This window comes from Vombatus ursinus, unplaced genomic scaffold (genome assembly GCF_900497805.2).
Source record: "Vombatus ursinus unplaced genomic scaffold, bare-nosed wombat genome assembly UNPS02014768.1, whole genome shotgun sequence".
NCBI classification, from domain to species: domain Eukaryota; kingdom Metazoa; phylum Chordata; class Mammalia; order Diprotodontia; family Vombatidae; genus Vombatus; species Vombatus ursinus.
Genome location: NW_020954546.1, coordinates 37,768,485 through 37,840,573, shown reverse-complemented (window position 1 = coordinate 37,840,573; position 72,089 = coordinate 37,768,485). Strand labels below are relative to the sequence as shown.

At 43.4% G+C, this 72,089-nt stretch overlaps 1 protein-coding gene across 3 annotated transcripts; it reads left to right on the top strand.

The window, feature by feature from the left end:
* Positions 1-25,629: 25,629 nt before the first annotated feature.
* Positions 25,630-58,014, top strand: LOC114043159 (B-cell CLL/lymphoma 9 protein). Of its 3 annotated transcripts, none has more exons than XM_027862149.1 (10): positions 25,630-25,698; positions 29,361-29,504; positions 35,464-35,543; positions 42,280-42,566; positions 43,295-43,608; positions 44,626-44,815; positions 45,204-45,303; positions 49,035-51,276; positions 52,551-52,811; positions 55,579-58,014. In XM_027862149.1, the coding sequence occupies exons 4-10, from the start codon at positions 42,514-42,516 to the stop codon at positions 56,694-56,696; spliced, it is 4,278 nt and encodes a 1,425-aa protein (XP_027717950.1). In that variant the 5' UTR covers positions 25,630-25,698; positions 29,361-29,504; positions 35,464-35,543; positions 42,280-42,513; the 3' UTR covers positions 56,697-58,014. The 3 variants fall into 3 exon arrangements, with proteins under 3 accessions (XP_027717950.1, XP_027717948.1, XP_027717949.1); XM_027862147.1 differs by having other exon boundaries at positions 43,292-43,608; XM_027862148.1 differs by lacking the exon at positions 25,630-25,698 and adding an exon at positions 26,074-26,123 and having other exon boundaries at positions 43,292-43,608.
* The last annotated feature ends 14,075 nt before the right edge of the window (positions 58,015-72,089 follow it).

Here is a 72,089-nt window from a genome sequence, read left to right as displayed (position 1 = left end):
TGGGGGAATTACATAATTAGTTCAGTTACGGAAATGTTGAGTAAAAGCAATATATGCCAACTCTCTCTTTACTAATAAAAATATAGGGAACATATCCTGTTGATTCCCTTTGTACTCATATAGATTGGCAAATCTCTGGCAAATGTTTAATTCCAGAGATTCACTTGGAATTCTGCAGTCACTGCTCTCTGATGGGGGGCTGGAATGTGATGCTCAAGGAATGGGAGCTAATTTTGATATCAGACTAAGTAAAACATCAGATTCCCTGGTTTGACTTGTCTTTTGTTACTCTGCATTTTTGTCAACCTCTGTGTGTTAGTTTAGATCACTGGCAGTCAAATCTCAGGGTTAGAAGGAACCCCAGTGGCCCTCAGCTAATTGTCGTTCATTTGTTTTCAGTTGTCTCTGACTGACAGTGACTGAAATGGCAAAGATACTGGAGTGGTTTGCCATTTCCTTCTCCAGCTCATTTTACAGATGAGGGAATTGAGGCAAACAAGGTTAAGTGATTTGCTTAAGGTTACACAGCTAGTGTCTGAGGACAGATTTGAACTCAGGAAGTTGAGTCTTCTTGACTCCAGGCCTGGCCTTCTATGCCTTATGGTGCCACCTTGCTGCCCCCTCTTCAGCTAATACCTGATCAAGAATCCTCTTTACAATGTACTCTTTACAAAGCCAGATATACAACAGTACACTTTCCTCCTTTTAGATCTCCAGTTAGGGGGAACCTCCACATCTGAAAGCAGCCAACCCCACTCTAGGAAGGTTCTCATTGTTAGGAAGTTTTTTTCTTACATGCAGTCTAAATTAGGTTTTTTGTTTTGTTTTGTTCTGTTTTTTCATCTTCCATCCATATTGCTCTTAATGGTCTGTCCCAATAATTCAATTCTTCTTCCCTATGACAGCCATTCAAATACCTGAAGAGAGCTTTCATGCCAATTCAATTCAACATTCATTTTGGGCTTATTATATGCAAGACCCCTTCCCAGGTGCTAGGGATATAAAGGCCAAAAAAAGAAATAAAGAAAAGGAAATAGTCCTTGTCTTCTAAGCACTTACAGCTATCTTGTTCACATTCTTCTGTTACTATATAACTCATACATAAGTAAACGCAAATTATGTGGACATAGTGTTGGACTTGGAGTCATTAGGGCCTGAGTTAAAATCCTTCCTCAGATATGAGCTGTGTGATCCTAGGCAAGTCACTTAACTTTTCTGTGCCTCTATTTCCTTGTCTGTAAAATGAGGGGCTTGGACTCAATGACCTCTAAGGTTCCTTCCAATTCTAAATCGATGACTATGATACAAGGAAGAAAATAATGACTGGTACAGATCTGAAAAGGACTCGTGTAGGAAATGAGATCTGAAAACTGTTTTGAAGGGAACTAGGAATCCTGAGAGATGGAGGAAAGGAGGAAGTACCTTCCAGACATGAGAGACCAACTATGCAAAGGCATGAAAGCAGGAGCTTGGATGCAGGGTATAGACAACAACAGCAACAATGAAATGCAGTTTGGTTGGAACATAGAATGAGAGAGGGAGTAATATGAAATCAGTCTAAAGAGAAGTATCAGTGGCAGGTTGATAAGAGCTTTAAACGGCAAATTTACTTTTTATCCTAATGGTGATAGGGAAACATTGAAGATTTTTCTATAGAATGTGACATGGTCAGATATGAGGTTTTTGAATATCAATTTGATGGCTGTGTGGAAGATGAACTGGAAAAGAGATGAACTGGAAGCAGGGAAAACAATTAGCAGGCTATTGCAGAGTTGAGATAAGAGGTGATGAGGACTTGAATTGGGGTAGAGAAGCTGTGTAAGTAGAGAAAAAGGGACAATTAAGAGAGGTGCTATGGAAATAGAATCAATATTATGGCAACTGACACTGTGTGGATGGAGGAAGAGGGAAGAGCTAAGAATGACTCCAAGGTTGCAAACTTGGGTGATTAGGAGAGTGATACCATTAAAAAGAATTGAGGAAGTTTGGCCAAGGGGTGGGATTTGGGGAAAAAATAAGTATGATTTCCACTTTAGACATGTTGAGTTTGAGATGCAGTTAGTAAAGCAGACTTGGAACTCAGAAGAGGGATAAAAGCTGGATATGTGGATTTGGGCATCATCTGGTTAAAGATGCTCATTGAACCCCATGGGAGCAGATGAAATAACCATGGGAGAATGTATGGAGAGAGGAAAGATCTGGGGATAGAGCTTTGGGGGATGATGAAGAGAGGTTTTGAGATGTGAATTGGCAGGGGAGAGAATGCTCATTACAAATGACCTCTCTTTTCTTAGATAGGATGTGAGGTTCTCTTTTTATCTCAGTCCGGCAGAAGGTGGGTGGGGTCCCCTGTGTAGAGTCTTGGTGAGGAGGTAATGTAGGAAGTCCATATCTGCCCTAGAGCATGTGATAGAGTCAATCAAGGAAGACTATTAGGATTTCTTTGGGGCAGGGAGGGCCCAGTTGAGATTAGATAATAAATTTGCTGGGACCCAGTTACCATGATTGGGTAATTTTTTTTTCTAGGAGCATTCCAGCAGCACATGAGTAGGAGCAGATAAGGCCAGTGGTGACCTAGGTTTGGGGTTTGACTGGTGAAATTACAAAGGGATAGTCTATTAGTGCAGTGAAGAGCAAAGGATATACCTACTTCTCTTCCTGGGCTAGTGCTTCGTGGAGCATGAAAAAAAGAGTACAGAGCACTTGAGAGGGAGACGGGATATAGTGTCTTCTGAGAGGAGAGCCAGGTTTCTGGTATCTCAAAAAGACAGAAAAAGTATAAGTGGGGAAGTCTAGAATCAGAGGATACTTATTTCCAGTGCTCCACAAAATCCTGTTCCAATGCCCATTCATGGCATGGAGGTAAACCTGAGTTCTCAAAGATTATGTCATGTGTAGCAGGTGTTGCCATGATGAAAGGCTTTGAGTAGGGTCTTAGCACCCAACTGAACCTATTTTCCAAGGATCAACTTTGCTAACTATGGAGAGGCATGTCACCAGTAGGCCAGCTACCTGGTGTTGGATTGTTATTTGATTCTGGCAACTCATGAAACAAATAAAAAGAAAAAAGTCTTTTATAGTCCCCTTTCACTTCTGCAGTGAGGGCGGCAGAGGGACATGGAATAGGATAGAATGTAATACAAATCGCATCATCTTTAAACTGTGAATAAACTGTAGCCCAACTATTGATACTTTAAATGTGAAATTCTTGTCTATTGACCAAGTGGTCAGATTGTTGAAGGAGCTGAATCATATCCATCTTGACATTCTTTTGGTAAATGAAACCAGAAGTTGTTATTTAATGGAAGGATGGCTCATAGATACTCCTTGGAGAGACAAAGAAAGGAATTGATGGAATGGGTTTCATTAGATACCCAGAGGCAATAAGAAACATTTCATGAGATAATATATATCACAGATTATAGTACTAATGACAAATATTTGCAAAAAAGACCACCGCGCAAATAATTGCAGCTTTTCTACCATCAGCAGTTGTTAAAAATGTGGTAAAGAAGTCCTATAAAGAAGTTAATTAGATCCTCCAAGTCAAATCAACATACATTCAGATGGCTATTGACTTCAGTGCAAAGGTGGAAAAAGGTGAAGATGTATAGAAATGTAAGAGAAAGCATGGTTCAGGAGGAGAAATGAAAAATCAAAGATTTGTATATTACAACAATGCCTCATAACTGTATCATGAACATTTTCTTAAAAAACAAAAAAAGAATTGGCAGTACATGACAAGCACAGTAAAGAATTAAATACATAAGGTTTTAACAGACAGGAAAAGGCCTGTTATTGATGTGGGAATTATCCCTGAATCAGCTGTCTGTCTGTAGTAAGACTATCAGCTCATTAGAGCTAAGATCCAAATGAGTAAAAAATGAGAGAAAGAATAATAATGAGAAAATGATGGAGTCTACAGTTTGAACAACTTAACCTTAAACTATTTTAGCAACTCGAAATTTAAAACTGGGAAGTGGACAACAGAAACGACATTGACACTAAATATAATCATTTTATCCAAAAGTTTAACCAATGTCAATTAGTTGCCACAACAAGGAGACCAAAAGAATTCAGAAATGCTTTAAAAGAAGCCTTAAGTCAGCAAGCATCTAACTTACTTGCCAAATGGAGAGAAATGGCTACCAAAGGTAGCACCAGATTAGAATATAAACTTGTTTTTAAAATCTTACGAAGAAGGATAATGGGCAAGTATGAGCAGGATCATCTCGTAAATGAAGAAAATCAGTGGACGTTGATTCGTCTAGAGGGCATTCAAGCATGAAAATGAAAGGAGCACTAAAAACAGAAGAAAAACAGAAAAGATTCACCCAATACATGTTAACAAATTATTTTTCTCTATCCAGGACAAGCTTTTATGGGTGAGCTTTTGCCTTGACTTGCCTGGAGTTGGGCTGGCCCATCATTCCCTTGCTGTTTCTAAGACACTCTGCCATGTGTGTGCTAGCCTCTTCCCCTTTTTAGCTTCCTTTCATGTGTTATCCTTACTCATGAGGTTGTGAGCTCTTTTTTTCCAATCAATAAATATTTATTAAATGCCTGGCACTGTGCTTGGTGCTAGGAATACAAAAAGAGGCATGGGGCAATCCTTGCCTTCAAGGAGTTTACCATCTAGTCGGGGGAGACAAAATGAAAACAAATATAGACAGAGCAAGCTAATTAAGAGAGGGAGAGCACTGGAATAAAGAGGTGCTGAGAAAGGCTTCCTGTAGAAGGTGGGATTTTAGTTGGGACTTAAAGGAAGCCAGGAAGGTCAGAAGGCTTGAGGGGCAGCTAGGTGGTGCAATGGATAGAGCACCGGCCTTGGAGTCAGGAGGACTCAATCTCAAATCCAGCCTCAGACACATAACACTCATTAGCTATGTGATTCTGGGCAAGTCCCTTAACCCCAGTTGCCTCACCAAAAACGAAACAACAAAACAAAACAAATCAAAATAAAAATAATCAAGGCATGAGATGAGGAGGACTTGCACCAGAGTGATGACAAAGGGGAGTATTTGAGAGATGATGTAAAAGGTGAAACTGGCCTTAGCAACAGCTTTGATATGGGGATGGGAGAGCAGTGAGAGATAGTGAGGAATCCAGGATGACTCCTAGATCATGAGCCTGAGCAATGGGGAGGATGGCGTTGCCCTTTTCAGTAATCGGGAAGGTAGGGATTGTCTTGCCTCACTATTTTTTTCTCCAGAACTTAACACAGTCCCTGGCATGTAATAAACATTTAATAAATACTTTTATCATTCATCATACATTCATTCATTCCTGGTTTTGAGAACATGATAGCTGAGGAAGAATCAGGTAGTGATTAGATCCCTGGGTGCTGAGTTGAAATCATCCTCTACTTCCATTCTGGGTTCATCCCAAGATGACAAGGGATGAGACACTTTCAAAAGAGACCCTGCAAGTGGCACAGGTCTTCAGCATTTAATCTCTGATTCCCCCAAAGCAAAAGTCACCCCTTGGGTGAACACTGTTAAACTTTCTCTTGTTCAGATTAAACATCCCCAAGTTCCTTCAACTGATGGTCAATTGATCTTCACCATCCTGAATGGCTTGCTCTGGACATTCTCAATGTCTTTCTCCAAAAGTGGCATTTGGCACTGAACTGGACACAATGCTCCAGATGTATGGACTTTTGCATCCTTATTCCCAGAAGTGGTGCCTCTTTTAAGGCACTCTAAGATCATGTTGAGTTTCCTGGCTGCCATCTCCCATACTAGACTTGGATTGATTTTGCAGTCTGCTAAAACCCCCAGATCTTTTTCAGATAAAATCCTGTCAAGCTATGCCTCTCCTATCTTATACTTATGAAACTGAGTTTTGGAAGTGAAGTATAAGACTCATCACTTATCCCTCTATACATTTTATCTAATGTTCCAGCTTATCAAAATCCTTTCAAATCCTGATTCTGCCATCCAATATGTCAGCTTTCCCTCCCAGCTCTGTGTCATCTGTAAATTTGATAACCGTGTCATGTATGCCTTTATCCTAGTCATTGATAAGAAATACTAAACACAATAGGCCAAACAGTTCCTTGGTGTATTCTACTAGAGACCTCCTTCCAAATCAACATTGAACCATAAAAACTACTCTTTGGGTCTAATCATTGAACCAAATTGGAATACAACTAAATGCACTGTCATCTAGCCCACATTTTCACCTTTTTTAGTTCATAACAGCATGCGATATTTTATCAAATGCTTTGTTAACATCAAGATAAGTTACAGCATTTCCCCTGGAAAGCTAGGTGTTATAGTGGATAGAGCACTGTGTCTAGAGTCAGGAAGACTCATCTTCCTGAGTTCAAATCTGGCCTCAGATACTTACTAGCTGTGTGACCCTGGGCAAGTTATTTCACCTTGTTTGCCTCATTTTCCTCATCTGTCAAATGAGCTGGAGAAGGAAATGGCAAACCACTCCAGTATCTATGCCAAGAAAACTCCAAATGGGGTCACCAAGAGTCAAACACAACTGAAAAATGACTTTACAACAAACAACCTGATCTACCAGTCAGTAATCCTGTCAACAAGGGAACTACAATTAGTCTAATATGATCTGTTCTTGATGAACCCATCCAGACTCTTTGAGATCAATATTTCTTTTTCTAGTTATTCACTGACCATCTCAGTATAAATACATCTCAGAATTTTTCCAGGAATCAAAGGAAAACTCACTGGCCTGTTGTTTGCATATCCTAGTCTCTTTCCTTTTTTGAAAATCTTGGAAATGTTTGCTTTCCTCCTGTCTTGTTATATATCTCTTGTTTGTGTGATCTTTAAAAGTTCACTGACCACGACTTAGCAGTCATATCTTACTGCCTAATACGCATTTCGATCTGGTGACTCGAACCCATCAAGGCATCTTAGTATCTCCTTTCTTTTCTTGGCTGTCAACTTCTTATTAGCAATCTGTGTTCTGTTCTTTCCAGTCCAAAGAAAACAGAAGCAAAATAAGCCTTCTCTCAGTTGTCTGTTATCGTTGAACTATATGCCCCAGAATGGCCCTAACCTTTTTTTGAGTGTCTTTTTTTCCCCCATTGCAGCTAGTGGATCAAGAAATGCTGCTAAGGAGGAGGTGGTCCCCCGAGCTGGGTCCTGACTGTAGCTAAGGATTCTGATGGGCAGGCATCAAGGAAAAGTCTGATGTCCCAGACTTGGAAGAGAGCCTGTGCAGAGGTCTGCGGCCGGAGATTCATTGTGCAGTTCAAGGGGCTGCAGGGAGGCAGTTTGACAGGAATGCAGATTGTAGGAAGGGAAATAAGCTTTGAATGCCAAACAGAGGATTTCATATTTGATCTTGGAGTTAATAGTGAGCCACTGGAGTTAATGGAATGGAGGAGGGAGGTGATATGGTCAGCCCTGTGCTTTAGGAAGATCAGTTCAACAGCTAGGTGGAAGATGGATTGGAGTGGGGAGAGACTCGTGGCAGGGAAAACAACCAGCTGATTGGGTCAGCTTGGTGGAGCCATAGTGCACAGATCACTGGGTCTGAAGTCAAGATGAACTGAGTTCAAATCCAGCCTCAGACACTTAGTAGTTGTGTGACCCTGGGCAAGTCACTTAATCTCTGTTTGCCTCAGTTTCCTTATCTCTAAATGAGGGAAATAACAGCACCCATCTCCTTGCGTTGTGTAAGGATCAAATGAGAACACTGCAAAGCGCTTAGCATAGTGCCTAGCTATGCTAGTAAGTGCTATAGTAAGTGCTATAGAATGTTAGGTGGTGTTATTATTATTATTGTTGTTGTTGTAATAGTCCAGGCTTATGAGATGAAAAGGGTCCACCCCAAGGTAATGGCAGTGTCCCAAAAGAGAGGGAGTCATAGACTAGAGATGTTGCAAAAGTAAACTGGACAGTATTTGACAACTGATAGGATATAGGGGGGTGAAAGTGAAGAATTGAGGATGACATCGAGGTCACTTGGGAGAATTACGGGGCCCTCCATGGTAATAAGAAAGCTAGGAAGAGGAGAGAGGTTAGGAGGAAAGATAATTAGCTGTTTTGAACATTTTGAATTTAAGATTTCTATGGGACATCCAGTTAGAGGTGTTCAGTAGCTGGAGATGAGAGTGTGGAGGTTGGGGGGGGGGGGGGGTTGCATAAGTAGATACATGAGAATCATCAGCATAGAGAGATGATAATTGAATCCACAAGAGCTGATGAGATCCCCAAGTGAAACAGTATAGCTTGAGGGGAGAAAGTCCAGGACACACCCTTGGGGGTGCTAACTAGGGGACTTGATCTGGATGAAGACCCAGCAAAGGAGACTCAGAGCAGTGATCAGCAAGGTAGAGGAGAACTGTGCTAGCATACTGCCATGGGAACCTAGAGAGAAGGAAATATCCAGGAAAAGAGGGTCAAAGTCTTCAAGGAGGTCAAAAAGGGTGAGGATTGAGAAAAGACCATTCGATTTGGTAATTAGGAGATCACCAGTAACTTTTGAGAGGGAAGTTTCAATGGAATGTTGATATATCAGAAGCCAGATGTAGAGAATTAAGAAGAGTAAGCGGAAAGGAAATAGGGGCTCTAACTATAGAGAATCTTCTTAAGGAGTTCAGCCACAAGGGAGAAGAGAGATGCAGGGCCCCAGCTAATGGGGATAGATAGATGGATAGATAGAGGGGAAGTTTTTAAGGGACAGAAGAGACATGAGCATGTTTGTGGGCAGTAGGGAAGCAGTCAGTAGACGGGGAGACATTGGAAACATGTTATGAAAGGCATTGAATGCCAGACTGAAGAGTTTTCATTTTCTATTAAAGGCAGCAGAGGCACTGAAGTTTTTTGAGCAGAGAAATGACATGGTCAGACACATGCTTTAGGACGATTACTTTGGCATCTGAGGTTTACTCAGATGGATTAGAAGAGGAGAAAGTACAAGAAAGGAGAGCAATTAGGAGACCATGTTTCTTTCTCGACCCTCCCCCCCAACTCTATTCTTGTTCCCTCAGTGACTTCATTTGATCTGCTTATTAGGGAAAGAAGTGATCTGATCAAGTAATTTATCCTGAGGGATGACTATGTATGATAACAGTTTTACAAGTTACCCATAGTCTCTTCATACCTACATCTAGAGCTATTTAGGGTTTGAAAGTAGAAGATGAGAGATAATCTTGATTCAAAAGAATGAATCATTAATGGTAGAATTTCAGGGCAGGCTTTTTTAATATTTAAATTTTCTTGTTGATTATGAACTTAACAAACATCAACATTTCAGCATTCAAAGAACAAAAAAGAGGATTGTATATGAAACCATAAAGTTCTGTTAGGTACAATTTTTTTCAAAGTGCCTATTAAATTTAGAGAGGCATTGCGATGTAGTGGATAGAAAACTGGCCTGGGAACCCTGACTGCTTGGGTTCAAGACCCACCTATGACAAAAACTATCTGGATAACCATGGGCGAGGTATTTAAACCTCTTGTGCTCAAAGGATAAACACAGGTGAGGCCTGAATTGGATTAAAATCTAACTGGGAAATATTTAACAAAATAAATCAAAATACAATAGGTAATGTTAATATGTTAATAGGCGGTTTTCTAAGTCAATATTTGCCCTGAGGGGATCTCGCAGTTTAGGTACAGTTTAGTGGCCCTCTATTTGGGTTGGACACCACTGCTCTAGGGAGCTCTCAGAGTCTGCATAAACTGCAGAGAAGGAGCTGACTTGTAACAGGGAAAAAGTTCCGTCATCAAGGAAATCACAAGCCTTATTCCAGTCATAGACTGGATAGCCAAGAGCTGACCCCACAATAGGCAGAGGAGGGAGCCCGTGGCCCAAATAAACTCTTTCTCTACCCTGTCTGCTAAGCTTCGTCTTGTCTTACTTAGTTGAAGGAAAACAAAGATTAAGATGGTTTTGATAGCCTAAAGCAGGGGGAAGTTTGGATTCAGTCAAAGGCCGAACTTGAGTACCTAGAGGGCCACAGGTTCTCCACCCCTGGCCTAAAGTATTTTATATATCCTTAGGCACTCTATGCGTGGGAGCTATTTGTTATTATTAACCTTATCTATTATTTTTATCCATATTAAAATTTTGTTGTTTTTGTTCCACCACCATGATTTTTTCTATGTAGAGAAGTCCCATTGTGGAAACTCCATCCAATACTGCCAGATAGCAACTCATCTTTGACTTAAAGTTTTAGAGGATTTTGGGGAGGTGCTCAGTATTTAGGTGACTTGCCCATGTAGTCAATATGTATAAGAGGTGGTACTCTAATTTAGGTCTTCCTGACTCCAAAGCTGGCTCTCTACTATGCCATGCCGCTGTTTATTAATAATTATAAATAAGACCCGGGTCATCATTGTTGTAATCAGCAGTAGCATTAACATCAACAGTAGCAGCAAAAATGGAAAGAGAATTGAAATTGAAACCCTAAGTCACAGGCTCAAATCTCAGCTGTACTGCTTTTGTATGACCTTAGACTATCACTTCTTTCTGAGATGCCGTTTTCTCATTTGTAAAATGAAGGGGATTAGATTAGATGACATTTAAAGTCCCTTCCAGCTCCAAGTACCATAAACTTCAATGAAGAAACACCTACTGAGTGCCTATTTTGTGTTCAGTGTTGGAAATATGGAGAGTTTGTTAGATATCGTCCCTGCCCTTGGGCAGCTTTGAGGTGATTGAATATACACAGAAAAAAGACGCATAGTTGCAACTCACATTTAAACAATACTTTATGTCAGGAGTTCTTAGACAGTTTTGTGTCATGGATCCCTTTGGAAGTCTAGTGAAACCTACAGACTCCTTCTCAGAATTATGTTTTTATTATTTTTATTTTTTGGAGGCAATCAAGGAAGCCTAATGAAATCTGCAGACTCCTTCTCAGAATTATGTTTTCATTATTTTATTTTTATTTTTGGAGGCAATCAGGGTTAAGTGACTTGCCCAGGGTCACATAGCTACTAAGTATCTGAGGCTGGGTTTGAACTCAGGTCCTCCTGACTTCAGGGCTGGCGCTCTATCCATTGCACCACCTAGCTGCTCTCAGAACTGTTTTTAAATCCATAAAAACAACATACATAGGATTATAAAGGATACCAATAATATTGAAATGCAATTATCAAAATATTTTTACTAAAAAAAGTTCACAGACCACCGCTCCCCCCTTCCCCCACCAGCTAAGAACCTTTGCTTTATGGTATAAAATGATTAATATACTTTAGTGCATTGAGCCTCACAATAACCCTATGAGATCAGTAGTGCATTATCATTTCTTTTTTTGCAGATGATGAAACTGAGGCTCAGGGTCCAGTATTATATAGTGAATAAATAAATGACAGAGATAGGACTTGAACCCAGGTCTTTTGGCTGCATGTCCAATACTCTTTCCACTGCATTGTATTATGCCATGATACCAAGTGACAAATGAGTAGTGTAGATAATGAATGTTACTGGAATTCAAAGGACAAAGATGTCTAAGGAATCTGCCAACTGAGGAAGGTGGGTTCTGAGTTGAGTGTGGAAGAACTGGTAGGATTTACAGGAAATTGAGGAATGGGCAGAGGGCCATCCAGGGGAGAAGAACTGGGAGGACAGCATGGTGTCTGGAAAGTATATTGGGAAACTAAAGAGCTGCATTCTGGTTCATGGAGCTTCCTAGCTGCGTGACCTGGGGCAGGTAACTGATTCACTTGTATACTTGGTTTTCTTATCTGTGAAAGGAAGGAGGTTGTACTTGAGGATACTTAAGGACCCTGAGAGCCCTGAAATTCTAGGTGAGGGTGCACAGGGTGTATTTTATAATAAGTAAGCAGCTGTGGAAGGTTTTTGAGGAAATGTGATACATGCAAAACTGTGGTTTAGGAAAATCATCCTTGTAGCCATTTATGGAATGGGTTGTAGGCTAACAAGGCTGAGTTCAATCAGATTCAACCAATGTTAATTAAGCACCTACTTTACAAAAGGTACTACATTAAAGACAGTCTGGGTGTCTGGTTAGGAGATGATTGCAATTGTCCAACATTGAGATGATGAAGATCAAGAAGATGAGTGTGCTGGAAGTAGGCAGGGAGGGAAAAGGAAGGGAGAAATCCAGGAAAAACCAATAGTATTTGTTGAATAATTAGATATGGGAAGAAAGGGAGAGGAAACTTCAGGAATGATCATAAGGTTCAAGATTCAGTGACTAGGAGGATGATGGAAACATTTGCAGGAATAGAAACTGATTTTTGAGGAAAAGATACTGAATTTAGTCATAGATATGTTTAATTTGGATTTATATCAATACATCTAGATTGAAATGCACAGTAGACAGATAAATATACAGAACTAAAAAGCTGAAGAGGGAGGCCAGGGATGGAAATGTTGATTTGGGAATTGTTTGCATAGAGATAGTAAGGAAAGCCATGACAGTAGCTAAATTCTCCCGAGAGAGATCATATTAAGAGTAAAGCAGAGGACCAAGAACTGAGCCTTGCACTTAGAACTGTCCACCTTTAGAAGACAGAAGAAGGAATCTGAGCTAATGAAGAAGGCAGAGGAGTGAATAGAAAGCTACAGATAGAAAGGAAAAGCAGAACACGGAGCATCATGAAATTGAAGAGAGGAAAGAAATTAAGAAGGAATGGGTGACCAGCTTTACTGAAAACTTAAGAGAAGTTCAAGAAAAGGAGAACCAAAGAAAAGAGCTGTTGCATTGGAGATCAGATCATTAACAACCTTGGAGAGAGGAATTTCATCAGGAGCTAAGCCAAACTGCAGGAATTAAAAAGGAAGAGAGTGATGAGGAATTGGAAATACTAAGTAGAAAATGTTAGTGGCGAAATGAAGGTGAAAAATAGAGTGATAATTTGAGGGCAGTAGGGTTTAAGGAATGTTTTTGATATTGGGGTTGTTTTTTTTTTAAAGAGATAGGAGACTGGAACATGTTTTTAGGCAGAGGGTAAGAAGCCAGTAAAGGAGTGATTGAAGATTTAAGGCAGAAGAGAATAATTGATGCAGCAAGATGCTAGAGGAGAAAGGAGGAGGATGGCATTAGGAGCACAGGTGGAGGGGGTCAGCTTTAGCCATGGAGGGCCACCCTTCCCACTGTGACAGGAAGAAAGGAGGCCAAAATGGTAAATAAGGGAACTGACCCTTGATGTTCTGCTTTCTCAGAAAATAGAAAGTAGGGAAGAAGGAGGGATGTGAATTTGGAGGTCTGAGAAATGTAGGAAGGATTTGGAATACTCAGTATGAAGAGTGATTTGAGGAGTCAATAATGAATGATAAAATATTGCCAAGCAGTGGTGAGGGCCCAAAATAGATCAGATAGCAAGTCAGCCTAGTCAGAATAAGTTTGTGATTTTGTCCAATAACACTTAGCCCCTCGGGAATGGAAGCTGAGACAGTTTGCTTTATGGCTGACCCAGATTTTGGAGAGTGGGGATGGCAAGTTAGCAAAAGATCGAGAGTGTCAGGGCAACATTCAAGTCAAGGGGGTGAGGGCGTCTGAGGTGCTAGAGAATTTAATGTGGATGCAGCAAATGATGATGTTCAATTTGGGTAGGGAGTCTAGCCAAGACAAAGGAAGGGGAACACATGAAACAACCGAAAATTATGATGAGGGACACAGAGAAAGTCACAGAGAAGATACAGAGAATGTGTATATTTGGAGAGTGAAAATCAGGAGCAAGAAAGGAGATAGTAAAAAGAGTAGGGACGGAAGAAGTAGTAGGGTTAGTCAATGATCATTTTAAGTGCCTACTGTGTGCCAGGCATTGTAGAGTAAAGAATAACCCAAGGTTATTGATAAGGAAGAGTTTAATAATGGGAAATGATGATGAGGCAGTACAGTGTGGGGCAGACCCTTCCAAAGTATGGGACATGCCCCCTGGAGGGAGCAAAGCAATGGTCAGAGTGATTGGATGTGTTCAATAATTATTGATTATTAATTATCAATTAATTATGTTCCACATAAATAAAGCTACTTTTTTCCAATGAAGACCAAATTTAAATCAAAATCAGCAAAAAGTGAGCATCAATTATTTAATACAATATGTACAAAAGATATCACATTCGAGTTGGCATATTTTCAGTGTGGGCCTGATCTGCCACTTTTAGTCCAAGCAGGCTCATGACACAGAGGGGCCATGCCATCATGCTGCTTGATGCACTTGAACATGGGGTGTATAAAATTGAAAATATCAAATCTTTGAGTGGAAGTTAAAAGGGTTGTATACTACATTATATGTCTCCATGTCACTTACTTTGGTAAATGTAAGATAATAAGCTGGTTCTCCCATGCTCCCCCCAAAAAACAACCTTGAAATATTTTAAAAATTGAAATTACTCAATAATAACAATCATTTGAAATTTTCAATAATTAAATTTATCTTACATTTTTTATTGTGACTTTTTAAAAATGGTTGGTATTGCTATATACAATTTAGAAACCACAGGTATGTTGAAAAGAACACTGGATTTGGAGTCAAAAGATGTAGATTTGAACCCATTACTTGTGAGACCTTGGATGTGCTAGTTTACATTTGAGATCCTATTTCTATACCTGCATGATGAAGGGTGAACAGCTAGGTAGCATAGTGGATAGAGTGCCCAGCCGTAAGTCAGGAAGACCTGAGTTCAATTCTAGCCTTACACATTTATTAGCTGTGTAACCCTGGGAAATCACTTAATGCTTCTTGCCTCAGTTTCCTCTTCTGTCAGATGAACTGGAGGAGGACATGGGAAACCACTCCAGTATATCTGCCAAGAAAAACCCAAATGGAGTCACGAAGAATCAGAAACAACTAGAAGACTGAACAACAGCAATAATGAGAGGTGGGGGGTGGGACTGAGGTCTCTGAGGTCTGTTTCAACTCTCTCTCTATAATTCTATGGTGCCATGGCCTAGATAAGTTCTAAACTTCCTTCTAGCAACAAACATAAGATCTTACATAAGGACGGACGGGGTAAAGAAGCAGAATAAGAAAGGTGGGGATGTAAGGAAAGCTTTGATGAACCAGAATATTTAGGGTATGAGACATAAGAGGTATACAAGGGAAACAGAGAGAATACATGTCACAGACACAGAATTTCAGCGTTAGAATCTAGTCTAGGGACAGGGAACCTGCACTAGTCTATCCTTAGTTAACAATTAACTATAACTGAAGAGTTCCCTCTGTAACACAACCAAACAAGTGGTCACCCACAAAAACTCACTTTGGACCTTACAAGCAATCTGAATAAATTAAGAAGGATCAGCATTTGGGGGCATTAAAAAATAGCATGTCATGAGGTGGTATTTTCAGAGGGCAGAATGTTGAGGATAAGAAGCAAGGCCATGAGGTTAGCACAATGTAACTGTGGCTTTGCATGGGCAAAGAAATGAGGAACGTTTGCCCTGCCCCCATCTGAGTGTCTTAGTGTCACATTACAGTATGGTTAGTGCTACACAGAACAGGTCTTTCTGGTGACTCCCTAGAATGTGGAAGGAGGAAGATGGTAGCAGGACCCAAGGTTCAAGATCCACTTCTGAGTGCCAGTGACCTCAGGTGAAGCTACAGAAGGGAAAGATGTGGGGATATTGATTGGTGCCTTACAAAAGAGACAATTACCCCTAAATTTTCCCCGCAGGGATGGAGCTGTGGGGCGCCCATTGACTTTAATGGACTGGTGAGAGCTATGATAGGAAGATTTGTTTCTCCTTCACGTGCAATCTAAAGAAGAAATAATTTCCTGGCTATTTTATTATAGTGTCAGGGCAGCAGCAGCACTATAGTTAAAGCTGAGAGATGCCATTCCAGTCTAACCTGTCATTTTCAGTCATTAATGACTCTCTTGGTGGTATTCCTTTGGGGTTGAAATGGTTCCTTTTGGACTGTAGGGAAGTAGATGAATTAGCATGAAACATGGTATGACCTAGTGGATAGAGTGCTGGACTGTCAGGAGCCTCCTGGCTCTGGCTTTGGTTAAATTCATCACTTACATTTGGTTCTGTACTTTCTTCATATATAAAATAGAGAGAATAGAATTTCCCATTTAGCACTGTTTAGTTATAAATGGCAAAACTATTTTGCATTCTATTGGTAGATAGAAAATGGAAAAACTACATTGCATTCTATTGGTTATGTTAGAAATGTGATGTAGGAAAAAATAATAGCACTAAGAACTAGAAGACCTGGCATTTCCTCTCAGCTTTGCCACTAGCTAATTGCCTGTGTGACCTAAGAAGAGTCAAGTAACCTTTCTATGCCTCAACTGGATAGATTCATATAATTTTTGAGTTCAGATAGTCCGATCTCATTTTTAAAGATGAAAAAACTGAAGGCCAGAGTAGTGACGTGACATTGCTCACAGTCACACTACTGGTTAGTGGCAGGGCCAGGACTAAAACTGAGCTCTCCTGTTTCCAAGGCCAATGGTATTTCTCCTATATATTATCAATCATCAATTAACATACAAGTATTAAGCATCTACTGTGTGCCGAGCGCAGTGCTGGGTAGTGTTCAACAAACATTTATTAAGTACCTACTATGTGCCAAGCACTGGCAATACAAAAAGAGGCAAAACATAGTCCCTGCCCTCAAGGAGCTTAGAATCTAATGGAAGAGACAACAAGCAAACTTATATATACAGACAAGCTCTATAGAGGATAAATGGGAAATAATTAACAGAGGGAAGACATTAGAATTAAGAGGGAGTGAGAAAGGCTTCTTGTAGAAGGTGGGCTTTTAGTTGGGACTTGAAGGAAGCCAGGGAAGCCAGGAGGTAGAGATGAGGAGGGAGAATATTCCAGGCATTCCAGCCACTGAAAATACTCTTGAGTCAGGAGATGGAGTGTCTTGTTTGAGGAACAGCCCGAAAGCCATGTGTGTCACAGGTTCAAAGAGTATGTGTTGGGGAGTAAGATGTAGAAAGACTGGAAAGGTAGGAAGGGGTTGGATTATGAAGGGCTTTGAATGCCTAATGGGATATGTATTTAATTATGGCATTGATAGTGAGCCACTGGAGTTTATCGAGTAGCGGGGTGGCATAGTCAGACTTGTACTTTATGAATCACTCTAGGGGCTGAATGAGGATGGACTGCGGTGGGGAGAGACTTAGGGCAGGCAGAACCCCTAGCAGTGATTTCAATAATCCAGGCAGGAGGGGATGAGGGACTGCACTAGAATGGCGGCGGGTCTGAGTAGTAGGAGGCATATTGGAGAGATGTTATAAAGGTGAAATTGACAGGCCTTGGCAACAAATTAGATATGAAGGGTGAGAGATAGTGAGAAATTGAGACTGTGAGTCTGAGGGACTGAGAAGATGGTAGTACTCCCAATAGGAAGTTGGAGGGTAGGATGGGAGGCAGGGGGAGGTGATGCAATGGATAGAGCACTGTGCCTGGAATCAGGAAGACCTGAGTTCAAATCCAGCCTCAGATACTTACTAGCTGTGTGATCGTGGGCAAGTCACTTAACCCTGTGTGCCTCAGTTCCTCCTTTGTAAAATGAGCTGGACAAGGAAATGGCAAATCACTCCAGTGTCTCTGTCAAGAAAACTCCAAATGGGGTCATGAAGAGTCAGACATGACTGAAATGAGTTCCATTTTGGACAAATTGAGTGTAAGATGTCTACTGGACATCTAGTTTGAGATGTCTAAAAGGCAGTTGGAGATGCAAGATGAAAGGTCAGCAGAAAGCTTGGGCCAGGCAGGAAAGGTAGATCTGAGAATCATCAGCATAGAGATGGCAATTAAATTCATGGGAGCTGATGACATCACCAAGTGAAGTCATATAGAGAGAGAAGAGAAGAGGGTATGGAGTGTTCCAAGTAAAAAATAAAAAAGTCCAGTTTACCGAAAGAAAGTGACTCTCTCTCTCTCTCTCTCTCTCTCTCTCTCTCTCTGTCTCTCTTTCTCTCCCCATTTTTATGTGTGTATGTATATGCATGTATCCATGTACTTTAAAATATATACTAGACAAATATATAGGCATTGGGGATCCAGAGAGAAAAATTAAATAGTCCCTGCCCTCAAGAAGCTTATATTCTAATGGGGGAGACAAGGCTCTTGTAGAGAAAGGTACAAATACATATAGAGTGAACACAGAGGGGAGCAGGAAAGACTTCATGCAGAAGGTGGTTCTTGAGCTAAGGTTCCAAAGGTGAAGGTTGAAGAGTGCATATCATGTACAGAGCACAACCAGTACAGGGGCACAGAGATGGGAGACAGATTGCCTTGTACGAGGAAAAGCAAGAAGGGCAGTGTGGCTGGACCGTAGAATATATGGAAAGGAATGATGTGGAAGGCTAGGGCTAGATTGTGAAGAGATTTAAAGGCCAAACAGATGAGTTTATATTTGATTATAGAAGTAAATGTTCATTCAGGAGGGCCATGACATGGACAGATGTAGGAAAATCATTTTGGTGGCTGTGTGGTGGGTGGATTGGAGTGAGGATAGACTTAAAGGAGGGAGACCAGTTATGAGGCTATTGCAGTATTCTAGTGGTGGAGACCTGAACTAGGGTGGTGAATGTGTAGGTGGAGAGATGGGGGATATATGTTGTGTGTGTATGACAAATATTAGAGAAGGAAATGGCGAACCACTCTGGTATCTTTGCCAAGAAAACCCCAGATGGAATCAGAAAGAGTCAGACGTGACCAAAACAATTGAACAATAATAGCATGGCATATGTACATTAGAATATATATGTATATATCTATACATTCATATATATGACATATACATGTGTACATATATGTGTGTGTGTATGACACTGCAGAGGAAGACAGGACAAGATTTGGCTCCTAATTGAATACGTGGAGAGAAGGAAAGTAAGGCATTAAGGATTACCTCAAGGTTGCAAACTGGGTGACTAGGAGGAAGGTGGTATCCTCAACAGAAATAGAGACATTTGGAAACAGGTTGGGTGTTTTTTTTTTTTCTTTTTGAGGGAAGAGGAAGATATTGAGTTCTTTTTTGAACCTGTTGAGTTTCAGGTATCTAAGGGACATATACTTTAAAATGTCTTAGAGGCAGTTGCTAAGGCAGTATTGGAGCTCAGGAGAGTATCTGTGTCTGGATATACATACATACATACATACATACATACATACACACATATATACATATACACAACTACACATACATACATACACACAAGAGTCATCTTGGAGTCAACCTGAATTAAGATGATAATTTAGTTGATGAGGTCCTTAAGTAAGAGAGGATAGAGCAAAATGAGACATGGGTCCAGGACAGAGCCACAACATCCACCTTCAATTAAGGGGTATGGTAATAGATGATGATCTAGCATAGATTGAGAAGGATCAATTAGACAGAGAGTGAGAGAGCTAAGAGACATATGCTCACCAAATCTGTATTTATCACAAAGCTAAGAGGGAAAGCTAATAAGTTGGATGCCAAAGTTGGTATTCAAAACAATTTCAACAAGCTAGAATCCAATGAAAAGAAAATCTAATAAGATGCAATGTAATAGGAATAAATGTAAAGTCTTCCACGTGAGTTTAAAAAAAAATCATCTCCATAAGTAGAGGCTGAGAGGAATGTGACAACAATTTGTATGAGAAAAATGCCCCAGAGTCTTAGAGCACTGCGAGCTCAATATGAGTCAACAATGTGATATGGCAGTCCCAAACCCCCAATGTATCAGAGACACAGAGTATCCAGAACAATGGAAGTTATAATGGTGCTGTACTCTTGCCTGGTTAGGTTGCATCCAGAGGCACTGGGTTCGGGTCTGACCTCCACCTTTTTTTTTTCTCCCAGTTTTTTTTAACTTTATTAATTTATTTTGATTTATCAACAATCACTTCCATAAGCTTTTGATTTTTAAATTTTTCTCCCCCTCTCGTCCTCCCTCCCTCCCCAAGATGGCACAAAATCTGATATAGGCTTTACATATACATTCCTGTTAAACATATCTTCACATTAGTGATGTTGTAAGGAAGAATTAGAACCAATAGGAGGAACCACCAGAAAGAGGAAACCAAATACAACAGGAAAAAAAAATAGCAAATAGTATGCTTTGATCTGCATTCAAACTTCATAGTTCTTTCTTTGGATATGGATAGCATTTTCCATCACAAGGCCTCTGGAGATGTCTTAGATCCTTGTATTGCCAGGAAGGGTTAAGTTTATCAATATTAGTCATCACACAACGTGGCTGTTACTGTGTACAACATTCTCCTGGTTCTGCTCGCTTCACTCAGCATCAGACCCTACAAGTCTTTGCAAGCTTTTCTGAAGTCCGCCTGCTCATCATTTCTTTTAGCACAATAGTATTCCATGACATTCATAGACCACAACTTGTTCAGCCATTTGGGCTCTACCTTTTAGAAAGGGCATTGAAAAGCAGGAGCTCATTTAGAAGAAGACAACCAGGGCAGTGAAGAGACTCCGAGTGTGCAATATGAACACTGGTTGAAGGATCCAGGATTGCTTAGGCTGGAGATGAGAAGACTAGGGTGGAGCTGGGGCAGGAGTGACATGAAAACCACAGTCATCAGGTGTTTGAAAGGATGTCTCAACAAAGGAAGTTTGATTAGACTTGGCAAAAATAAGAACAATAGATGGAAGTTAGAGAGAGAGGCAGATTTCAGCTCCATAGGAAGGAAAACACCCTAATACTCACAGCATCTAAAACTGGAAGAGGCGAAGCTCCCAGATTTAAAGGGCATCCTGACGGTGGGTGACCAAACTGCAGCCACATAGAAACAGCAGGGGTCAGTAGCTAGTTACCAAGATTCATTAGTTAAAATAGGAAGTTGTCAAACAACACCCCCACATCCCATGTGATTTCCTTTCCGGTTTTTGCTTCTCTGCCCAGAAATCTAGTTGCCAAAATTGCTGAGGATGGCTCTGTCATAGGGTAATGAGTGAGTTCCCTACACTGGAGGTCTTCAGATAGAGGCATTATGATTACTTATTAATGATGGGGTGTTGGTTTTTGGGGGGGGGGCTGGGTTAGATGATTTTAGAGGTTCCTTTTAGCTCTGACTTAAACTTCTAGAATCTAGGTGAGATAAGATTTTTCAAGAATTGAAGGTGCAGGACAATCTTGCGGAAGTGAGGATGGTGGTTTATAACAATCATAATCCTAATTTATATGGTGTTTTAAAGTTTACAACTCACCTAATCTTATTGGAAGGTGGTCATGCAGAGCTTTCAGAGGGTAAAGAAGTTTCTACGGGGGTAAACTTCAGCAATGCTCTGTCTTCCTGGGCAAGAAAAGTCACTGCATCTTAAAGAAATTGAGCTTATGTTATTCATGCATCACTCTCATCCCCTGCTATTATGAGGAACAAATTTGGGGAAGTAAAACTCAAACATCTGCTCCCTAAGATTTCTCCTCACCCCCCTAAGATAAAAGCCCCAATCCCCGCTTTCATTTTCCCATTGTGTGTTGTTTTCCCTCCTTAGATTGTAAGCTTCTTGAGGGCAGGACTCGTTTTTTTTTTTTTTTTAATTTGTATTAGTATCCCCATTACTTAGCCAAGTGCCTGGCATATAGGAGGAGATTAATAAATGTTTATTGACAATTTTAAGAGTACAGTTTAACAGTTTGCTATTTAGTTTTTTTGTTTGTTTTTGTTTTAAGAATAGCATTCTTATCTTAGAATGTATATATGAGTAGAAACTTCTTGAAAGCCAGCTCTTTCTTAATATATTTTAATGTTTGGCTTTTTTTTTATGATTTAATGTTTTTATATTCACAATGTGCTCGGCACTATACTGTAGAATATAGAACCCTCAAGTCTGACTTTAGGGCATAGAAGTGAGACAGGGATGAGAAATTAATGAAAATAGCAAGGCCATTTAATAGAGTATATTATCATTCAAAATGCCACATCTGTTCCATGTGCCATGCAGATAAATTAGCATTGCTATGGGAACTTTAATCTTTAAATTTCCTGGCTTTTTCCATGCTTAAATTCCCAACATTATTGTTCCTTTTGCCACGGTGTTGCACATTTAATATTCATTTAAGTTTTCTTTCTGGTTCAGTAAATAATGCTGAACTTTGACTCATTTGGTTGAATAGGGTTTCATGTTAGTTACAGCTAGGGAGAGCATCAAGATATTTTATATATCTATATATATCCATACATACCCGTTATTGTTATAATGAGTTTGTTCTTGGGCATGCTGGGCAGAGGTGAGGAGTGTGTTAGAACATCCCAGGCCCACGGCTGCCTGAAACCTGTTTTAGCATTAGCCATTTATTATGAATACAATTTATATACCCTTCCCACTACCTGAAATGGCAATCCAGAATTTTTATTGCACAATCTTGGGATTTGGTTGTCTTTTCTGCGGCTGCTACTTGACAGTCTCTCCTTGGTGACAGAGGTCCTTGGCTATACTATAATTCAATTCAGTGAAAACCTTTCATTTTACTTATTTCTATTCTTGTTTACAATTTAGAATATTTCCTTTGCCACTCATTCATTTAATGCTGTTTGTAATCACCACCCCCTTTTCCTCCCTAGTCCTCATCTAACCATAGTAATAATATGAGCCAAGAAGAATGAAATCTTGCTTTATTAACTAGAAAAGATGTGTTACTGTTTGTCACAGAATCAAAATGGGGGAGGCGCATGGTCTAGAAACTTACATGAATAGTTACAGTTTTAAATGGATTTCCAGAGCAGTGAATCAGCTTTATCATTTACCACTCTTTATTTCTATAGGTTAGGTTTTTTTTTTGATAGTCTGCAGTCATTCTTTAATATACCGCTATAAGGTTTAGCATGATTATTCTAATTTACACATAGGGAAACTATTATATGGGGTTGCTAAAAAAATATTCCCAAAGCCACAAGCTATAAGGTTTCTTTAGTTCCTTTGGCCCCCTGTTCTATATATTCTATAAGGAGAATAAGAATTCAATTCAATAAACATTTATTAAGCACCTACTTACTATATGCCAGGCACTGTGCTAATATTGGAGATACAAATAAGACAGTCCCTGCCCTCAAGCAGCTTACAATTTAGTGATTGTAATAAGAAACATGTAATAATGATAGTCTCTTATGTTGATATATGTGTATATCATATGTCTATAGTATATGTTACTATTATTATCATATTTGGCTTTGAGATATAAATGACATGTATCATTACCCTCATTTTACGGATGAGAAAATTCAGCTCAGTGAGTGTGACTCACTCCAGAGCAGCAAGAACTTGAAATCAAGCTTCCTGAAAGTCTAGTGTTCTTTCTACTGGGTTTCTAATATTCCACATCTTATCCACCTGAGTTGGAGAGTCATTTTGGTCAGTGAATTGAGCTGCGAAGAAAGAGAAGCAGAAAGCTTTTAGGGTTTGCAAACGACTTTTACATACATTATCTGAGTTGATCTCAACAACCCTGGAAGGTAGGTGCTATTATTATCCCCATTTTACAGATGAGGGAACTGAGGCTGACAGGTTAGGGTGTGGCTATTTTAAGCCCAAGGTGGTATGGCTATTTTAAGTGGCTGAGGGGATTTATGAGCACAGGTCTTCTTAATTCCAAGTTTACCACTTCATCCACCAAACCCATCAAGCTATGTCCCAGCAAGTGAGTTAGAGCATTCCATTTTGTGTTGTAGGTAACATAGTTTTAGAGGAGAGCAATCGGAGATATGGATTTGGAAGACCTGGTTCCAAGCCAGGCTCTGCCACTCACTAGCTGTTTGACCTTGGACAAGTCACTATACGCAGACACAGCAAGGTGGCACGATGTATAGAGTGGTGGAATTGGGAGTCAGGAATACCTGAGTTTAAATTCAACCTCAGACAATCACTTAGCCTGTGGGCAATGCGTTTTCCTTCTCTGTAAAATGGAGCTAATAATAGCCCCACCCTTCCTCCCAGGAGAATAAAATGAGATAATGTTTGTAAAGCACTTTGCAAACCGCTTTATAAATGCTACCTATTATTACACCTCAACGGTAAAATAAGATTATGATATTTGCACTCTCTACCCTAGAAAGGTGATGTGAGGTTCAAATGAAAAGAAAATGGAAGTTAAAATGACATATCAATGCAAGGGGCTAGTGATTTTTTAAAAGCATCTTCATAGCAGGGATGAATTAGCCTTGTGTTCCGAAGGGGATCTGGACTCAAGGATGGGTGGACGTATCTTTAAGGAAGACCTTAGGAAATAAAACCGAGCTCTCTGGAGCCTGTTTCTTTTCTCTTTCTTTCTTTCTTTTTTTTTTTTAACCACTGACTCATTGTATGACTTTCAGCAACATGTTCTCTCCATGATGCCTTCATTTCTCCATTTGGGGGAAAGGGAAAAAAAAAAAGGATAATCGCCCTGGCCACCCACCTACTTCACAGGGATGACTGTGCTTTGAGCCGTCAGAAGAAAGGTGCTCTGAACATCCCGAGTAGTAATACTATAATAATAGCAATGGGCCTGGAGCAATTGAGGATTCTGGGGAGAGGCACCATGTGGCCACTCTAATCTGGTTCAGACTGGGGCCGGGCTCGACTCGGAGGAAACTGATCGCCTACCTGCGGGCACGGCGCGGGGAGGAGGGGGGAACACCTTGACAATTACCTGATTGAGGGGGTGGTTCCTAGGGGAGAGCGCAGCCCCGGGGGTGGGGGGTGAATGGCGGGGGGACCACAAGGGGCTCTGCAACGTCCAGGGGGGCTAGCGAGGCAGAGGGAGGCCCCGGGGCAGGAGGGGAGGGAACTCGAGGCCAGGGGGCGCGGGGAGGAGGCGGAGGGGCTGGCCCCGTCCCCTTTCCTCCAAAGATGGCTCAATTCCACACTCCCTCTCCTCCCCCCTTCACCTTCTCGTGGCTCCCACACCACTTTCCACTTCTCAGGGCCCACGGTCAAGTGCCGGGAGGGAGTGGGGTGGGGGTGGGGAGGAGAGGCACCTCCGCCCAGCCCGAGCCCCGCCACCCCAGTGGGGAACCGGGCTTGAGCCGGAGATGTTGGTGGGGAGTGGGGGGACTTTGGAGGGGTGTCTGCCCCTTTAAGGAGGGGGGGAGTGGGAGTCACCCTGATAGGGGTGACGAACAGGGGAGGGGATCCGCTGGGCGGGATTATGCAAATGAAGAAGGAATGACGGTGATGGGAGGTTCCATAGTAAAATGGTGGCGGGGAGGGGGAGGGGAGTTCAGGAGGCGGAGTTATTCGGGAGGCGGGGAACTCGAGAGGGGCGGGGACTATCTGAAAGGGGGGGCGGGAAAAGGGAGAGGGAGGGAGGAAGCGGATGGGTTGGTACCATTGCACGGCTTGGGTGGGGGGGCGTGGGGGGAAGGAGGCATTCCTTTAGAGCCAGCCCTCCTGGGCGGCGGGGCTGGGAAAGGGCTAGGAGTACAAGGCGTGGAAGGCGCAGGGGTGTCCCCCTTTCCCTGGCCCGGCGGGAGGAAGGGAGAAGGTAGAGACGGATCCCTTCCCGCCCCCCAGCACCCCCTCCCGTCGCCTTGGGCGGGGCGGGCGGCCGGCGGGAGGGAGGGCGGCGGTGGAGGAGGAGCAGGGGGAGGGCACAGGGGAGGGGGAAGGGGCGGTACCACACGAGGGGGAGCCGGAAAGGGGGAGGTGCCGCCGGACAATGGAGTCTATGTGTGCCTGCGGGAGTGGGACGGCTCCGCCGCCGCCGGGGGGAGACGCTGCGCCGCCGCTGCCGCCGCCGCCGCTGCCGCCGGCCCCGGCCCCGGCCCCCCGGGGCTGAGAGCGGCCGCCGATCGTTGACCCCCGCCCCCATTCCTCCCCGCCTCCCCCTCCCCTTCTGGGTGTCGGGGTAAGTGGCAGGGCCGGGGAGGGGGAGGGGCGGGGAGGGGAAGAGCCCGGGGAGAGGGGGAAGGTCCGCGTGTTCTGGAGCCGGCTCCGGGGAGGGCACTGCCTAGGGGGAGTTCAACTACTGCGAGAAGCCTCGGGGGGCGCGGGAGGGGGCGGGGTCGGAGGGGGGAGCCGGCGGCGAGGGACCGGGCTCCGGCACACTTGCGGGGGGGGGCCGGGGTCCGCAGGCGGGGCGGGGGGCTCCGGAATGTGCCGCGTTGGGGGAGGGAGTCCTGGGGGGAGGTCGGCTGTGGAATGAAGTGGAAGGAGAGGCCAGCCCCCGGGGCTCCTCGGGACGCAGAGCCACCCCTTCCCGGGGGTCTCCGACGGAGGCGCGAGACCCGGGCTCAGGAGATTGAGCGCATGGGAAGCCAATGGCCCCAGCAGGTGAGTTGGTGTGTTTGGGTCAGTGAATCCCAGCCAACTCAAGTCCTTGAGAGGCGAAGTCTCCTTTGGCAGTCATTGGGGGGTGGGTGTAAGTGGGGATCCCACAGGTTGGGGGGTGTCACAGGCGGGGGACAGCAAAACAAGGTTAAAGGAGAACGGAGGGACACAGAGAGGCCTGGGCCATTCGGTAATGGCATCGCTGGATGCCCTTCTAGCCGCGCTACCAACGGGCGTAGACGGGACTGGACTGCCTTCGGAGAGCTTAGTGTCTAAAGGAAAGGGGAGACAGATGAGCCCAGGGATGGTGAGGAAGAGAAACTTGGATCCTAAACTGGGGGTTTGTCAGGCGAGAAGGAAAAAAAAACCTAAAGGTCTTGGACTATCAGTAAGTCATTAAGCACTTTTGTTAAAGCCCTGCTGTGTGCTAACCAAAGGCGAAACAGCCCTTGCCCTCAAGGATCATATATCAAATGGGGCAGATGATTTGCAGAGTTAGAGGAAACTTAGAGATAGGTAGATTTTTTTGAAGAATGTTCTGGTTTCGGGCAAATAGAAAACCTGAAATGGCCTCATAAATGCAGTACTGATTCTTGGGTGCATAGGTGAAAGATGCTATTACCTATTTCTATGATAATATTAATCGGTAGTGAATCATCTTTTAGTGTCTTGCCTGTAGGAGGACATTCAGTAACTGTTGAACGTGATGGTCCCAGCACGAAAGCATTTGTGCTCAGGGCATTGATTTAAGCTCTGGTTCAGTGATTATATGGTGGTAAAAGGGCACTAAATAGCATGTAACAGGAGTGAAAACATGTGGGGAACCGTGTGGATGTTGGTGGATAACCATTGTGAGTATGGGTGCAAGAACTAGTCGGCATTGAACTAAGTACCATTAGGAAGTTGTGGGAGAAGCAAGAGTGAATTTAAATTCCGAACCCCAGGTGAAAAATTCGGAAAAGGGTCTTTTTTTTTTAAAGGACACATAGAGTGTCAAGGATGGAAATGGAGTTAGAAAAGGGGCGCATTGTTAAATGGAAGAAGACTGCTTTGAGGGTGTCATGTTTATAATTTGGTCCAGTGGAGGCCAAAGGTGACCTTCATGAGCTTTAAGAAGTAGGATGAGAGTATTCAGGCCAAGTGGAAGGATGCCTGATAATATTGGATCTGAGATGATAGTCTGGAGCTGAGGGGTCAGCCTCAAATAGAAATGGACCCCTGTGGGCTGCACAGTGACTAAGAAAACTACAAGCTTATATTACCTGTGTTCTATTGTACTATATTTTGTTAAATATTTCCCAATTAAATTTGAATCTTTGGTTCTTTGTTAGGGATTTGAGGGCTGCAGGGTAGAAAGTTTGACCCTTCTTATTATAGAGGAATGGAGGGGAGGAAAAATGGGAAATATACGGAGTGTGAATTGACTAAACTTTGAAGCTTGGTGTCCTCTTTGTATAAAACAGCAAAGAATACACATTTTGTATTTCTTACTAACCTTGGAGTCTCAGCTGAAAATGGTGAAAATAAGATCTCCATATAATATGACATTTGCTTTATATGAGGGATTTCCCTCCCCTTGCTCCTGTGGAAATGGCGATTCCAGTGAAATTGAATGTAAAGGCAAATTTGTTTTCCATTTGTTGGGCGATTGTTGTTTTTTAGTGTAGAAGAGTCCATAAACACTATACTATAAGCCACTCAGTATAGGTCATAGAGCTCTGGACTTAAGATCAGGATGTCAACTCTGCCATTGACACGCTTAACCAACAAATCACTTCATCACCCAGTTTTCCATTTTTGAAATGTAACACCAATGTGCCTTCCCTGCCTGTCTCTCAGTAGTGAACAAATGAGTATCTATCTGTGAAATCTTTCAACTCCTTTGAGGAAGAATTAAGGTGTCCTAACCTTTTTCTCACCACTAATAATAGTAGTAATCAATCATTAACATTAAGTACCTGGCAGTGTTAAGCATAATAATAATAATAATAATAATAATAATAATAATAGCTGACATTTATACAGCTCTTTACATAGATGATCTCGTTTGAGTCCCTTGACATCTGGGTGAGGTAGTTAGTATTCAGTTTCACAAACTTTTTTAAGAGCCTGTTTTGTGCTAGGTCCTGGGGATATTAAGACAAAAGAAATCCTTCTTCTCCATAGGTATACAGATGAGTAAATAAAAAATATTTGCAGAGTGATTTTTTGGAAGGGCAGCACCTTAACAACTGATGGGGTCATAGAAGAAGTGGCTCTTACTGCCCCCATTTTTCAGATGAGGAAACTGAAGGTTAGAAAGATTAAATGAACAGTCTACAGCTAGTAAGTATCAGAGGCAAGATTGGAACCTAGGCCCTCCCAACTCCAAAGCCAGCACTCACTTCTTTACAGCTCGCCTGCCTTTCAGGGGCGGAACTTTGGAGCAATTATGGCAGATAGGGGCAAAGAAAGAAGAATGATGCTATACACCGTGTTCAGGGGAGAGATTTGAAACATTGCCCTCAAGACCATAAAGCCAAAACCCCTTATCCAGCTGTGGTGCCACCTGGAAGCAGTGTTTGGTTTTATGTTTTATTATTTGTATATCTTTTCCGTATTGGAAATGTGGCCCCTCTACCCATTCAGTGATAGTAGCAGTGACTGGTGTAGGTGGCAATAGAGATTCTGGGAGGGCTGATCCAAGTTCTGCCCTAAATTAGAATCAGTTTGTAGTATCCTCATGCCTAAATTTCATTTATCACCTCTATAATGGTGGAAGAGCACACTTGTCTTAATGCCTGTGTACCCATGATGATAGGGGGTATATAAATACAAGCTAGTCTTGCTTTTTTGTGGGCTGTTTTTTAGTTTGAATTATTCAAGCACCCTACTGCCCCCTTTCCTCCCTCCTGTACATTTTGCTGGTAATTAGCACCAGGGGCACACAAGAGAAGGAAATAAGAATGTCGGCTTTGCTAAATATGTTGAGGAGGAGTTATAACTTTCTAAAAAGGCTTTTGTATTATCTGTATATTTTTGTTTTCCTTATTCTGTTTGTCTTCAGTTATCAAAAATTTTCCAAGAGGGTCTTGATTTTCTTCTTGTTCTTTGTGGCCCGACTGCCTTACCTGTGCAAACATGATGCTTGTTCCCTTTGCCAAACACTGATTGGGCAGGCGAGTGATGGGAAGAGGGTTATCTTCTGTGGTACCAACCCAGATTAGGATTTGAAATTTTGCTTTCTTTTGTTCCTTGTAGTTCTGGCCTCTTGACTTTAAAGTGTGACTAGCTGGTGTATTTCTAATTGACTTGCCTGGCCTCCTCGAAGGAGGCTGAGATCATCACTGGAAAGATCTTCGGTGTTCCAATGTGGAGCAAGAAACAGACTGAAAGCCTTTGAAGGTAAGGCACCAGAGACGTATCTTTAAAATTGGGGGTTAGGTGGGGGAAGTGTTGCATGTTGTTCTTGCTTTTAATTAAAAATTTTTTCCATTATAGCTTCAGATGTAAACTGGATTGGTTCACTCCACAGTGAACATATTGCCGGAGGCAAAGTGCCTGTAGTATACTGCAGGAAAATATGTCAGCAGGAATGGACATTATACCATTCCTGAAGCCAGGATTATAGCTTTGGATAGAGCTGGAAGAGATCTTAGTCCAACTTTGTTTTACCGAAAAGGAAACCGGAGGCTAGGAAGTTAAGTGACTTGCCTAAGGTCATATATCTAGTACGGGACAAAAGCTGGATTTGAACTCAGGACCTCTGACTCACATCCAGCATTCTTTCCATTGCTCTGCTCTGTAGGAGGATTGTAGTTTTCATGGGTTGATAGAGGAATACATAGGTTCTAGGAGGAAGAGCAAACTGGAGTTGTATAATTGCATCTAGAAATAGAGTAAATGTAATAGTATAATTTACTTTGTATAATTCTATCTTAAACCACGAGTTAGAATTTATTCTTTGAAGCCCTCGAATTTTAGTAATACCATTAAGTCTATTTTCTCATAAAGTATCTGCAGTTCCCCCCAATGAGCACTGAAGCTTTTGTTTCACCTAATACAAGGTTTTCTGTACCCAACTATTATATTGGTTTCCCTCCCTGGTGTTTTTACACCAGTGTTGAGGAAAGATTGGCTCCATCCACTGGTACTCTTAGAGAGAGGAAAGCCATTTGAGTGGTTGGCTCATCAGAAGTCCAGAATGAGCTGGGAATGGAATCCTGAAGACTGAATCCCTGTATCACGTTCTCGACTTTGCTGCTGTGCCTTTTACTGATAGCAGAGAACTGGGAATAGTTCAGCGTGATGGGTTGATGATGAGTGGGTTATTTGAGCAGGTGACCTGGTGAGGGATGGCTGGATGTTGACACAGAAATCATGTGAATGATGTTGATTTTCTTGGTTTTGAATTTGGTCAGATGTACGAATGTTGTTCCTAGTGGATTGGCCACCTTGTTGAGCAGGGTGTTTGTACAAGATTCAGGGGAATATCCTAGCTATAAGAGTCCTGTGATTTGAGAAATTAGAAGGACAGCAAAGAATTGGGTCCTAAGAGTATCTAAGGCTTAGTTCCCATTCTCATTTCCCAAACTTGCGAGATCTGGGCATGGCTCCACTTGTTCATCACCCACGCTCCCTTCAATTCCTTGCAGTCTGGCTCCCATCCCTATCTTGCTACTGAAACTGTTCTCTTAAAGGTTGCCAAAGGCAACCCCCTCCCCCCAAAACCAGATTAAATGGCTTTCTTTCAGTCTCCATCCCCTCAGACTCTGCAGCATTTGATATGGTTAACTACCCCCTCCTTTCATTCAACAAGCATTTCATTTCAGCCGTCGTCCTATATGTAAAACTTCCAGTTATGGAACCATGACCCTTCTTGGCTTCGGGCTTTTATTTCCAGCTGATCACATGTGCCCCCGTAAATCTTCTCATCTTCCGGATTTCCCTGTCTGTGGCACCAAGTCTATTCTGCTGCAAACTGAAGCACCTACCTTACCCCATCATCTTATAGATTCCATTAGTTGCCAAATCCTTTGGATTCTACCACCCCAGTAGAGTCACATCCTCATGATCACCACTTTAGTTTAAGCCTTTATTTTCTTTTCCCTAGACTTTTACAGTAGCCGCCTAACTGATCTCCCTGCCTCCAGTCTGTAACCTCTCTAATTTGACCTACAGATGAATCTAATTCATCCTACAGATCAATCTTTTTAAACTACAGATATGCCCAAGTCATTCTGTACCTCAGAAACCATCGAGAGGCTCTCCGTTGCCTCTTGTACAAAGGCAGAACTCTGCATCATGGCATTGGAGGCTCTGCATGATCTGGTTCCTTTCCCAGCTTTAGAATACCTCACTCTAGGTACCCCGTGCTCAACTCAAACTGTACTACTTGTTGTATCCTGGCTACATCCCGTACTTGATGGACTCTCTGTGTTTAGTTGTGCTATGCCCTATGCCTAGAACATCCTCCTTTTCTCCTTGCCCAGTTTCAGCTTGTTGGAATCCTACCTAGCTCCAGTACTCTCACCTCCATGAAATCTTTTTCCAGTAATCTCTTCTTCTGATCCCAGTGCATCTTCTTCTCTTATGTACTTATTAATTAGAAGATTATAGGATCCCACTCCCAGTACTATCCAAAGTAGGAATCCCATGGACATTTCTAACAAGTGGATATGTACCCTCCATTTGAAAATAATCCTGTGATGGGGAATTCATTCATCTCAGCAGGTAGCCTACTCCACATTTGGATAGTTCTACCTAATTTTTAGAAGAACTTTTGTTGTTTTGTTTTCAGTTTTACTTACCTAAAATTTGCCCACCTGCAATTCCCACCTCTTGGTTTTAGATTTGTCTTCTTGAGCCGAAAGAGCAAGTCTAGTCTCATACAGAATACAGTGTGAAGGGCATTGATTTGTGTTCATGTCCTATACCCCTATTAGAGTATAAGCTTCTTGGAGGTAGGTGCCTCATCATAATTTCAGTCCTCATCATCCTTGACTTCCTTGCCATTTGACACTGTGATCATGACCTCCTGGATAGTGTTTGGCTTCAGAGATACCATAGTCTCCTGGTTCTTCTGCTGGCCCCTTAAGTTGGGCACTCCCCGTGGTTCTGCCCTTGACTGCTCTTCTCTTTGGTGTCCTCATTCACTCTCCTAAATTAAAACACTTGCTCTGTGTGCACGTGTGCCTCAGTCTCTCTGTCTTCCTGATCTTGCTTCAGAGCTCTCCACCCTCATTTCTGTCTGCCCACAGGATGTGTCTCCTTCAGTTTTCTGCTAGCATCTTCAAACTCAGCATGTCTAAAACCCAGTGGCTTCCCTTTTCCCAGCCCTTCTCTACTCACCCACCCCCCCTTCCCCCAAGGAGAAATCTGTTTGTCTTTCTGATTTCACTGTTTTGTCAACAGATCACTATTTATCTGGTGATTCACTCTACCTTGAAAACCCTAATGCTTTAGAATAATGGCCTGACTCTTCAACCTGGAATCTCAGCCCTTCCAGAATCTGTTTCCGGCCCTAACTTACATGACTCCTCCCCTCTGCTTGTTGGTTTATGCAGACTATACTCTAATCACAATGAATATGGCCTGCATTTCCCTAACTCTTTGTCTGTACTGGTGCTGTTCCCTATGTCTAGAATGCTCTCCTTCCTCATCTCTGCCTGTTAGGATCCCTCCTGTCCTTTAAGCCCCAGCTTAAATATATTCTCTTTAGTGAAACCTTCCCTAAAACCTCTACTGAGACAGGGTTTCTCCCTTCTTCGAATTATCATAGCATGTTATTTGGAATTCTTATGTACTTTTATTCTAGTTTATAGTCTAACTATACTGGTTTTATCTGCCCCATTAGTTCTTGTGCTCCTTGTGGGTAGGGACTCTGTCTCATTGACTTTTTTTTAGCTCCTTTAGTATTAAACACAGACTTTATATATAGTAGGTGCTTACTAAATGAGTTTTAAATCAAATGAGGCTCATTGCCAGCAAGTCAGGTTCCTAGGATTTTTTTTTAAACAGTTCCTAGCAATATTTTGTTGAAGAAAGGGTGAAAGCTTGTGGTTTCTACCTATTATTCTCCATTAGCACAGGTAACTGAGCATGAACTGAAGTGACTAGAGAGAGACAGTGTTCTTGAGAGGTTTTCTGACTTAAGTCAAGTAAATACCTTTTAGAGTTCCTCAAAAGGCAATCTCCAAAGTGAAATGGCTCTAGGACTCTCTCCTCCATTCAGAGCTGCGTGAGACAGAAGGAATTCAGTCAGAAAAGTCCATCTCCATATACTTTTTTTTAGAAGTTTGTGTTGAATGGTCTTGTCAACCAGACAAATTAAATTGGAATACCTATTTCACACAAATCACTATACCGCTAGAGAGTAGCCTTAGCCAGATACCTGAGATGAAGGCCCAGAGAGGACCGCTTCAATCAGTCCTTGCTTGACAAGTCAGGGTGTTGCATTCCACCATTCCTTCAGAATTCAATAAACCTTTAAGTACCTATTATGTGCAGAAGTGTGCACTTGGTCCTGAAGGGGATTTCAGTTCCATGGATATTAAGTACCTAATTTGTGAGTTATACTATTAGGCAGTATAGGAGATCTAGAATTTTTAAGTAAGCTTTAGTCCCCTCCCTCATGGAAAGATGTTGGGAGAGATAATAGTTCACAGACTTTCCCTCTACCCATGATTAAAATATAAATCTGAAGTTTTTAGTATGGGTGATTGGATAGTCAGAGGTACCTTTGAACCACAACAGAAAGGTCTAAAGGAGAAGGTTTTGAAGGAAAGATAATTATTTACATTTGTATAGCAATTTCAGGTTTACCAAGTGCTTTGAATACATTATCCCATTGGGCAGTAACAGACCAGGGAAGTTAAGGAGTCAGATGTTATCTTTGTTTTACTGATGAATTGAGGCTCAGAGATTAAGTGACTTGGCCAAGGTCTCATAGCCAGTTGGTGGCAGAAACAGACCCAGAGCCCAGGTCCTCTTGGCTCTCAATCCAGTGCTTTTATCTTCTGCCAAATGCCAAATTCAGTTAAATACTTGTTGAGTCTGAGGTGCCAAGAGGCCTTAGAGATAAGGATGTGGAGTAGACACTAAGAAATATAAATCTGGGGCCCATTGAACAGAAGCGATCAATGGAGATGTGATACAGAGCTTGAGATTGTTAAGAGAGTACAGGAGAAAAGAAAAGAGGGCCAAGGGCAAGGTCTTGGAGAGTGTTTCTGTTTAGGGAGTATGAAGAAGAATGAGCACCATGATGACAAGAGAGCAGGAGTGGTCAGGGAAGGGAGGAAGGAAACAAACACCGACTCTGTGCCGGGCACTGTGCTAATCAGTAAATGCGAGTCTCATAGCAACCCTGGGAGGGAAGTCAGAGAGAGGAAAAGAATCAGGAGAGCTTGGTGTCCTGGAGGGATGAGAAAGTGCCCCACGAGGAAATGGTCATCTGTGAACTCAGCTGAAAGAAAGAGGGAGTTGTTAAGTTTCCCATGCTGAAAGGTCAAAGAATATGAAGACCAAGGAAAGATCATTGGTTTTGGCATTGGGAGATCGTTGGTCTTTGAGATGGCAGTTTAGAGTGTTGGGGGAAAAGCCAGATTGCAAGGGCCTGAGTAGAGTGGACGGTAAGAGAGCGGAGGGAGTGACTGTCAACTACTCTGTGTCGACTATGACTGCATAAACAATGAGAAGGGAACTGAAGAGAGAGGGCGTCAAGGTGGAGGAAAGGATTTTGAGGATGGGGAAGCATTTGACCCTAGCTGTGTAGCCTAGGAGCAAGAGGGAGGAAGCAGATGGTGAAGGTTACCCAGGATTCAGTATTAACCAGAAGAAAATAGTAGGTTCAGTGGGAGTGAGAGAATGAGAGAAGGGGAAGAACAGGAAATCGTAATCTGAAAAGTGACTTTCAAAGGTCAGGGTCTTGGAGATGGTAGTGAAATAGACAGTTGGTAGCTGAAGTGAAGTTGAGAAATTACAAAATCGGGATGTTAGGTCTGTCAACAGGTTGTACTGAAATAGCCTAAGCACTAGTTTATCTTTTTTAACAAGTATTTATTGAGCATCCACTGTGGCATAATAGGATTGGGTGGAAGAGTGTGAACCACTCCCAGCCCCAAAATGCTGAAGGCTTCCCTCCGTAACTTAAAGCATCCCAGAGAGGATGATCATGGGAGAGACAAGTAGCAAGGGGCTTGGCTAATCCACTGATAACGGAGAGGGACAAATAGGAGATTCCTCTTCAATTGCTGTCCCAGAATCAATGTGACGTGCCTTTCTCTGGCAACGTTCAGTGACCAAATGGTGCTGTGAACAGTTTGGTTCTCCACTCCAGGGTATCTTTCTCATCTTTCTCTTCTAGGGATGAGCATCTTTTGAGGAAGGAAGTTCTGCTCTCGTCTCCAGGATGAGCACAGCTGTGTCGTGACCCCCGGGGTTTGGGTGAGTGGTTTAAAAGAGTGATGACCCTGAAAGTAGAAGTTAGCCCTGCTTTGTAACACGTATGACAGGAAAGCATTTGATTGGGTTTGTCGATCAATTCCAAACATTGACAGAATGGAGTTATAGGTTTATTGTTTTAAAAAATTCTTGGGGCAGCTAAGTGGCACAGTGGATAGAGCTCCAGCCCTGGAGTCAGGAGGACATGAGTTCAAATGCGACCCTCAGACACATAACACTTATTAGCTGTATGACTCTGGGCAAGTCACTTAACCCGAATTGCCTCACGAAAAAAAAATTCTCCAAAGATCTAAGGAGTAGGATTAATCCAATCAGCTAGCATTTATTAAATGCCTAGTGTGTGTAAGGCTTTGTGCTAAGTGCTAGAGATACAGCAAAGCAAAAAACCGTCCCTCCTCTCAAGGAGCTCACAGCCTAATGGGGGAGATAGCAAACAAACAACTATGTATAAACAAGCTACCTACAGGTTAAATTGGGGATAATCTCACAGGGGAGGTACGAAGATTAAGGAGGACTGGGAAAGGCTTTTTGCTAATGTGGGAATTTCCCTGAGATTTGAATAAAGCCAGGGAAGTGAGAAGGGAGAGAATTCCAGGCATGAGGACAGCCAGGAAGAAGGCCTGGAATTGGGAGATGGGACATCTTATGAAAAGAATGGCAAAGCGGCCAGTGTCCCTGGAGAGTGAAGGGAGGGGAGTAAGGTGTAAGAAGGCTGGAAAGGTAGTAGGGGGCCAGGTTAGGAAGGGCTTTAAAAGCCAAACAGCATTTCATATTTAATCCGAGAGACAACAGGGAACCATTGGACATGATTGAATGGGGAAGGACAAGGCGATATGGTTAGAATGCCCTGAGGAAGATTTATTAACAGTGAAGTGGAGGATGGATTAGCGTGGGGAGAGACTAGAGTCCGGCAGTTCCACCAGCAGGTTATTTCAGTAGTCCAGGTATAAGGTGATGAGGGCCTGTACCAGGGCAAGGGCAGTGTCAGAGGAGAGAAGGGAGCATTTATGAGAGATGTTCTGAAAATAGATTTCACGAGACTTGACACCTTATTAGAAATGGGGGGTGAGAAAGAGAAAAGTTAAGGGTGATTCCTAGGTTGTGAGCCTGAGTGCCTGGAAGGATGGTCTTACCCTCCACTGTAATAGGGAAGTTAGGAGGAGGGGAAGGTTTTGGGGGAAAGATGGTGAGTTTAGTTTTGGACATGTTGAGTTTAAGATATCTCCTAGATATTCTCTTCAAGATATCTTGAAGATATCTTGAAGATATCTAAGAGGCAGTTAGAAACTGAGACTGGAGGTCAGGAGACAGATTAGGGCTGGACCATCAGAGCCAAGATTCATCAGCATACCAATGGTAATTGAAGCCATGAGAGCTGATGAGATCACCAGGTTCAGTAGTGTAGAGGGAGAAGAGAAGAAGGCCCAGGACAGTCTTAGGGGACCCCACAGTTATCAGGCTTGATGTGAGTGAAGGCCTAGCAAAGGAGACAGAAAGAGCAGTAGGACAGGTAGGAGGAGAACCAGCAGAGAGCAACGTAATAAAGACCTGTCAAAGGCTGCAGGAAAAGTCAGGAAGGAATAGTATTCCCAAAAAGCCAGTGGATTTGGCAATTAAGAGATTATTAGTAATTTAGGAGGAAGCCATTTTGATTGAATGATGAAGTCAGGAGCCACACCGAAAAGAGGAGAGGAGAGGGAGAGGAAAACCATGGAGGCACCTGTTGTGCACAAGCTTTTGTTCTCAAGGAGTTTAGCCACCAAAGGGAGGAGAGGTGTGGGACTGTAGCTGTGGGGATGGACAGAGCAGGTGGAGGCTTTGGGGGCATGTTTGTAGGCATCATGGGGGTACCCTTCAGCCAAGGAGCGATTGGGGATTGGTGAGAGAGTAGGGGTGATGGAGGGAACATTATGACAGCTGTAGTTTCCCGTTGACTGGAGGATTATCTTTGTCATTTAAGGGAGTTAAAACGCAGTTGGAAACTTTAAAATGCTAATTTACACATTTGTGGTAGAAACAGAAAAATAGATAGCATAGCCACCAGTGAGTAAAGGACAGTGTGTCGTGAGGAATAAAGAACTAGCCTCCAATCCCACAAAACCTGGTTTCAAGTCCTGTCTCTGACATGCTGGATTTGTGATCCCGGCTGCTTCCTGTCTCTGAGACTGTAAGCTGAAAAACAGTTAGAGCTCAGTATTGCTAAAAGGAGCTCGCTCCCATGGAGCTTCCTACATCAGTGAAATTGCAGGTTAGGCCATTGTCTTAAAACCTGCTCTTTCCTGGTGTAGCTCTGCCCTCTGAGAAAACATCTCAATAACTGCATTAGGGAAATCCCTCCTTGGCTCTAGCCATCTCACTGAGACAGATGTTTGCTAGTGAAACAGATGAGCACTTGGGCATCAGCCTGCACACAGCCTTCAAACTCAAGCTTCTTCCAGATGCACGAGGCCTGGAGAGTCTCATTGTTATCTCCTTTGGACAGACGCGTGTTAAAGAGCTTGTAAATACGAAAACCACCTATTTGAGCCAGAAATCTAGGATGTCCTTTGTTTGCTGTGGACTTGAGATGGTTGGTTAAAAAACTAAAGATTATTCTCAATTTTATCTTTGTGTGGTCTTGCACAAATTATTTCATCTTGTTGGGCTTGGATTTGCATCTTTAAACTAAAGAGTGGGTGGTAGGAACATAGGTTAGCAGATGAATTTCATTCCGTTTAAAAAAAATGATCGGACTGATCATTGAGAGGAATCCCATAGATGTAATGTACTTGGATTACATTAAGACATTTGACAGTATTTCATGATGCCCTTATGAAGAAGATAGATGATAGTATAGTTAGGTGGATTCTTAGCTGGTCCAGTGACTTGACCCAAGGAATAAAAATGATTAATGGATTGATGTCAATCTTGAAGGAAGTTTCTAGTAGAATACTCTAGCGATCTATCTTAACTTCTATTATGTTCAACATTTTTATCATTGACTTAGAGGAAGGCATAGGTGTACTTATCCAATATTCAGATTACCCAAAACAGGATGGCTAACAAATACATCTAATGACAGAACCAGAATCTAAAAAGCTTTCAACAGGTCAGATTGAGAGGATAGCTCTAATAATTTGAAATGTAATTGGGATAAATGTAAAGGACTGTCCTTGGATTCAGAAAACTGACTATACAAAATTAACAGTACAAGTATTGGGAGAGTGTAACTTCAGCAGTTTGAAAAAGATCAGGGCTTTGTCATGTACTGAAAGGTCAACAGGAGGCAGCAGTGTGAAATGGGAGCCAAAAAGTTAAGAGTACATTAATAGTAACATTACAGTCTAGAAAGGAGGGTCCTTCTATACTTTGCCTAGGGTACCATATATTTTGGTGAGGCAGTTGGGGTTAAGTGACTTGCCCAGGGTCATACAGCTAGTAAGTATCAAGTGTCTAGTCTGAGACCGGATTTGAACTCGGGTCCTCCTGACTCCAGGGCTGGTGCTGTATCCACTGCGCCACCTTGTTGCCCCAGGGCACCATATTTTTTTAAAGGACATTGAAAAGCTTGAGCCCCTCCACAAGAGAACAGCAAGGATGGCAGGAAGACCAGAAACTTTGCTTGATGAGGAATGGTTGGAAGAACTAGGGAGGTGTGGTCTAGAGGAGACAGGCAAGGCATGAGCCAGACAGACTTCTCTCAGCGGTTTTCATTAGAATTTTAGGATTTAGAACTGAAAGGACCTGATTCGTCATTTAGTCTAACTTTTTGCTAATACAGATGAGGAACTAAGGCCCAAAGAGGTGGGGTGTCTTTATCCTAATAATCCTCAGATAGACTGAGGTTTGAATCCTGTTTCTCTGACTCCAAATCCAGTGGATTTCCTACTACATCTACCCTTGTGTATCCAAAAGAATAAAGAACAGAAGGGAGAAAGAAAGAGCCAGGAAAAGGGGTTGATGATGGGGCTCAGACAAAGTAGTGGCTTCAGATCATTGATGGTGACTTCTGGGGCAGCCTTAGGTGTTTAACTACTTCTTGCTGAATTTCTCTCTCTGTCTACACCTGCCACTAGGGACATCAAGAAGGCATGTTTTAAAACTAAGCAACATAACATGAAAACATTTTGGAAGTCAAGCACCTACACAGTATTAGTGGCAGTTAGGAGTGGCAATCAGAAAATTTGAGTCAATTAATGTGGTGATTTCTATAAAATGCTTTGAAGTTCTCTTAAAAGAAAAATGTAACCCAAATGTCAAATATTTCTTTGTATGTTGCATGTACTCTTACATAAATATTCATGGAGTATCTACCATGTTTCTAACATTGTTTAAGTGCAGTAGGGGATAGGAGAGAAACATGATTCCTACCTTTTTTTTAGGCAATTGGGGTTAAGTGACTTGCCCAGGGTCACACAATTAATAAGTGTCAAATGTTTGTTCTGAGGCAGGATTTGAACTCAGGTGCTCCAGATTTCAGGGCCGGTGCTCTATCCACTGCACCACCTAGCTGCTTCCGTGATTCCTACCCTTAAGGAGCTCAGTCTCGTTAGGGAGGCAAAGTATAGATACGTGGCATAGAAACTTATCAGAAGGTAATATGTGCTTAGCTGTGTAATACTAACAACAAGGGCTGTAGGACAGGACTTCTTCAACTGTGGGTCATGACCCCACGTCGGGGCTGCTCTAGGAGAGTCAAAAGAGATGATGACCAACAGCCCATGTATGTATGATAGTTAGAGGTTTCCAGAGTCCTCAGCAATTCGGGCACAGGGATAGTCGTCTTTTTCCTTGTATCTCCAGTGCCTTGCACATAAACCCAGAAATCCTCCATAGAGGATTTGTAAGAGCTGGAGCTTTTACACAGAGAAGATGCTTAATAAATGTTTCTTGTTATTGAGTATTGTGTAGGGTTGGTAGAGCAGACATTATTATTCCCATTTTCTCCAGGTTCCAAAGATAGCGGCCTTTCCTCTCTACCAACTGTCTCTTCAGCTATTTAATTGATAACTTTTTTTGACCATCCTTTTCAGTGGATTGGTTGGACACTTCGGCTTTATCGAACACTCCCTTTAGTGTGAAAATAACTGAAATTGGTAGTTATGAAGTTATACTGTGACCGTAGAGGTAATCTAACATTACAGATAAGGAAACTGAGGCCCAGGGAGAGAGGCAGTGATTTACCCAAAGTTTAGAAACAGAGCTGGGATGAAACCCAGATCATTTGATTCTAAGCCTCATGTTCTTTCTACCACTTCACCTTTGAAGTTTAAACTTACAAAAGTGGTGGTGATAGGAGGAAAATGAAAATAAAAATTAAATATAATCAAGGCCAAAAATATATTCAGTATCCTATAGTTTCTCAGACAAAACCTATAATTAATTTATTAGTTTAGTTCCTTCACCTGTCTCCAGAATGCTACTAAAATTTGTCCTAAAACAGAAAGGGAAAACTGGGGGATTTTTATCAACAGATGTTTCATACCCCTTGTTTGTAAATCCTACATGAAATAGGTAGGAGTTGGGTAGGATTGTGCTTTTCTAAGTTGAGAAATAAATGAAAGTAGACATCTGAGTGACTTACTCCAGCCACACAATAAGTTATTGTTGACTTAGCCTGGAACAAATTCTCCTGTTTGCAGTCCTGTTTTGTGGTAGAACAAGACCAGACAGGCTGTAGTCCTCGCTGTTTCTGGCTATCGTCCCTGTACCTGGTGTCTTCACCACCTCCACTGAAATTTGCCCAGTCAGTTAGACATGAAGAGGAGGGACAGGTGATGGTGAAGAAGCACAGTGGAGCCACCCTGGGATTCAGCTGAGGCTTGAAAGCTGCATCTTGGCTTTCTAAACGAGATGACCAGACTGCCTGTGCTTGCACCACGAGTGCACTCCCTAATATTGTTTTGACCTTTATATTTTGAATTAGCCTTGCAGATAAGCTCAGGAAATGTTTCAGCCTTCTGAAATGTTCTTCTACTTGCAAAAATTATGGATCTGTTTGCTCATCCATGCAATACTGTGTTCCCTCCTCCTGTCCTTTGGATAAGAGAGTATACACCCCATACTTAGCATTCCTCCTAAGACACAGATTCCCATTAAAATTTAATAAGGGTCATGGAAATTAGAGGTATAACTCACTCAATTTTGTATTGACCCAACTTTCTTTTTTTTTTTTTAGCCTCAACTGATTTTTATTTTATTTTTCCCCTCAATTTCATGGGCTGATATTTGTGGGCATGGGTTAAAAATGCATGCTAACTTGAAATGGGGATAGTAATTGGAGCCAAGTTTATTACTTTTTGTGAGGGTGTGGTAAGTCACCAGAGGTTAAAAAAAAAACAAAAAATTCCATCAAAAGGAATTAAAGAGTGTCGCTGTGGGCTTATAGTTTTATGTGGGGCCCAATGCCAATCAAGGCCTTGTTTTTGGAAAAGACCAACCTAATGTTGAGTGGGGCTAGCACACAAAAGCAGAAACACTTCAGAGAAGCGGGCTTCCGAAGCATGATTCTTTTGTAGAGTCCAGACACCCAAGTACATGCAGGTGGGGAGGGAGGACGACTTTATTTGGATAGAGTCCCTTCTGCAGCATGGGGCTGGAGGCTTAGGGGTGTGTAGTCTCTCTTTTCTCTTCTAGCCTAAGGACGAGCTCCTTTTGTTTGGCCTGCCCTTTTAAATGTGTGATATCTTAATATCTCGTCTAAAGGTGTTTTGTATCTTCTGGGTGGCTTTCTCCACAGTGCGCCCTGGAGATGCGAAATCCTCCCTTGGTAGCAGGAAGCACACACCTAGAGGATGCTGGAGCTGCAGGTGGAAAGGGCCCACTACCACAGCAGAGAAAAGCAAAAAGAAAAAAGGCCTAGGGACAGACAGCGCTGAGGGGCCCCCCCGCAGCTGTGACTGCCCCCCCCCCCCCCCCAGAGGAGCTTGGCGAGCCGTCCCCGTCTGTGACTGTAAGCTCAGGATTCCGATCAATGCATTCCAGTAACCCTAAAGTGAGGAACTCTCCGTCAGGAAACACACAGAGGTAAGAGCCAAGGGTACCCCAGCAGGGAGATGGGGTGAGGGCTTGTGAGCTAAATTGGGAAGAGGGAAGGAGACACTCTAGAGGTCAGTAAGGCGACAGCAGGTTCAAAACTCAGTGACAGCTTTTTCACCTGCTTCTCTCCTATCCTTCCTACCATTCATCCCTGGAGGGAAGAGAATCCTTAGCCTTCCTTTCTCAGAAACTTTGTCTCACTTCCTGGCGGGCGGCAGCCCCCTTGTCTCCTCCAGCATGTTTGGGGAGGGATTAACATCCTGGGGCATTTCCCCAACCTGACTTTCATCATTGGGCTTTCCTTGGGCTGGCTTCCTGGAGGGAAGGTGGACTCCCCTCACAGTTGAACTGTGCCCTCAGCCTGGTCATGGTGATCTTTGTGATGCTTTGTTTGTTTGCTTTGAGCCATTCTAGTGTGAGACACTTCTTTATGTACATAGAAACGGTTGTCCTTTATTGACAGAAGCCCTAGAGATGGGGCCTCGGGGGACTGCAGTTCCTAGGACCCAGCAGGCCATACTGCTCATTGCTCACTGTTCATAGCACTCAACTGAGGGGTGGGGGAACGGGGGAGAGAGGCTAACGTGAAACACAGGAACAGTTACTTATCCTTCCCTGGGTCTGTTTAATCCCATAACAGACTATATCTTCCTGCTTTGTGTTGACAAGCTGCATCAGGAGTCTGACCTCCTTCTGTTACGTGTTTGTTTCAGTAGCCCCAAATCTAAGCAGGAGGTGATGGTCCGTCCCCCCACAGTGATGTCCCCATCTGGAAACCCCCAGCTGGATTCCAAATTCTCCAATCCGGGTAAACAGGGGGGCTCAGCCAGCCAGTCCCAGCCATCCCCCTGTGACTCCAAGAGTGGGGGCCACCCCCCCAAAGCACTCCCTGGCCCAGGTGGGAGCATGGGGCTGAAGAACGGGGCTGGAAATGGTGCCAAGGGAAAGGGGAGAAGGGAGAGAAGTATTTCAGCGGACTCGTTTGATCAGAGGGACGCTGGGACGCCAAATGATGACTCTGAAATCAAAGGTATGTGGGCCAGACCATCCAGAGTCCTAGGGAAGCGGGAAGGCCTCGAGGGAAGGCCCTTTGGCCTGTCTGTCAGTGCCAGCTAGCCTCCCCCAGCTGCTGGGGTGAATCTGGCAGAGAAGAAATGTGTGCTCCTCCTCATTTTTCATGGAGTTAAAACTTATAGTTTTCCCATACAATGAGCAGCTTGAGGTGTTGTTTGTTCCAGAATTTTCTAGTGGGGCTGCAGATGGGCTGGGAATGAGTGAGCACGTTCATGGAGGTTCCTTCCCCTTGCAATGTTCTCCTTGGGTTTTCCTGGCATCCTGCTGTTGGTACAACCGCATGAAAGCCAGTAGTTCAAGTTTGTGGATGCAAATAGCCCACGTTAGAGTAGTTACTCTGATGCCCCCACCCCTTTGCCGTCAGATTAATCTTCTAGGACTCGCAAGTTGTGCCCTCTGGTTGCCACTTTGTCAGACTTGTAGGCACAAGAGGAAGCCTTAATGGCCCTGGCATGAGTCCGGGCTAGTCACAGCCGATTTCTGAGTGGTAGGAATGAGCGACTACGTGTGGCAGAGGATTGGCAGGCAACCCAGGTGGAGTGAGTCAGGAAGAGTGGGGGAGGCAGGGCTGCTGAGCCTGTTGTTTTTCATTCTTTGCCCCTCCCCCAACACGATAACACCCAGGCCTATTCGCTCCTTTTTTTTCTGGTACTTGACCTGTGCCAACGAAAGGAATGACTAGCCAGGGCGTGAAGCTCAGATTTCAGGGGCAAAAGGGTGACCTTTCCCTATAAAATCAGGCCCCATCCATGTGAGTCGGAATGAGCAATTTAACCATAAGGATGATTGAATATTTCCATAAGAGTGAAATTGGTTTATCTTAGCAAGACATTTCTGGAAATGTTCAGAGTTGGTTTAGGCTACAAAGCAATAAATTCTGGGAATGGGGAGGGGAGGAAGAGTTTTGTTCTTTTTCCCTCTTTCCCCTTCCTGCTTCTTCCTGAAACACGCATGCATCTCTCCTTTCCTTTAGAGTGTAATTCTGCGGATCATATAAAGCCCCAGGATTCTCAGCATCCTGCACACTCCATGACTCCTGCAAATGCTTCAGCCCCGAGGTCTTCCACCCCCTCCCATGGCCAGACGGCTGCGCCGGAGCCAGCTGCTACCCAGAAGACGCCATCCAAAGTGGTTTATGTATTTTCTACTGAGATGGCCAATAAGTGAGTAGTTGTCACGTGCACCTGGCTGTGGTTTGGGATTCTTGAGGCCCTTCATTCTCATTTCCATTCTGCATCGAGCTCTCCAGCTCAGCAGCCTCAGGGCAGTAATTGGGTGCCACAGAATGCCTTGTTCACGCGGCCCGGGTCGGCAGTATAGAAAGGCAGGGGACTTTCTGGGGCCCCTTCCCCTTCTCCTGTGCTGGCAGGAAGGGAGCCTGGGAACAGGGATCTTCTTGAGAACAGAACAGCAGCCTTTCTTGTCACAAGAGCATTGGGATGGGATGGCATGACAGAAAACAAAAACTTGCTCTTTCCCCTCTAAGTGTGGCTTACGCTGCCGCCGAGGCCGATGCACTGGGGATGTGACATCTCCCCTCCGTCTTTACAGGGCTGCCGAAGCTGTGCTGAAGGGCCAGGCTGATACCATCGTCTCCTTCCACATCCAGAACATCTCAAACAGCAAGGCAGAAAGAAGCACTGTACCTCTGGTATGGACGGTGGGCGGGCAGGGACTCTTGGGAAGAGTGGTCACCTGTGTTCAGATTTCAGTCCATCTCCTGACTACCCGCGTGACTTCAGGCAAGGGATGTCATCTCTCTGGACCCCTCTCTCTTCATCTGTAAATCAGGGGATATCTGACTTCCATCTCTAAATTCAAGATCCTTTGATTCTGGGGGGATTTGGGTAGTTTGTTGTGTGCATATGCTCACTTCTTCCAGTAGGTGGCGCAGTGGATAGAGCACTAGTCCTGGAGTTAGGAAGACCTGAGTTTAAATCCAGCTCCACTTAACTAGCTGTATGTTCCTGAGCAAGTCATGTAATTTCTGTTTGACTCATTTGTAAAATGGGGATAATAACAGTACCTACCTCACAACCACAGGGTGGTTGTGAGGAAAAATTAAATAATATTTGTAAAATAGCTCAGTGCCCAGCGTGCAGAGTAAGTACTACAGTTAATATTGGGGGAAGGATGTTTGGGGAACAAAGCATTCTTTCACTGAATCTGTTTTCCTCTGTAAGATTTTCTTCATGTCATGCTTGAAGCGTGCCCACATAAATCTCAAGTCACATGTTGAGCACAAAACAAGGCTTAAAATCTCAGGTCACTTGAAGGACCAGGAAAAAAGCCACAGCTAAAAACTATATCCTCATGATCCTCATCATTATCATTGTCATTAGCATTTGTATAGTACTTGAAGGTTTATAGAGTGCTTTACCTAGATCATCTCATTTGACCCTCAAAACAGTCCTGTAAGGTAGGTGCTAAAATTGTCCCTGTTTTACAGAGAAGGAAACTGAGGCTAAAAGATGTCAAGTGAGTTTCCTGAGCCACACATCTAGTAAGTGTCCGTGGCAAAATTTGAACTCAGGTCTTCCTGAAACCAAGTGTGGTATTTTATCCACTGTGCCAAGCAGTGGCCGCACTGGCTTCCAGTCTTCACAATAAGGAGTCTTAAAGCATACCCATGTGGTTCTTAATTTTATTTTCGTTTTTTAAAAATGCCTATTGGACACTTTTAAGTCCTTTGACTCTTCCAAAATTGTTCTTTGTCCATCTATAGGTACACTATCTGGAACTTGGCACTAATTGTGATCGTTGAGCATTTATTAAGCACCTACTGTTGTTCCAGGCACTGTGCTAAGTGCTATAGATACAAAGACAGAAGTGAAACATCCTGCCCTCGAGCTAATATTCTATCAGCTAGTATAGTAGCAAGAACACTAGTTTCCTCATGAAAGGACCTAGGTCCAGATGTCAGTTCTGCTACTTACTGGCTATGAGGTAGAAGTCTTACTGTCCTGAATACAATGTGGGGGGGACAGGGGTTGCAGTATGTAGCAGATCAAATCGAGCATCTGTGGAGCTGTGATGTACGAGGCGCTGGGCTGGATGCATTCATGATACAAGGGAGTATCCTTGCCCCGAGGAATTTACAGTCTAGTTGGAGGGACAGGACATTGGAAAAGATCAATAATAATATAAAATTGAAGCAGCAATTTCAGGATAATGATAGGAGAGCTCTCAGATCAAGCAATAGCACAGCTAACATTTTTACTAAACATAGACTATATAGGACATTGTTCCTAGGGCAAACCTACATGGGTTCATCTCTTCTAACCTTAGAAAAGGGATAATCTGACATGCGTGCCAATTTAGGTACAGGGTGGTGTGTACTGCGCAGTCTCAGAGTGGGAAGGGATCTATGTCCAGTTAGTCCAGTCTAGAATTCCTTCAACTCTATCCCTGAAAAGTTGTTGTCTAGTCTCTTCTTGAAGACCGCTGGCACCGGGCACCCCCTGCTTACTGGGGCGGCCCATTCAGATCACTTCCAGGTAAAGTTCCGAGCCCGACCTTCAAGGGCTATGAAGTTTGCCCTTCTCTAAAGCCTTCATCTGCCTTCTGTAGCTTCGACTCTTTGCTCTACCCTTGATCTCTGGGGCCAGGCAGAAAATAACTCTTCCAGAGAGCTGCCTGCAGAAATTTGAAAGACATTTATCATGTCATCCCTACATCTTCTCTTCTCTGTAGTAAAGACTCCCCAGTTCCTTCAGCGGATTCTCATGTGACACAACTTTGAGGACCTTCACCAGTTTTATTGCCTGCCTTCCTCTGCATGCTGGCCAGCTTACCAATTTCTTTCCTATAATTTGGCACCTGAAACTGATCATCGTATTTCACATATGGTCTAATTAAGACAAACTACAGTGGCGCTCTTAGCTTTCTTGTTCTAGACTCTCTGGGATTGGTCTGGGATTGCGTTAGCTGCTTCAACTGACACATCACACTCCTGCCTCAGTAAACTTACCCAGATCTTCTTCAGATACAGTTTAATCTAGCCACACTTCGCCCTAAGTGTGGAACTTTCTATTCGTGCCTACCGAGTTTCATTGTATTAGATTCATCCAGTATTCCTGCTTTAAAGAAATCTTGTATCCTGATCCTGCCCTGTGGAACACAGACTGAAGAGAAACATTCAGAGATGTGTACATGTATGCCTGATCTCTGTGTGTGTGTGTCTAAATTCAAGAAACAATTCCTATAAAAAATATCTATAATTATTGATGTACAAACATTGACACGTAGATACTTGAAAGATTAGATGAGGAGATGAGCAAAAGGGATGTACAACTAAATGGGTTGGAAATGAAGCTGGCAAATAGCTGAGGAGTAGGCAGGATGACCATTCATCTACAAAGTGACCAGAGGGTCTTTAAATGTGTTCTCCACTTGCACTTAGGGCTTTTTAAAACTTTCCACAAACTTAGCATTTAGACAAACACCACACCCAAATCCACATCCCTTTAAAGCAAAACAAAGCATATGCTAGTCATTTCTGTAGATTGCAGGATCCCTTACCTTTGTACAGGACTTAATACAGTGTCAGTATTTAATAAGTGATAATGAGGCAGCAGGCCAAGGTGTAAGAGCTGGTCTGCTACTGCCCATTGGAAAGAACAGATCGAGAGACACCACGAGCTAGATGGCTGCAGATTTCTCCACGGAAGTTTCCTGCTGACAGATTAGCTTACTGCAGTTAATGTGAAAATTCTTATCAAATATGGAATCAGTGATCACAAACTGAAAACAGAAACCAGGAGATAGAAGGCCCCCTGGAAACTGAAGGAGGAACACCCAGTAGTCAACGTGACAGAGGACAAATGGAAACTGAGAGGCCTGCCTTGCCCGATACCCCCTGCCCCCTGCTTAGAGTGCTTTGCCCTCTGCGAGGCATGTGCTCTCTTTCTGTTAGAAATATGATTGACTTTTGTGGCAGTCTAAACACCTACCTGTAACTTTGAGAGAAACGAAAGTGTTTGGATCAACCTCCCACATCCTGGGAAACTAATCCTTCCCAGAGTCGGAAACACAGTCGTGGGAAATAAGGACATGTGATATCAAACCCGTTCCTTGAAATAGATACTCAAATGTATTCGCTCTGGCAGAACTTTAGACATCATCAAATCTAGTGGCATGCCAGTGAAGTTATTGAAGCCACTTCCTTAGCACAGGGGAAAGAGTCTCATTGCCTTTGATGGGGAAGGCTAAAGAAAATCAGAGTGCCATTAGGTCGTCTGTGGGTTAGATGCTGTGCATTGGCCATCTCCTGGAAGTGACCACGGTCAGTGTAGATGTGTGTAGCCCCCAGCGCAGCTGACTCTCCTAATTGCCTTGTTGTTAGATTTACTAATGATCTTTAAAACTCTCCTTTATCCTCAGAACACACAGATCTCTACCCTTCGGAATGATCCCAAATCACTACCACAGCAGCCTCCAGCTTCAGCCAACCAGGACCAGAATTCTTCCCAGAATACCAAACTACAATTAACTCCACCCATTCCGGCACCAGCACCCAAGTCCACCGCTCCTCCCTGTCCCCTGGATCAGGACAGTCCTGGAGTGGAAAGCAAACTGATTCCTTCTGCAGGGAGCCCGGCCAATTCTACGCCACTGCCCGCAGAAGGTTCTGGGCCAAACTCTACCCCTAACAACCGAGCCATCACTCCAGTTTCCCAGGGGAGTAGTAGCTCTACCACGGATCCCAAAGGTCCTCTCCCTGCCCCGGTCTCCAGTGGGGAGCCACCCTCCCTGGGAGAGAACCCCGACGGGCTGTCTCAGGAGCAGCTGGAGCACCGGGAGCGCTCGCTGCAGACGCTCAGAGACATCCAGCGCATGCTCTTCCCCGACGAGAAGGAGTTCTCTGGGGCACAGAGTGGGGGACCCCAGCAGAGCTCGGGCATGCTTGATGGCCCACAGAAGAAGCCGGAGGGGCCCATCCAGGCCATGCTGGCCCAGTCCCAAAGCCTCGGCAAAGGGCCTGGGCCTAGGACCGATGTGGGAGCTCCCTTTGGCCCTCAGGGACACAGAGAGGTGCCCTTTTCCCCCGAGGAGATGGTCCCACCCCCCATGAACTCCCAGCCGGGGCCCATGGGCCCCGACCACCTGGATCACATGACTCCTGAGCAGATGGCGTGGCTGAAGCTGCAGCAGGAGTTTTATGAGGAGAAGAGGAGAAAGCAGGAGCAGGTGGCTGTGCAGCAGTGCTCCCTGCAGGACATGATGGTCCATCAGCACGGGCCCCGAGGAGTGGTCCGGGGCCCTCCCCCACCCTACCAGATGGCCTCCGGTGAAGGCTGGGGGCCCACGGGGCCAGAGCCTTTCACCGACGGGATAAACATGCCTCATTCCCTGCCCCCGAGGGGCGCGGCTCCTCCCCCCAACATGCCGGGAAGTCAGATGCGTCTTCCGGGGTTTGCAGGAATGATGAACTCTGAAATGGAGGGGCCGAGCGTCCCTAACCCTGCATCCAGACCAGGTCTTCCTGGAGTTAGTTGGCCAGATGATGTGCCAAAAATTCCGGATGGCCGAAATTTCCCTCCAGGCCAGGGGGTCTTCGGTGGCCCCGGCCGAGGGGAACGCTTCCCAAATCCTCCGAGTTTGTCTGACGAGATGTTTCCACAACAGCTGGCAGAGAAGCAGTTGGGCCTCCCCCCCGGGATGAGTATAGAAGGAATCAGGCCCAACATTGAGATGAATAGGGTGCTCCCAGGCTCTCAGCGACACATGGAGCCTGCGAGTAATCCCCTTTTCCCTCGCATACCAGTGGAGGGGCCCCTCAGCCCTTCCAGAGCCGACTTCCCGAAAGGAATGCCGCCACAACTTGGCCCTGGCCGGGAGCTGGAGTTCGGGATGGTTCCCGGCGGCGCGAAGGGGGATGTAAATCTGAACGTCAGTATGGGCTCCAACCCACAGATGATACCTCAGAAAATGAGGGAGGCTGGGGTGGGTCCCGAGGAGATGATGAAACTGCGGCCAGGTGGCTCCGAGATGCTCCCCTCCCAACAAAAGATGGTGCCCCTGCCGTTTGGGGACCACCCTCAGCAGGAGTACGGCATGGGCCCTAGGCCTTTCCTTCCCATGTCTCAGGGTCCGGGCGGCAGTAGTGGTCTCCGGAATCTCAGAGACCCAGTTGGGCCTGACCAAAGGACTAACAGCCGGCTCAGCCACATGCCACCACTACCTCTCAACCCGTCCAGTAACCCTGCCAGCCTCAACACCGCTCCCCCTGTCCAGCGCAGTCTGGGACGTAAGCCCGTGGATATTTCTGTCGCCGCTAGCCAGGTGCATTCTCCAGGCATTAATCCTCTGAAGTCTCCCACCATGCGCCAGGTCCAGTCACCGATGCTGGGCTCGCCCTCGGGGAACCTCAAGTCACCCCAGACTCCATCACAGCTGGCGGGCATGCTGGCAGGTCCAGCCGCTGCTGCTTCCATTAAGTCCCCTCCTGTCTTGGGGTCCGCTGCTGCTTCACCTGTTCACCTCAAGTCTCCATCACTTCCTGCCCCTTCGCCTGGATGGACCTCCTCTCCAAAACCTCCACTACAGAGTCCCGGGATCCCTCCAAACCACAAAACGTCTCTCACTATGGCTTCCCCAGCCATGATGGGCAGTGTCGAGTCAGGTCAGTGCACTTTCCCATCCCCTGAGTGTGTGGAGAGGGTAAGATCAATAGAGCTTCTCCAGCACCATCTTGAGCAGCCAGGCCAAAAAATAACCCTGGGATCAAGAGGAAACTAGTTGTGCACGTGAAAATACAGCAATGTGGATGTTGGTAGGTAGGCCCCAAAATTCTTTTTCATATCCATGATGTATATGATCAGGACCCCTCCCTCCCCTTTTTAAAGATGATCTCTATAGTGCCACCTTCAAAACAGAGGGTGCCCTTACGGGGTCCTTTCTGTTTAGATCAGAGGCCTTAGCAAGGACAGGAGAGGAAAGAGGGGAATGTGTCTTAGTTCACAAAATAATTTATATTCATCAGGAGGACCCCATAGAGATGAACCAGGTTATGTTTAAGACAATACCCATTTATGCCAAAACATTATTCAGCTGTGGATAAATGTGGCTTCTGTAAGAGTCCAGTGGCTTACTTGAAGACACCACCCTCCCACTGAAAAATTGGCAGTGAAGGGAGTAAGAGCCCTGCCTAGACTTAGTACAGATCAGAGGAGAGGGCTCTTCATGGAGCTCCAGTGAATGAATGTTGACCACAGAAACCACTGCCTCTGACTTCTCAGCAGACTGCTATCTTCACATGTAAGACTGAATTCATTGGCTGTCACCAGTGGAGGGCTGGTTAGTGGAGGAGGACAGTAATAATGTACTCACTAGATCTATGCTGTCTCCACTGGAGCGAGATCAGAGTCAAAACAATGTAGCACGTTCTTCCCACCAGGCTAAAGTTTGTCTCTTGCCAGTGGGTAGCATCTGCCTAGGATGGTAGCAGTGTGGTAGAGCAGCCTTTTCCATTCGATCATCTTTGATTTCAGGAATTAGGGAGGAGAACATGGAGAAAAATCATTTAGTGCCTAGGATGAAACTTCAATCTAAGCTCCTTTCATACCCACAAAACAAGATGAATTCGAAACTGATTGATAGAGAAACGTGTGCCCGTTTGTGTCTCGATATTTTAATGGGGTGGCTTTATCCTTCAGACGAAGCTTTGACTAACATCTCTAACACAAAGCACCTTGTGTGTTTGTCTTCACATTTGATTCGTGCCCCCCAAAATTCCTCTTTTCTTCTCCCTTCCCTCTACGTTCCCAGGATTCTTTGAGGGAAATCTAGCTCATTCTTGATCTTCCTATTCCATGTATCCTGGAAACAACGGCATCCTTTTTTTCAGGCAGGATCTAATTTTTGGTCTCTTTTTTGTATTGTTTTCTCTTCTCATAGGTGGTCCACCACCTCCTACTGCTGGCCAGTCTGCTTCTGTGAATATTCCCGGAAGTCTTCCCTCTAGCACCCCTTACACAATGCCTCCAGAACCAACCCTTTCCCAGAACCCTCTTTCCATCATGATGTCTCGAATGTCCAAGTTTGCAATGCCCAGTTCCACCCCACTTTATCATGATGCCATCAAGACTGTGGCCAGTTCGGATGATGACTCCCCTCCAGCCCGATCTCCCAACTTGCCATCAATGAATAACATGCCAGGTAAGGAATCGGAGAGAAAGGCTGTATGGTCACAGCTTAAGAAAGAGGTTTCTAGGGGCAGCTAGGTGGCGCGGTGAATAAAGCTTCAGCCTTGGAGTCAGGAGGGCCTGAGTTCAAATCTGGTCTCAGACACATGACACTTACTAGCTGTGTGACCCTGGGCAAGTCACTTAACCCTGATTGCCTTGCTAAAAAGACCCCACCCCCAAAAAAGAGGTTTCTTAAAGTATATTCTTGGTAACTGGTTTGTGGGAAGGTGAGAAATTAATAGGCCTGAGTCATCTCTAAACAGTTGGAGATATTGAAACATATCCTCGGAGTGATCTCCCTTAACTGGCATCAAATAAGAATTAAAATGTCTTGACTGAAGGAAGATGCCATCTCTTCAATAAATTGAGACTGTGAAGAGAGGGGCTCTTAGAAATCCCAAGGTGCACTTGGATTAATTTCTTGGTCTACTTGGGGATTTGCCTCAAGTAGGAAACATGTGAAACAAGTTTCTTCAAACACTGACTGGACCATCCTGAGTTATGTAGTTATTTCCTTTGAAAGACAGTTACAAGATTTCAGGCAGTGGATAGCCCTTATTTCTTACATGAACAAAGGAAATGACAGTTCTTGACTAGGACCTGAAATCCCACTAGATGTGTGCTATCGTCAGTTTTTCTTTTTGCTATGATATCTGGAAAGGCACTTTTTAAAAATTACTGAAATCATCTAAAAAACGACCAAAAACCAATCTCCATTCCCACTTTCTAACACTTTCACTCTTCTCTCTAAAAATGAACGAAACCATTAAGAGAGGAAATGCTCTGGGTTGTGTCGAGTGAGACTTTGCTGTTAAGTACAGACAAACCAAGACTGCAGCCAAACATCCAGTTCCATTCCAGTCGTTAGTCATGACGTTTATTTAGAGATCAGCATAGCACGTGCTGTCTGGACATAATAAACCTCACTGCCGTGACAGATTTCATCTCAAGGGCACTCTCAGTAGAAAAAGCTAAAAATATAAGTGCTATAGAAACTGCAGTGGAAGTCTGTATGGACAGTCATCTGTTTGTGGAAAAAAGATTTTATTCCCCAATTTGCTAATACACTACTTTCCTCCAAAAAAAAAGAATGCTTATGAAGCCCTAAACCCAATAACAAGCAAATTCTAAATGTGACCATTCAAAATAATAAAATCATGTTTGGATTAATCAGCACTCTTTTTGATTCATTGGATCCTAGGATTGGTCATCTGATCTGCCCCTTTGCCTCCGTATTTAACTCATTCCAGAGATAATCGTTCCTGTTCTATTATTAAAGCTCTCTAGTGTCAGAAATTCTGTAATTCTTAGTTAAGTACATCAAGAGTAAAAAAAAGTCACACTTTCATGTGTTTCTTTTCTGAATTCCTATACTAATTCATAATGCATAACATACAGTTTAACCTGGTTTTTAGCCTTTTTTTCTCTCACTTCAGTCTCAGTAAGTTTTTTCCCGCCAGTGCTTCAACTACCACCTCTATGCAGATGACATATATGTATGTGTATATATACATACACACATAGACACATATCTACATATTTCTATGTACATACATTTGCATATATAGATACGTGCATGCCAGCACATATTCCTGACTTCTCTCCCCAGTGTCAAGCCTCTACAACTTCTACTACCTGCAGGATGGCGCTAGCTGGATATCCTGCCAGCACTCCAGAAATGACATAGCCCCAACCAAGCTCATCCTCCTTCTGAACCTGCTCCTCCCTCCAGCTCCACTGTTTGTAACCTTGGGGTTGTCTTTAGTTCTTCCTTCTCCTTTGCCTCTCACAGCCCCTTGGTTACCAAGTTCCGTCAATTCTTCCACCTCAACCTTTCTTGCATCCCTTCCGTCTTTATTCCCCTCCCCGCATCACACCATCCTATTATGGGCTCTTCTTACCACTAGCCTGGACTGCTGGAACAGCCTCCTAACTGGCCTTCCCATCTCTACTGTCTTTCAACTCACCAGTCTCTCACACTGCTGCCCAAGGAAGGCTTCTGCACCTCACTGTCTGCCCAGAAATCTTCAGGGGCTCCCTGTGGCCTACCAGATAAAAGTCGCATCCTTTCTCGGGTTCAGGGCCTTGCAGTCTGGGAGCCGTCTTTGTTACTCTCTTCAGTACACTCATACCAGACGACTTCCTCTGGTCCCCGGTGGTGGAGGTCACGCTGCTTTCTCTGGGCCTCTGGTGGTGCCGAACCCCATGTCTGGAATGTTCCCCCTTGCCTTCTTTGCCCTGATGAATTTCTGCCTTTCCTTTAAAGACTCATTCAGATGCTGCCTTCAAGAGCTTTCCATGATTTCTTCATCCTTCCCATATGGCGAGTCAGTAACCTTGTCCCCTCAACTTTCATCTTGTAATTTTGTGTGCTTATTATATCTATTTGATTTTGTGTCTTAACCTACATCTAGACTGTAAACTCCATGAAGGCAGGTGCTGTGGCTTATAACAATTGTATCTCCATCCTTCCACCCCCCAACCTAGAACACGCTCTCCACACAGTGGGTGCTTAATAAATGATTACCAGATTTTTCTTAAATAGTTTCCTGCTGTTCCTGGGGTACGAAGCCGGTCCCCAGGGCTGGGCTGCAAGCGCTTTGAAGAGCAGGGTACGGATGGCCCCTAGACTGCTCCCCCTCACGAGCCTCAGCACACAGAAAGGAACGATCAACATCATTGTTTCGCTGGGCTAAATCTGACTGTGGACTCATCTGTCATCTCTCTTTCTTTCCTAGGAATGGGCATTAACCCCCAGAATCCTCGAATTTCAGGCCCAAACCCAGGGGTTGCGATGCCAACCCTTAGCCCGATGGGAATGACCCAGCCACTCTCTCACTCCAACCAGATGCCCTCTCCAAATGCTATGGGACCCAGTATACCTCCTCATGGGGTTCCCGTGGGGCCCGGTCTGATGTCACATAATCCAATGATGGGGCACGGGTCCCAAGAGCCTCCCATGGTACCTCAAGGACGAATGGGGTTCCCACAGGGGTTCCCTCCAGTACAGTCTCCTCCGCAGCAGGTGCCATTTCCCCACAATGGCCCCAGTGGGGGTCAAGGCAACTTTCCAGGAGGCATGGGTTTCCCCGGGGAAGGAGCCCTGGGCCGTCCTAGCAACCTGCCCCAAAGTTCCACAGATCCAGCACTTTGTAAGCCTGGAGGCCCAGGGGGTCCTGACTCCTTCACCGTCCTGGGAAACAACATGCCTTCAGTTTTCACAGATCCAGATCTACAGGAAGTGATTCGGCCTGGAGCCACTGGAATACCTGAGTTCGACCTGTCCCGGATCATCCCCTCCGAGAAGCCTAGCCAGACACTGCAGTATTTTCCTAGAGGGGAGGTCCCAGGCCGCAAACAGCCCCAGGGTCCTGGGCCTGGGTTCTCACACATGCAGGGGATGATAGGAGAACAGGCCCCAAGAATGGGACTAGCATTGCCTGGCATGGGGGGCCCAGGGCCAGTAGGAACTCCAGATATCCCCCTTGGTACAGCTCCATCCATGCCAGGACACAACCCAATGAGACCACCTGCCTTTCTGCAGCAAGGCATGATGGGACCTCACCATCGGATGATGTCACCAGCACAATCTGCAATGCCTGGCCAGCCCACCCTGATGAGCAACCCAGCAGCTGCTGTAGGCATGATTCCTGGCAAGGATCGGGGCCCTGCTGGCCTCTACACCCACCCGGGGCCTGTGGGCTCTCCGGGCATGATGATGTCAATGCAGGGCATGATGGGACCCCAACAGAACATCATGATCCCCCCACAGATGAGGCCTCGAGGCATGGCTGCTGATGTGGGCATGGGTGGATTTAGCCAAGGACCTGGAAATCCAGGCAACATGATGTTTTAAGCTGCTAAGACTGGATGTGCTGACCCTTCTCAAGCTGAGATTCCAGGTCCTGAGAGCTGCTTTAAGGGAGCTCCAGGAAGTACAGTTGGTCACGCAATAGGACAACAGAGACCCGAGGGCTGCTTTGGGGGAAAAAAAAAAAAAACAAAACAAAAACAAAAAAAAACTCGAATGTATGAATTTACCTGAAAACAAATTATTCATTTAATCAACAGGTGTGTTTTTTTTAAGATTTATTTTTTAAAAATTATTTTTGTGGACTTGGGTATCCCATGATGGCACCTACTTTTGAGACTCTGTAGCTGTACTTTGAGAATCGCCATTTGTCATGAGTTGCACCATTCTCTGTATGTTTACGTCCTTCGGACTGGCTTCTCCCAGGACTCTTGTTTTATTTTTTGTTTGTTTGTTTTATTTGGGGTTTTATTTTTTTGTGTACTGTACTATATTGTAAAAGGGAATTTAGCAGAGACTTTAGTCTTTGGGGTGAGAGGAGAATGGGAATGAATGCCGGGCTGTTTACTTTAGGTGGAGAACCCATCGGCAGACCTTTGGACTGTTTTCTTTCAACTCCATTGTATAGAAAAACCAAACTACGACCTCAGAGCAGAGTATTAATGAAAAGCACAAAAAAGGAACTAAGTTCAGCAGGGGGCGGGCGGGGGGGGGGGGCTTTCTTTTAAAGTAATAAAGTTTAGGACCTTTATTTTTCTTTTCAGCTTGGGTGCTTGTCGGCACCTTCTGCCTCTTCCCTACACACAGTCATGGTCATGGTCATGGTCATCCTCTCCTCTTCCTTGCCCACCCTCTGTAAATTGATTCCCTTCTCATTGGCTTCTGCCTTCCTGCCCTCCTTTTCTCTTTGGCAGCTGCAATACTTGGTGTTATTTTTTGGGAAAAAATAATCTAGCAGAGCCTTACCTTTTCCTCCATGCCTAGAATTCTCTGGGTGTCATGAGGGAAAGACTGTCCTTGGGATGCTCTGGTGTTTTACAATCTTCTTTATTCTCTTCTCTGCCTCTCTCTTTTCCATCCTTCCATTTCCCTTCCCCCCCCACCCCAGTATTTTTTCTGTTCTTTGATTAGGAATCCCCCAAGTGATTTTTATTAACATGGGAGTGGAACAGATGCTAAAAGCTATCCAGGATTTTTATTTGTGTGTGGGGTTTTTTTTGTTTTGTTTTTTGGGTTTGTTTTTTTTTTTTTAATTTGTGGTTCCTTCCCTTTCCTACCCCCTCCCAAGCGTAAAACGTTCTGTGTAACCTCCATTAAATTTGGTACAAAACCACTCGCCAGGGCTGTGGTGTCAGAAAAATAAAATATATTGTTTCTTACAAAACTGAACTGTCTTTCTTTCTCACCCATTTCAATGACTCTGTGCCTCAGCATAGAGTCATGTTGGTTGCTATGTGAAGCACCAGCTCCAGGAAGTGTCTTCTCTAGGGAAATGTTCCAAACAGCGGAAGAGTCATCTTGACTCATCCTCCCAGGCTGGGACCTCAGAGATCCAGCGCCCACCACTGCCTCATTTGCAAATGAGGAAACTGAAGCCTGGACAGGGAGAGAGATTTGCCCCACGTCATACAGCTGGGCCCCAAGCTGGGAGTTAAAAACTCCCTTTCAGGTATATTTCCACATTATGGTGTTGCCCTAAGGGCCTATTCCAGCAAGTTTTCTGCCTGGGATTTTCTTCAAGATACAAGGTGGACTACATGAGTAACGGTGATTATTTGAATAGGTTGTGAAATTTTTACTGTTGCTTTGAAGACAAATTATCCGGGATATGTTACTGTAGGCCAAAAATTGTGGTTTCATGTTTTTTTCTCCCCCTGCTAGCACCATAGGGAGTTTACTGAGTACTTGGTCTCTCTCCTGCCCACTCTGACTCACTTTCTACCTACCTATTCTCCACATACCAAGTGAAACATCCTTACCTTTCTGCCCACTTTCTCCTGAAAGTATATGTTTTTATGTGCATTACTGTGGCCATGTATGGCCCTACCTCCTTGGTTATCCTGACAGGATAGGTCTGTTGGGCATACCTTTGTGCAAGGCATACTGAATGTTATAAATCTGTATACTGCTGACTTGTGGTTTTATCAGTGTGTGTACTCCTATTGATAGAGATGGAAACCTATCCAGGTGTTTTTCACTTCTATTTTAATCTGGTCCATAGCCTGTCAATCCTTCACAGGGTGTCTGTCCAGTGTGTTTGGGACTGTCCTGTAGCTCTAGTCAGAGTGAATGACAGAATTTACTAAATGCAAGGGCCAAAAGCGGAAGCGGTATAAAAAATATTTCTAGGCAATCCATTGGACGATATGAACGCTAATTGTTGGCATTTGTCTGGTGACCAATCCGTAAGTACTAGAGAAACTGGATCATCTAATATTGATACTGTAAATGAAAGGGCAAGACAAAAGGTGGATAGAAGTTTACAGGTCTGCCTTGGAGAGGAAAAATGAAAGAGTTGGTGGAATTGGTTTTATTTTTGTACTCAAAGGCAACAAGAAGCATCATTTAATGGAATGCTTGGTTATCTTGTATTACAGTGCTAATGAGCATTTGTTGCAAGGATCACCATGAAAATAATTACAGCTTTCCTACAAACATCTGTTAAAGTGAATAAAGAGGAATTGAAATTATGTTAAAGTTTTAATAAGATCCTCTAAATTAAGTCACGTAGGCTTCAATACTTGGTGGATTCATTGTCAAAGTCGATATAGAAAATAGTGAAAAATAAGTTGGAAAATGTGCCTAAGAAGCAAGAAATTAAGTCAAAAGCCTTGTGGACTATATGGAAGCCTCACCCCAATACAACATGGAATCACAGGAAGGACCTCAGACCATCTAGTCCAACTCATAACTGCAGAAAAATCTCAAGCATATACCTAACATGGGATCACCCAGCTTTTGCTTAAAGACCTCCAGGGAGAGTTAGTCTGTTTCCTGGGGGCAGCCCGTTCTATGCCTCAATAGCTCTAATTGAGAAGATGTTATTCCCTACTTAATCACATGAATATTTTCTCCACGAAGAGCGTTGGGAGGCATTGAACATAGCAAACATCGCCCAAGTGATGAAATTGATTGTACTTTAATAGACGAGAAGCAACTGGTTACTTGATGGGGGAGCCATTTCTAAATCAGTTGTCTCTATACCATCAGACCATCAACTTGTTAAAGCAAAGGCCAGAATCATTAACAATCCAGGATAAATATGAAAAGATGTGTAATTTTAAGAGTTCCCACCTGATCTCTTTCTACAAGCTATTAATGCTGAAAAATAAAGATTTGATGAAAGAACGTATTCAACAATTGAATTCTATAAACATTTACTTAAGTGCTTATGTGCAAGGAACTACGTGTGCTAGGTACTAGGGATACAAAGAAACATGTAATAGCTGCCCTCGAGAAGCTTCCATCCTATTGAGGGAATACAGCACACAGACAAGTAAGTAAATATGAATTAATACAAAGTCATTTTAAGGAGAGAGTACTGATGGTAGTTGGGGGGAGAGGAGAGAACAGGACAGGGTGATCCAGAAAGGTCTCATCTAGGAGGCGGCACCTTTTGAAGGAAGCTAGGCATTCTATGACACAGAGTTCTAGAGGGTAGAGTGCATTCCACACATGTACCACCATGGCAGTGAGAGACAGAATGTAGTAGATAGGGAACACTAGGTAACAAAGCAGTTTAAATGGAAGAAGGAATCTGAAAAAAAAAAAATAATAATATGTAATCCACCTGGAAAGGTGGGTGGGAGCAACTCTGGAGGATGTTAAATGTCAGCCTGAGGTGTTTGGATTTTATCCTTGAGCCAACAGGAAGCCATTGGAGATTTTTGATCAGGAGAAGGGTGTGATGATGTGGTCAGATCTGATTTAGGAATAGCAATTTTGACAACCTTATGGAGGATGATTGCAAAAGAGAGATAATAGAGGCAGAAGACCAATTTGAAGGTTATGTGGTAGAAGCTGCAGGAGCAGAGAGAAAGAAATGGACATGAGACATATTGCTAAGGCAGATCAGCAAAACTTGGAGACTTATCGTGTACAGAAGTTGAGAGAGAAAGAAGAGTCATGGACTCCTCCAGGGTTTTAAACTTGGGTGATTGGAAGGATGATGGTGCCATCAATAGAGATAAAGAAGTTCAGAGGAAGTATGGGTATAGGAGGAAATATGCTTTCCATTTTGAACATAACATAATGAGTTTGAGATGCTTTTAGAGCATCCAGATGGAGATGTTGAGCATGTAGTTAGATGGTGATGCAGGACTGGGGCTCAATAGGGTAATTAGGCCCGGATGTGTAGACTTGGGGGTCATCTGCGTGGAGTTGACAAAGTCATGGAAGGTTGTGTAGTCACCAAGGGGGAGATTAGAGAGAAATGAATGGGACCCAGGAGAGGGCCTTAGGTGATGTCCAAACCTAGTGACCAAGAGGAGAAGGATGTCCCATGAAGAAAACTGAGGAGGAGTAAGACAGGGAGGAGAAGCAAGAAAAAACAGTGTATTACAACTTGTATGGTGTTGGGTCAGCTGTTGAACTCCTTGTGAAAAGAAAAAGAACGTAACACATTTGGTGGAACTGCAAATTGGTACAATCATTCTAGAAACCAATGGGGGATTATGCCCCAGACGTTACTGAACTACATACCCTGTGCATTAGTGATACCAGTACTAGGTCTGTACCCCAAAGAGGTCAAAGGAAAAGGACCCACATGTATAAAATATTTATAATTACTCTTCTTTTTTCAGTAACAAAGAACTAGAAACGAAGGGAGTGCCTATCAATTAGGGAATTTCTGAACAAACTATGGTGTATAAATGTAATGTAGGTACTATTGTACCATAAGAAATTATGAAAGGGATAGTTTCAGTGGAACCTGGGAAGATTTATAGGAACTCATGCAAGGTAAAGTAAATATAACAAAGAAAATAATTTGTACAATAACCACTAAAGCTAAATAATGGAAAACCTTAAGAATGCTGATCAATGCAATGACCTATTATGATTGCAGAGGAATGATGATGAAACATTCTACACACCTTCTGACAGAGGAGATGGTGCAGAATGAGAGGCGTATATTTTGTGACTGGCCAATGCAGGAATTTGTTTTGCTTAACTATTAATATTTTTATAAGGGTTTTGTTTATTTTTTTCCCCAAGGTGAGTGGGGGAGGAAGAAAAATCGATTTTGTATACCACAAAAAAATTTCTTTTAAGAAATGCAGTGAAATTACCTAGAGGAGAGTAGATGACTACAACAAAGAGGCTGGGTGATGAAGAGGGAGTTCAATTCAAAAGAAGAGACATAATTGGGTGTTGATGATAAAGGGATGATCTGAAAGTGGGAGTGAAGAGTGCCTACTTCTCCTGACCCAGTGCTTTGGTGGGAATAAAAAGGGTGCCCACTACTTGAGAGGATGGCTAGGGGTGTGGTATCTTCTGGGAAAAGCTAGATTTCTAATATCCTAGGAGAACAGAAGGAGTGCAAAGTCAAAGAATCCAGGACTGAAGTGAGTTTGTTAACAGTATAGCTGGTACTCTGGAAGAGGAGGGCAGAGAACAATATGAATTATAGAGGTGTAGGGCTATGGTAGATAGGGATAAAAGTACAGGAGAGAGAAGGAAATTGAGAGAAGGCATTAACTCTGATGCACAAGGATAAAGGGAATGGAAAACGGAGGTTTGCCTGCCATAGACTGGAGAAAGCCCAGTTGTTAGGGAGCACCTACACTAAAGGGTCCTGTGATGATTAAGGATGAAGTCAATATGAATCCTAAGTCCCAAAGAGTCCAGATCTTTTGGAGTTCTGAGACTCCAGTGGCTGAGGAAGAATAAGATGGTGACTAGATTCCTGGGAGTCAGGCTGAGCTCACATTCTGAACCCCTTCCGGAGCCTCATCCCTACAGATAATCAATAGGCAGCCCATGTGCTCCATTGGTACTTATGCCATGCCAAGAGATAATAATAGTAGTAAGTATAGTAACTGATGTGTGTAGTACCACTATATGCCAGGCACAGGGCTAAGTGCTTTACAAATATTGTCTCATTTGATCCTTACAACAACCCTGGGAGATAGATGCTATTATTATCCTCATTTTACAGATGAGGAAACTGAGGCAAATAGAAGTCCATATATATTGAGCAGTATTTATATTTATTTCTGTGAGGGCATCTTCATAGGCATTTTCAATGGAGTAGTTTGGTCCCTGAATACATACATACATACATATATATATATATATATATATATATATATATATATATACACACATATATTCATCAATAGATTTAGGGCTCAGCTGGTGGAGGCAGTTGAAAATTTGTAAAAATGTATATGCGTGGGCGTGTGCATTAGCTCAATGTTCCCATAGCTCAATATCAAATTGAGTTATTGGACCACCTTGGGACCAGAAAGGGTTGCTTTAGGTACTCAGGAACCTAAGTAAAGGTAGCCCTTGTGGGAGGTTTTTTCATGCCTGTTTTCTTTTTTTTTTTAATTTAATCTGCTTTGGGGAAGAGTGGTTCCAGGTGTGGCTACTCTCCTTGCCCTTCTTCACCCACCCCATAGCTTCCAATGACTTTTTAGCCTTAGCAACACCTAAGCCATTCTTCAGCCTGCGCAGAGGCTGGGGCCAGTGGAAATTGGTGGTTCCCTGTTTGAGATAGTTAACCCTTTAAAGAAATAAAGATTCCTCTTCACTCATTCATGGTAATAAGCATAGTCCACTTTCTGTGGTGCTTTGGGATTTGCAAAGTCCTTTTGTCATCAAGAGTTTAGAGACTTGTATTTCAAGTTTCCTACAATGTCCATTTTGTAGTTAAGAGTAGTGGTTCCAAGGTTGGAACTTGCAAGAATTAGCAGTGACGACTCTGCTGACATTATTCACTGTAAATATATAGTGGGAGACAGCATTTGAGAGAAGAGATGATTGGGTGGAGAGCCTCCCCCTCCCCGGGGTCCAAAGATTCCATCCAGGAGATCTGTGGGCAGCAAAATACACACCTGGGGCGAGACTCATTAAGTGGCGCTTCTGGTCCCGAGGCCCCCTGCTGACCTACTCGCAGCAGTGCAACCAGCTTTGGTCAAATTCTCAAAACAAATTTTCCACCATCTGAGAAATGAAGGAATCAATCCTGCCACAAAATTATACCTGCCTATTTCCCCTATTTACACATGACAATAATAGTGAATTACATGATAATGTTTAATTTTAAGCCCTTTAAAATGAACAGAGAAAATGTGATTTAGTGAGAAAATCACCACACCTACTAATGACCCGAAGGTCACTTCAAATGTAAAATGAATTGTTTGGACTAAGTGCCTCCAAGTAGTAACATTATGAGATTTTGAAATTAGGTTGGGTTTCATGTAGAGGCCATAGGATCTTAGAGTCATAGATCTTCAATGAGAAGAGACCCCAGAGACCACATAATTAAACCCCCTCATTTAACAAGTAAGGAAACTGACGCCCAAGGGATGTTAAAGGACTTGCTTAATGTCCCACCTGTAGTAAGCACCAGTGGTGGGATGTGAACCCAGGTCCTCTAACTTCAGAGTTACTAAGTTCAAAAGAATTAAAATCACAATTTACTCTAACTATAAAATAAAATATTTATCATTATTTTAAAAAGAAAACATTTATTAAAATCATTGAAAGGAAGGAAAGAAAGAAGCATTTATTAGGTACTGTGCTAAGCATTTTACAAATTTTTTTTTTTAATTTTTATTTTTTGCTCTTTGGTGAGGCAATCAGGGTTAAGTGACTTGCCCAGCGTCACACAGCTAGTAAGTGTCAAGTGTCTGAAGGCAGATATGAACTCAAGTCCTCCTGACTCCAAATACGTAGCTCTATCCACTGTGCCACCTAGCGGCCCCTACAAATATTATTTCATTTGAGCCTCACAACAGTCTTGAAAATTAAGTATCATGCAGGAAAACTGATCATTTAGTTTAAATTTTATAATAACTTAGATAATCTGAATATGCTTTGCATTAACATGGTTCTATGACGGCACAACCACCTTCCTGGCCCATAGTCACGGAAGAAATCTCTGGGAGCAAGATAGAAAGTGTAATGTGTCTTTGTAGCATCCTGAGAGTGTCAAAGCTGGAAGGGACCTTCGATCGAGACCCCTAAAGTGTACAGTTGATCACTTCAGCAGGGTCCTCACTGCTACTTGACGATCCTATTCTAATTCTAAGGGTCCTAGCTTCAGTGAGAAGATTGCTGTCCTTCACAGGGAGCTAGCTCACCAACTCCTTCCCATACTAAAGACCTTTCAGCATTATCTGCCAATCTCTCCCCTATCCCATTAGTAATAGAAACAGCCCTGTTCCTCAATATGGCTAGCACCTCTCCTTAAGTTTCTGATCCTATGTGTTCCAGGATCTTCCAAAACCTTGTACCATCAACCTTTCCCTTTCTCTTGTTTGTCTTTCCTTTTTGCCTACAGTCATGGCCTGGCCTCCCTTGTCCTAGAGAATTTTTTAAGCTTTCTCCTGTTTCTCTTGTATTTTCTACCCCATTCATTTATTCTCTCATCTGTCTTTTCATATTTATTGCTAACCTTCTTCATATATTATCTACACTTTCAATTTTTTACCATGCTCTTTCTTCCCAACCTTTTGCAATGGGGTGTCTGACAAAGCGGTTGTATCGAACTACTATCTCATTAATGCCGATCTATCAATAAATATGATGGCTTTTTTTTTTCAGGCCTCATCCTTCTCGAACTCTGCAGCATTTGACATTGGAACAACTACTGCCTCCTACTGGATATTCTCTCTTCTCTTAGCCTCAAATATAACATAATTTTCTTGTTCCCCTAACCCTGGAAGCATTCATCTAGAATACTTGTCCTGGATCTAGAGTCCAGATGACCTGAGTTTAAATCCAGCTACTTTCTATGTGACCCTGGGAAAGTCACTTAACCTTTGTCTGCCTCAGTTTTCTCAACTGTAAAATGGGGATGAGAATAGTTCCTGCCTTACAGGGTTGTTGGGAGGATCAAATGAAATAACATTCGTAAAATGCTAGGCACAGTTCCTGACACATAGTAGGCACATAATAATGCTTGTTGTTTTTTTTTCCTTCACAGTCTTTACCCTCTTCCTTGGCAATCTCATTCACTTTCATAGTTTCAACTATTACTTCTTGGCAACTGACTCCCAGATCTAAACCTCCTGTTCTGCCCTCTCTTCTGAGTGCTAAACAGGCAGGTGGAACTGCTCATCGGCCATCTCTACCCGGATGTTCTGTTAGCATTTCAAACTCGACTTGTCCAAAATGGAGCTCGTTATTTAACACCTTAAACCCACTCCTTCTGACTTCACCATTTCTGCCAGTGGCACCCACCCTTCACCAAGTCTTGGGATTGTTTTTTACTCTTCCCTCTCCTTCACCTTTTGTATCCAGTTACCAAGTTCTGCTGATTCCACATCACAACATGCCCCAGCCTTTCCTTATTATTCCCATCATCACTGTCCCATAGATTCAGTTAATGCAAATGATTCTCAGATCTACTCATCTAGCCTTAGCCTGTCTCTGGAGCTAGTCACACATCACCAGCTGCCTTTTAGACGTCTCAAACTGGATGTCCCATAAGCATAGCAGACTGAACGTGTCCAAAATAGAACTCACTCTCTTTCCCCAAAAACCTTCCCTGGTGTACCACCATCCTAGTCACCCAAGTTCCCAAGCTTGGTGTCACCCTCATTTTCTCATCCTTACTCATTCCACATATCCAATCAGTTGCTAAATCTAATCATTTCTACTTTACAGCATCTCTCATGTACATCCCCTTTTCTCCACACATATAGCTACAACCCTTAATTCATGCCTATAATATTGCAGCAGCATTCTACCTGGTCTCTCTGTCTGAAGTCTCTCTCCATCTATCCTCCACACCACTGCCAGGAGGATTTTTCTAAACTGTAGGTTTCATCATGTCACTCCGCTGTTCAAGGAGGACCAGCGGCTCTTGCTTACCTCTAGGATCAGATATAAACATCTCTGTTTGTCATTTAAAGCTCTTTTATAACCTGGTCTCTTCTACCTTTCCACAGATATCTTAAATTCAAAATGTTCAAAACTGAACTCATTATCTCTCATCTCAAGTCCTCTCCTCTTCTAAACTTTTCTATTACTATTAAGAATACCACCATCTTCCCAGTCACCCAGGCTTGAAACATAGGTTTGATAGGTTAGAGCATTGGGCCAGATCTAATAAGATGGCATATGTGTAAGTCTTACCCTTGGTTTTCAAAAAGTTAGCTTCACAATTAGAAAATGGGGACACATTGTTAAATAGTAGTTTGTCTGAAAAACCCCTGGAGGTCTTAGTGAACTGAAAGTTCAATATGAATTAACTGGAAGCCAATTATTGAATTATTGAATATGAATTATTATGGAAGCCAAGACCTGAGGCTACATGAAGAGAAGGACACAGGACTAGGCAGATGATAGATGTGCACTCTGCCTTGGTTGAATCACATTTGAGTTACCATGCTCAGTTGTGGGCATCACATTGTAGTAAGGACATCAGCAAATCAGAGAGTATCCAGTTGAAGTAAATCAGTTCGGTGAAGGGTTTCAATCATAGGCCATACAATGATAACTGGAAGGAACCCAAGACCTTTAACCTAGAGAAAAGTAGTTGTATGAGGGACATGATAGCTATCTTTAAGTCCACAAAAGTTGTCACATGGAAAAGTAAATTAGACTTGTTCTTCCAGGGCCCAGAGGGCAAGAAATAGAATGGATGGAAGCTGTGCAAATTCAAGGAAAGCTTTCTAACCATTGGAGCCGTCCATAAGTGGAACGAGCTGCAATGGGAGATTGTGCATCCCTCCTAACTGGAGGTCTTTTAGGGAGGGCGAAGTGGCCACTAAGAGAGGATTCTTGTGCAAGTCCTGTTTGTGCTTCCATAGCCTCTGGGGGGGTCTTCCAACTCTGAGAATCTGACAGTCCATGGCTAGGTCTCATCTAAGCATTGTGACTTCCCATATCACAGACAATGGCCCATCTCTAGCATTCAAAGTCCTTAGTGATCTGTCTCTAGCCTTTTCTAAGCTCATTTCATGTTCTTGCCTTGACAAATCTTATAGCCCAGCCAAACTGTGTGGCTTGCTGTTTTCCACACTTGGCATCCCATATCCCGACTCCATGCCTTTGCAGAGATGGTTCACCCATCCCTGGTCTAGACACCCTCCTCCCTTCTGCTCTGAGAATCCTAAGCTTTCTTCAAGGTTCAGTCTATGTGCCACTTCCTCTAGGGAGCTTTCCCTGATTCCTAGAGTGATACTCACTCCCTTCTCCACTTAGCACGGACACAAACACACACATTTATTTGCAGAACAAGGTCAATGTCTTCCAATAAAATCAAGACTTGTTGACAGAAAAGATTGTTTTGTGTTATATCATCCGATTCCAGAACCTTGCCAGTGCCTTGCAGCAGAGTGGGTACTTGATAAATGATTTTAGTGTTGGACCAAATCAGAGCTGAGTTGAATCAAATAAGGCAATTTGAAGGGGCACAGGGTAATTGTTTTCAAGAGGCCCAAGGCTGTCAGCTACTTGTCCAAGGTGACAAACACAGAGTCAGAAGTGAAAAACCTTACAATCTCTGAATTAAAAGAGATCTCAGAGATTGTATCATTCAACCCACACCTGAAGTACAAATTCCCTTTCCAACTTCCTCAGCAAGTGGTCATCCAGGTTCTGTGAATACCTTCAATACTGGGAAACTCACTGCCTCACAAGGCAACCCATTTCCTTTGGGGATCATTCTAATGGTTAGGGAGTTTTGCCTCATTTCTACTCAGAAATCTGCCTGTCTGTAGCTTCCATCTATCGTTTCTAGTTCTGCCTTTTGGGGTCATGTGGAATAAATCTAAGCCATCTTTGATATGACGACATTTCAGACATTTGAAGAAAGCTGTCTTGTCTCCTCCTCAGTCTTTGTTTCTCCAGACTAAATAGCCTCGTCTAATGAGTGTTCAGGGCCCTCACCATCCTAGTCACCCAGTAGGTGGTGGGATTATTTCCTCATAGATCAACTAGGAGCATATGGCAACAATTTTCCCCAAACCCTGAGAAGAAAGTATTATTCTCTTGAAATAGCATTGAAGTTTTAAAAGGGAAATTTTAAAAAATAATTTATAGGGCTCTGGTAGAAGGTAGGATAAATGGAAAAGAATTGAATTTACAAAAAGTTCTCTGTACTCATTTAAAGAAGAGGTCTAAAAAATTGGTAAAACGTTACTTTCAGACCATGCTCACTCATTCATTCATTTATTCATTCAACAATCTGTTCGACTAACATTTATTAAGTCCCTGCTATATGCTGGGCACTAGGGAAACAAAATCAAACACTAAGGAGTTGATGTTGTCCTGGGGGATACAACATATGATCTAACTGATATCAGTGAACAGCAGCAGGAATCTAATCAGAGCTTAATATTAGTGTTACAGATCCACTTTGATGACCTTATTTCTCTCCAGATGCCTTTCCAATTTTCCTTATAGCAACCTGGAAATTCTACCTGGTTTTTGAGTCCCTCTATAATCTTTTCTAGTGCCACCCCTCTAATGCTATTTCCTATTTCTCCTTAGTAACATTTCACAACTCAAGGTCTTCCTACCTAAAGACTGCACAGCTCCCACCCTTGCCTCCATTCCTCGTGAGACCCTCCCCTCCTCCCGTCCAGTCCCTTTCACACACTAGGTCCGCAGTCTAGGCTCTGATTTTCAGCTGTCCTTTAAGAATCCTGGGGAGCGATTCTCTGCGTGCTCCCCTCAGAAGCAGGTGGGGCCAGTTCCCAGCGCCCCAGCTGCCCGATGACTCATGACTGTTACACTCGGCCAGACTGTCCAAAGTCCACTTGGTTAGAGAGAATCATGGATCACTACTGTTTAGTTTGCTCTCTGCTCTGAAAAAGGGTCTCTGAGGCTTTCATCGGATTCTCTTGTACTGTTGACAATCACTGAGCTGTAAAAAAGTATATGTATCTTTACATCTGAAATCTGTCGCATTTTAAGATCTTTCAATACAAACAGAGTGGTGAAGATTCACTCGTTTTGGGCCTCCTCACAACTTATTTGTCTTCACAGTTATTGCACTTTGTATAAGCAGAGCCTTGATAATAATTAGTCTTTCATTAACTTTGGTAAAACTCTTCTACAATGTTGGGGTGGAAAGACAAGGATAGCAATAGCCATGCATTTTGAGGGGATAAGCTGTCCCCTCCAGCTCCTGGCACCTATCTGCATTGGTGTCCCATCTCCACCTCCAACCTACTCTGAATTTTCCCTAAGCATCAGGATTTCTAGTTATAACTCTGACATCTACTAACTAGTGTACATTTCATTGGAGGGGTAGGATTGTTTCATTTTTGCCTTTTTATTTCAAGCATCAATAGTATGCATTTTAATAAGTGCCCTTTGAATTGAAAAACTCCCACGTGCTCTTAGACCATTAAGCGGGATGACATGGAATTTTCCTTGTCTAGATCTGAGCTTCTCATTCTACCTCTTGCTTCTTCCTGGACTTTGTTATTCTCTTCTTTTTGAGTCTCCTCCATATACTGCTACTATCTGCCCTCAGTTTCCGGTCACTTATACTGGCTCATACTACGATTCTACCACTTGTCTCTTGGTTTATTCCAGTGCATTCTGGCTGAAAACTCTACCTATTTTTCTTCTACCATGGGAAAGTCATTATCATAGAACCTGATCAGCCACATTCAGTTTTAAGTCCTAAAGCTGTCCGTGCCCAGGTTTTTCCACATGAACTATTGCCTAACTTCTTTAAGGGCAGCCCATGTTCCAGAGCCCAGGCAGCTGGTATTTAACCCTGTGTGGGTTAAAGCTTCAGAGACTTTGAAAAGCTTTCTTTTTGACTCATGTCCTGAGGGTTTCCCAAATCTCAGAATTTGTCTTTTTCCCCTCAAACGCAAGTTTCCCCAGAGAATAACAGAATATTTTGCTCATGTCCAGATGTGTATAAAAGGATTCTCTGTACCTGTGCAAGCACTCAAGCTAACACACACACACACACACACACACACACACACACACACAATGCAAAATAGATTTTATTTCACTCTATGGATCATATAAAGCACAAAGGATGCATCGGAGTTCATAAAAAATCCAGTCAAATTTTGTCTCTCTTTGGTGAGTCCTCTTTCCTTCCCAGGATCCTGCTGTCCAGCTATGGTTCTCCCATCATGTATTTGTACAGTTGATATTTTAAAACCCGAGTATGAGATTTATATTTATCCCTATTAAATTTCATCTTATAGGCAGATAGGTGGCGAAATGGTTAGAGTGCTGGAATTGGAGTCAGGAAGATGAGTTCAAATCCTGCCTAAGACAAAATGTTGTGGGACCCTGGGCAAATCGCTTAAGCGCTGTCTGCCTCAGTTTCCTCATCTGTAAAATGGTGATAGTGATAATAACAGCCCCTACCTCCCAGGGTTGGTATAAGATAAAAATGATAATATTTGTGGAGAACTTTGCAAACATTAAAATGCCAAGTGAGCGCTAGCTATTATTAATAATAATTATATTTGTTCCATTGTACTTGCCCATGGAGCGCTACAGTATTTTCATATTGTGCTAAGGCATAGTGCTATAATATTATTATGATCATGGTTACTATTATTTAAGGGGAAAAAACACACAAAATGTGTTGCTTTCATGAAAGGCCCATCTGGTTACAGATTTAAAGATAATTTCCAAGAAATTACAAAAGCCTTTACATAGCTCATTGGATGTTCTCTGTAAGAGAGATGGTGTAATTTTCTCCCCATTTTCCATGCTCCATTTTTTTTAAGTGAGGCAATTGGGGTTAAGTGACTTGCCCAAGGTCATACAGCTAGTATGTGTCAAGTGTTTGGTCTGAGGCTGGATTTGAACTCAGTTCCTCCTAACTTCAGGGCCAGTGCTCTATCCACTGCGCCACCTAGCTGCCGCCCATGTTCCATTTTACAGATGAGAAAAGTAAGGTGGAAAGAACATCACCTTGCACATAGGCCAGTGCTGAAGGATCAATGGTTTTGTTAGCATAGGGAACTCCCTGTATTGGAATTCTTTCCACAGACCTGTCCATGACTTAGTAGATGAGCCCCAGAAAGAGGTACAATGACCTGTTGACAGTCATACAGCTAATAAATGCATGAGAAGTGAAATCTGAACCCAGGTCTTCCTAACTCCCTAGCTGAATGTCTTACACATTGTCCATGCTTAATAAATGCTAATTTAATTGAAAACAGGTCGAAAATGACATTTATGTTGTGCTGTAAGGTTTGCAAAAATATTATCTCATTTTAACCTCAGAACAACCCTGGGAGTAGGTACTATTATTATCCCCATTTTCCA

Coding starts and splice junctions, on each gene's coding strand:
- LOC114043159 (XM_027862147.1), top strand. CDS start 42,514: ATGCATTCCAGTAACCCTAAAGTGAGGAACTCTCCGTCAGGAAACACA. Junction 44,816..45,203: donor TCTACTGAGATGGCCAATAA/GTGAGTAGTTGT, acceptor CCGTCTTTACAG/GGCTGCCGAAGCTGTGCTGA. Junction 51,277..52,550: donor GATGGGCAGTGTCGAGTCAG/GTCAGTGCACTT, acceptor CTCTTCTCATAG/GTGGTCCACCACCTCCTACT.